Here is a 71,543-nt window from a genome sequence, read left to right on the forward strand (position 1 = left end):
TTGAGCAGGCGTGTTGGATGTTGTTTGGGAATGTTTCCAGTGTGCTGAAGGACTCCAGTATCATACAAATGAAAACTGTTCCTTTAGAGCATATGTTGCAATCAATATGGTGTGATTTAAGCAAGTGCTGTTCATCTGAAGAATCCTAAAAATGGTTAGAACATGATACAAATAGCACCTTGCTTAAAAATGACCAAAGGAAGGTTTATGTTGTCTTACTCAGTGGACTTTATCTGCCAAGCTTGTCCCCTGATTTTTCACTGTTAAGCTTTCTTCTATTAACTGCAGAAACTACAGAGATTGGATGTTTCTTTGACAGTCCTAGCAGAAAAATGCTAACAGATTTTCTTTGTTCTTGGTTGCACGCTCTGGTTCTAGCAGTGGTATTGGGAGTAGTAAATCCAGACTTGGATATTTTAACTTAAAAGCTAATGAATAAGGAGTTGCAAGTTTTTTTTTTCCTGTTTAAATGAAAGCATATTGTCACAAAAGGATCCAAAAGTCATTCCACTTAAAATGTTTTGTAGAATCTGCTTAAATGTCAAGTGTTCTTGGAGTGTTCAGCTATCTGAGTATTCTAATGAGTTGAGCTGAGTAGTATGTGCTTAACAGCAGGGCTGTTTGGGACAGGAGTGACAGAACTGATGCTGTGTCATGAGGCTGTGTCTATTTCATGCAGAACTGTTGAGGCTGCCCAGGACAAGGAGCCTAATTAGACAAAAGACCCTTAACATGAAGAAGGGAGATGCAGTTAAGTGTCTGTAATCTCTGTGAATACAGAGTTAAAAATGAGCTTGTTTTACTGATGTTGTGCCTGCCCAAGTGATACTGAAGATTTTTTCTGTTTTCACATTAACAGGAGATTATGGCTCTTCATCCCTTGTTTACTGAGGAGCAGCTCCTATTGACACCAAATGAGGTTCTGTCCAACAACGTGCAACTCCTAGTAGCTAGAAAAGTCTGAGATGCCCCAGCGTTAAAACCCGTGCTGAAGATGTCACTGGTACGCTGTAAACAAATGTTCTCCCAGTAAAAGCTGTTCTTCCCACCCCAACGGCTTCAAATAATGAGTCATTTGGCATAATTTACATTGCTGTACCCAAGCAAACATCAAGGGAAACATCTTAATGTCTTGTAGTACTCGTTTGTCATCAGCTAGTGTGTGGATGAAGGGGTGTGGTGTGCTAATGGGGGAGCAGCTGCCCTGCAGCTGTGTAAGTGCTGCTCTGCTGTCAGGAAGGTGCTGGGCAGTTCCACCTCGGGAGTCACCCGTGTCACCCAGCGCCGCTCTGCCAGCACAGCATCGCTCGCTGCCTGCCGGCCAGTCTGCTGAGCATCCTGCCTATCGCAGGAAACACCTGAAAATACTGAGTTTACAGACACTACGTTTTTATTTAGAGGCTGAGCAAACTGCTTCTGTATATGTATGTGTATATATACACACTTTTCTCAGAGCTGCTGCTATTCTCTGAACAGATTCTTTCCACCCTTCCACTCTGATTTCAGTCACTGCAACTTTGTTGTTCAGGTGTGGTGTGTGGGCAGCTTTATACTGTTTGGATAATGTACTGAGCACTCATTTGTGTAATGCATACTGTTTGTCTGATTATATTCTTCTTTGTAACTCAGCATGTACAAAGCTGTTTCAAGTAATAAGATCTCATCAGCCATGACAAACTCCATGCTGGGAAATAGAGGAGGAACTGAAGTTCCAAATATATTTTTTTAAAGATAAAATGCTGCTTTGTTCAATATAAGCATGCTTTTTGGATGCAGGTGTTATTTTTATTTCTTACTAAAAAAGTCAAAGCCACTTCTAAGTGCATGGGGACTTTATAAACTAATCACTGCCTGCATGAAGGCTGTTCTTACACTCACTGTAACCTAGCCAGCTTTCCCTATGCAAATAAGCAGATAAGTTCTTAATTCAATTCTGTATCCTCTACCAACTCTCAATACAACCTCATGGAGTCCAAGGCTTTTGGCCTGTGTCCACTCCCTGTGGCTATTCCAAAGTTCATTAAGAGATAATCATTTACTGTGGGGTAAAGATCTAAACTTTATGTAAATAGTCTGTCAAAACCACACTAGCAAATAAATCAGACTTTCCAAGTTAGATAACAAGCTTGTTTGCAAGCACTGAGGTTATGGTATTCAGATTTTCTCTCAGTGATAATATAAAGGGTTGTAAGTACTCCAAATTTTGTGGCTATAGGACCTGTCAGGGTTTTTCAGAACCAGCACAGCAGTACAGGCCTTGCTATTAAACTGATGCTTCCTTTCACTCTTCCCTTGTGGGCAAGGGAGGAGGGTTCCGGTGGCTTGGGAGCAGTTTAAATATTGAGCCATTCCTAGAAAGGCTGCGCTGACCTGTCCAGTAACCACAGCTCAACTCTGCTACTACCTTGGTTGACCACCAGGTGCTTTCAAAGCTTATATTTTTGTTGGCAACAAGAACACAATTTTCATGTTGTGTCTGACTGATTTTCCAGAATAAAGAACAGTCTCAATCAAACTTATAGCAGCATGCCAGAGACTAGAAACATGTTTTGGCTCCTATGCTTCAGAAACCTCCTGTGGTCGTAACCTTGCAGGTGCCTGCAGGACCAGGCGTGATTTCCTTTACCCCAGCTGGGCGCAGCGGGGCCCTGCTGCGCTCTTGGGAAGAAGGGGCGCGTGTTTAAAACTGCTCTCTGTGCCGCATGTGGATGAATGCCCTGGGGCACTGAAGGATGCTCTTGATTTTGCCCCAGGTCTCCCTGCATTTAGGGATTCAAAATGTCATGTTGTGAGAACTTCAGTTTTGTTTTTTTGTTTGTTTGTTTGTTTTTGTTGTTCTTGTTTTTCTCCTTTTTTTCCTCAATCTTTTCTGGTATGTCTTTAGCTCTTGCTAGAGCTGACAGAGTAAAGCTTAAGCATGAAGTCTCTATGTTAAAAGAATACCCAAGTGGGGAGGGAGGGAAGGCCAAGCAGCTCCTTTTTTTTTTTTTTTTCTTTTCTTTTCTTTCTTTTTTTTTTTTGAACACATCTTCTAATTTGCAAAGCTGCGGAGAGGCAGAGTCCCCAGGCCGGCCTTGACGTTCCCCTGCAGAATCCTGCTGTGTGTGTTGGGGCCGGGGGAGCCCCGTCGTGGCCGCTGTCCGCGGGGAGGCGGCTCGCGGGGCTCTCCCGGGCCGGGCCGGGCGCCCCGCGGCGGTGGCGGTGGCGGCGGCGGGGCCTGTGGCGGCGGCGCGTTACATAACGCTGCGGCGGGGCGGGCTCCGCGCAGCGGCCCCGCCGTGGGCGGCGGAGCGGCCCGTGCGGAGGGCGGAGCCCGCGGCGCTGCCCGCGGGGAGCGCGGCGGCCCCGGCGCGGCGGTGAGTGCGGGCGGGCGCGGGTCGGGGGCCGGCGGGGCGCGGGGGGACCCGGTGCCGCCTGTTGCTCCGTGCCCGCCGTGCGGGGAGGGCCGGGGCGGGCGGCGCAGCCGCAGCCGTTCCCAGGCTGAGGAGCGCAGGGAGCGGGCTGCGGAGAGGGGGCAGCTCCGAAGCAGGAATGGCAGATAGAGTAGTTACAGCTCCCGCGGTGATAGCGCAGCTCCCTGCGTGTTGTGGGCTAAATGGGCAAAACTCCTGGTTTATTTTTTATTATTTTTATTTATTTATTTGTTTGTTTTTGTAATTGCCTCTCTCGGGTTGCGTTAGCAGCAACTTTCCCTGCGCAGGTGTCAGGCTCCCTGTCCCTCGGTCCGTCTGTCCTGTCACGTTCCTGCCGGGCTTGGTGCCCGCTGCAGGGCTCCGATGCGGTTTGCAGGATCCCGGCTTCTGTTCTCCATCCTGTCCTCGCTCCGCTTCAAACCCGTCTAATGCATCCCGGCTCAGCGCCGGATCCCCTTCAGCGCGTCTGACCTTGTCTCCCTTGCATTTTTCCCTGCTGCTCTGAAGGATTCCCAGGTTTTCTGCAAGCGGAGCCATTAGTGCTCACTTTTTAGACTCTGCTCAACTTTCACATGGAAACACCTACACCCCAATATAAAGTGCTGTTTTCTCATATGCTAATTTCTGCCATCTCTTCTATACCTAACTGCTTATTTTTATAGTCTGCATGAATTTAGGTTTTGTCCAGAAAAACCTTATTCTTGCTAATAGCTTATACTAGGTGATCACACTGAAATCTGCAGGAATGATTGATGTGTAAAAAGACATACCATTAATGAAAAACATACCATTATACCATTAATACCATACCATTAATGAAAAACAATATCATTAAGCTACTTTCTGGTGCTACTTCTTGCTTCAAGCCCGTGGCGTGTTGCATGCAATGTGAAAAGCTTTGCACGTAGCAGTTGTTTTCTAGAGAAGAAATTTGAAAAATGCCACAAAACTGTAAGAGCTGATTGGTGGAAAGGCACATCTGCTTGGCACGGTGTCTGCGGCTGCCCAGCCAGCTGCGTCTCGGGAAGCGTCGCGCGCTGCAGCCCGGCGCGGCTTTTATTTCAACAAGGGGCAAACTTTCTGAGTGAGTCACCGGAGTGTGGTCAGGAAGCGGAGTCTGGCAGCCATGGGCTGTCTATAAAAAACGTCTTCCCTCCATGGCCAGTGCTGTTGTCTTGTTCATCGTGGTTCTGCATGCGTTCCCCGCAGAGGCAGAATTTCCTTCATGTGGCCTCCACGCACTGTCCTCAGTGAAATGAACCTCGACCCTTCCTTCAATGAGAGCCGCTTCCCTGTGCCCCCTCCAGCTCTCTGCAGCTCCTGAATGATCCTCAGCACCTCTGCGTACGCATGTGGATCATCAGCCCTAAAAGAGCTTGCAAAACATAACCCTCATGCAGGTTTTGTTGGAAATGAGGTTTATGCTGTCCCTTATATGTGTATGCACATGCACCTTGGTGCATATCTGTTCCTTAAATAATATTTTGCTTCCATTTGCTGGTTTCAGCTAAAGGTGACATAAGGGGAACTGTTTCAAGGAAGTTCTTGCGAGTTTTGTAAACATAGCGCAACGGGAAAATGCAAGTCTAGGACCAGGTATTTGTGGATTTTCTCCAATAGCTTTTTAACCCAGTGGCCAAAGGGTGTGTTTGGATGTAACATACCTCTGTGTGAGAAAATGAAAAGGATTTGGGGGATAAATTACCCTAAACCAGCATTTCCCTCAGTCTTGCGGCGCACAGATGAGACTGATTTGATACATTGCATTTTGAGTCTGAGAACAGAAATTCTTGGTGTAGTTCAGTGTAAACATTGAATCAACCAAGACACATAGTTCTGTAGGAAATCTGATTTCCTGAGTTGTGCTAGTCACAAAGCTCTTTGTTTCCCATTGCTGCATCCCCAGGGCACAGCTCCTGCTATCTCTGTGCTGCCAGGCACGCGTTTGCACAAGTACGTCAAGTACAAGAAGGGCTGTGATCTCAATAGTTTCTTTAGCCATAACTTATTTTGACAAAAATTGGCTGTTTCAAAAGCAAAGTTGATAAGTAAAATTCCTGTAAAAAAAAAAATGGGGCAAAAACAATCGTTACTCATCCTGACTCAGATTGATACATGTCTTTATGTGGCTGGGAGGGCAAATCTTGGATCATTTGTAGCAATGAAACAGTGTTGGCTTTTTTAACCATTGAGCCTTGTGTGATGAAAAAGGGGTTTCTTGGGCAGCTGTGGCCTGTCTGGAAACTTGTTGCAAGGTGCATGGAGTACACTGAGGTACATGCAGGTGCAACAGGATCCTTGGAAAGAGTCCTTTAAAACTGCATCGTACATGTCCACTTGAAGATCCAGAGGCTAAGATTGAAACGCAGTGATCTAAAAGGAAGAAGCCAAGTGCTAACAGGAAATATTCTTGAGCTCCAGGAATACTGACAGTGTGTGACTGGCAAGAGAGTTCCTTATTTGGCACAATATAAGGCAAAGGCATTTAATTACCCAAGATGGCCAGCAGTAAGAGCCAGGTTCCTAAGTAGCTCTGCGAGTCTGGCCTGAAGCCTCCACGTGTCCTGCTCTGTGAGTTGGTGGAGCGTCGGCTGTGGGATGATTTTACTTCTTGGGCAACATTGCTCTTACAGTGATGCTCGCTGTGGTCAATAATGTCTCTGTTGTGTCACACTTGATTTGACTATAATTCTGTGAGATCTAAAAATAAAGAGCAGGTGTCCATGGTCGTCTTAGTGGTAGACCCCATGCTAGACATCCTTGAGTTTTGATCTGGAAGATAATTCCATTTCCTACGTCTGATTGTCTGATATTGGCATGTACCTAAGAAGGCAGAGTTTTATTAAAATTCTTAAATGATCAGCTGCAATATTGCCAGCACCAACTGAAATGCAATTCTCTTATTTGAATTTTTTTTTTTTTTTGGCTTTCTGGTGTTTGGATGCTTAGGGCATAAGCATTTCTCTGCAAAAAAATAGAGTTGCAAAGAAACATCTTTTCAAATGAAACTGAAGATCCTTATATAATCACTCTTCAGAGATGAAGCTTCAAGTAAGTTGTTGCCTTCTACAAGAATTGATGATTCTGCAAGATGCTGAATTGCAGCTGGATGAAGCCAGGGCACGCAGTAAGCACACAGCTTTTAGGCCTTGCTCTTGGCTTCCCAGATTCATGGGCTTAAAGTGAAGTGAACCACTGCTTGTCAGATTATGTTCCTACACTGCTAATGATTGAATCACGGGATGATATTGCCTGTTTTACAAGAACAGTGACTCATGGAGTTTTGAGCTCTGGGGCATTTACTTGCTTCTGTGTTAGATAGCCCCACCTCAATGTCAAGATAAAGATGCTAAATCAATGTGCCAAAGCACATTCTCATTGACACTTAACATAATAAGGTTAATAAGCAACCTTTGACAGCCTGTTCTATCTGAGCACACAACATATTACTAGGAAAAAAGGCAGTGATTTTAAGGAAGGTGATGACTTGAGTGACTTTAGGAAGGTGGTGACTTGGGTTCTTTTTTGTTGTTGCTGTTTTTGTGTTTTGTTTGTTTGTTTGTTTTCCCTTGGGATTCTTGTTGGCTGGCCTACTTCCTTCAGCACAGCTGTCCCTTCGTGTCTTTATCACTGCCAGCATCTCTTCAGAATACACGGGCCTGATATGAAGTCCTTCATATCATGGGATTTCAAGGGAATTTCTACTCTGACTTTAGGCTGAGGATTAAGTGGCAGTCAGCCCTGGGACCTCAGTGGAACTGAACAGATAAAGTAGCATGAAATAACATACTGGAAGAAAGTAAATGAGATAACAAGGAGAACCATGAGATAACAACTTACCTGGAATTCAGATATCAAGCTGTGGATTGCTCTTTTCTTTTTTTTTTTTTTTTTCTCATGGTTGATCTTTGTTGAATGGTATTAAAAGCATGAACTAACTGTTGTTATGGTTGTGCCACACAGAAAGTCTGTTCTGTAATTCTCGGGAACACAAGAAAAATGCAAGGCCCACATGGGATAGCTTGTCCTGGGGGAGTTAGTTGTATAGTTAGGGATTTAGTCATATAGTGTCTGTAGTGAACGAATCCTAGAATTATTTCATGGAAGGCCACATGATGCTCCCCCCACTGCAGTTAACCATAAAAAAATATCCCTTGGCTTTAGTGGGAGAACTATTAGACCCACAAAAGCCTCCAGGCTCCCTCGAGCAGCGGTGAATATTACTCTATCTGTAGGATAACCGAACAAACTAAGGCATGTGGTGTTGTGTTGTTTGCCCAGGTGACACAGGAGTTCATTGACAGTGAGGAAGAGCAACCCAAGTCTGAGCAGCAGCCCGTATTGCAGGCTTCCTCTCCAAGATGTGTTCCTTCCACTGCTGAAGAATAACAGCACCTTGTAACCTCATAGAATATCATGCCCTCTTGGACTAAATAACAGAAGACTCAGGAAATTATCTTTGATGCAGCGAGCGATATTCTTTGAAACGCCTTGAAAATCTTGATTTTTGAGAGCAAGTGTACCTGTGAGTATTGATTTCATCCAGGCTGGAACTCTCCTGAAATATTCATATAGTTTTGGTGAGCAGAAAGCATACTCATCAGCAGTTTTTTTTTTCACAAGTCCCAAACGGTGTATGAGGTGGATGCTGTTGAGCACGTGGCCACCATCCTCCTAATGTGTTAGGCCACGATTCAGAAGAGCTGGGTTCTCTGCCACAGGCTTCCTGCATGATGTTGAGTGAGTGGGCATGGCCAGAGGTTTAAAATGTGACCAGTGATGTTGGGTGCTGAAGTGGTCTGGGACCTGTCAAAGGCTGCTTTTGAAAGGTGGGCTATACCCAGAGCACCAGTATCTCCAGCTGTGATACAGGGATAGCGACGTCTCACCTCAGAGGGGACACTTGCTGTGTGTGGCACCTGTGTTGAGTCACTAGGTTGGAGGGTGGCATGGGCAAGGCAGAGTAAACAGCTCTTGGATGTGGATATTCAGCTCTTAGATCTGGATATTCAGGCTTATTTAAGAACACGTGAGATTACAAGCTTTTTCCCATGAGACTCTCTCAGGCACTTGCTCAGCTGGACTGAGACAACACAGAATAAAACTGTGGGGAAGAAAAAGGATATCAGGATTATTTTTGATTGTTTTCTCTTAGCCTTGTATGGCAGTGATATCTCATTTAAACTATTGCATGCTTTTATCATTTTACTGTTTTGGGGGCAATTCTGGGGGGAAAAATGTATTATGAAGAATGAAGAATAGTTTAACAGAAGTGATAGCTGGTCCCTGTAGTCAGTGTAGCCTGAAAAAGCTCAGGGAAGCTGAGGATGGAAAGTAGTGGTCACTGATGTACCTGCTGTGGTTTAAGTCACTTAGATGGAAAGGCAGGACAGCATGAGGAAATTTGCCAATGCCATAAAGATTATCTAAGTAAATGAATCTTTAGAGCTGTCAGTTCTCCCCCAAGCAATGCATTCTTTTTTAACTTAAATGACTGATTTTTCTTAATGCAGAAATCTCATTGCATGACTGCTCTGAGTCCCTGTGGGAATGTGGTAGTGGTTATGTGAATGGCAGGTGCCGTGGTTGGCAAATACAGGTGCTGCTCCTCATGTAAGTCAGCAAGAAAGTTCTATAGGTGTGCTGGCGAAAGACAGCAGGCTCAGCATGGGTTTGGGTGTAAAGTATTTAACTAATTATGCTAGCTTTGTAAACACCAGAGAAGCTTTCATCTCTATTTAGATCTCCAGCTAAAGAGACTACCAAGGAAAAACGTGCTTGTTAATTGTGCCTTGTAAGACAGTAGGAGTCATGGGAGAGGTCTTGGCTCTGGGACAGTATTGCCCTCGGCTTCACCAAAGCCTGGGATTTTCCCTTGTGTTCTGATTGTAGGCCTAAAGATGGAATTAGTCGTTCTGTCAGCGAGTGCTACTGCTGGTATGAGACACCAATCTACAGAAAATGCCTTCAAATATTTTCTTCAAATATAGGCTTCAAATCTCTGTATTGTAGAACTGTTCTCGTACCCCTCATCTCCTTGTTCCCTGGTTACAGGTTATTTTTTAAGGCACTTTTGCTGTAGGATTAATTGCTCTCCCCTGATTTTTGGCTTTTCGGATCCGCTGCAGGCGCAGCTGTTTCTCCTCCGCTGCGCTGCGGTTGGAAGGCAAGGCCACGGCAGCCAAACGCTTGGCTCAGCACTGAAGGTTTCTGTCATAAAAATGACCCTGTTGTGAAGACTCTTAAAATGATAATTCCCTGCCCTGGGAACAGAATTGTTCAGACTGGAACTGTTCAGTGACTGATCAGGAGGTGAAGAACAACGGAGAAGCAGGATGAGGATGAAGGGAACAGGGGGAGTTACCTCAGGGCGGTGCGGGAGCGGGCGCCGTGGCTGGCGCGGCCCGGCAGGCTCTGTGGTGCTGGCACGTCTGCCATCCCTGCTGGCCACAGCGTGGCCAGCTCTGCCACCTGCGAATCAGGCCCCGCAGCAGTTCCTTGCTGCCCACATCCCTGTTTCACCTGAAAACTTCTCGTACCTTCCCTAATGCCATGGAAAAAGGGTATAAACATCTTCTGGCTGTTTGCAAAAACAGCTCTTCTTTAGATGCTTCCTTTAGAAGCTCCTTTCCTTGTCCAGCTCTTGTCCGTGCGAATCCTAATTATGGACTAGGACTGTCACTAGCTTTCTGCTCTGCAGAGTGCAGTCACATTTGCCATTGAATGAAGAGCTGAGGTGTCTTAAAAGCCATTTTTGTAAATAAATGCATGAATACATTTAATTCCAAAGCTTTGAATGTCACAGCCCTTCTTTCTGCGTTTTTTTTTTTCTAAAGCCTTGCTGCTGTTCACACTTATAATTGTTTTTCGTACAGTGTCCATTCCCACGTTGTCCATCACCATGGTATTTGTGGAACTGCCATTGGCAGCTGTACCTCTTGGTTTTGGGATTTGCAAATAGGTGATTTTTCAGTTAGCAGTTATGACAACAGCTGAGTCACTTTTTTTTTCCTTTTTTTTTTCTCTCCCCTCTGTTTTGCGCAGATCAGATTAGACATTTTTGAGGATTTTTTTTTTCCATGAAGAGAGATGAATTTGGAATGCTACTTGTATTGCTGAATGGAATAGAGCATATGGACTGACTTAACCTGAGCTTCCTGGTGCTCAGCACTGGAGGTGAGACACTTGGGTTTACAACCCAAGTGCCTAATGATTCATCCTTTGCACAGATGGAATTGTACGGAAGGAGGCTGAGACCTTGGCACCTCTCTCTGCCACCCCTGCCTCCAAGCCCACACAGGCCAACAACCTGGGTGTTTGCTGTGGGTGTTCCTTTCTAGGAAAGCCCTTCCGCAGCAGGTTCTTTGGAGAGTATTCTCTGTTTCGTCCTTGAGGACACTGTGCTCTGACGGCTCTAACAAAGACTTTATAATTCTTGTGGCCATTCTGTGGGACAAGGACAAGGACATTCTGTCTCCTGAATACTTAGGGGACTCACTCCTGGTCCAGCACTGCCTGCTTAAGGTGCAGAAGATTGCTGTGTAATGAGGCTGGTCTGTCCAGACTACATTTAAGTACATTGAACTGGCTACAACAGGTGCCATTCAAGGGCCTCCTTCTAACACAGCAGCAATGATGGTGGCTCTAAGGAGTAGGAAAAGTCTTGTGCCATCCCTCCGTGAATGTGAACGGAGCAGCCTTCCTATGGGAGGGACAGGCAGGTCAGGTGCTTTGGGAGCCTATATCTGATAATAGGTAATTGGATCTGAAAGGAATTGCACTACATGTGGTAGTTTGGGATTTATATATTTGAAGATATTAGGCTCTGATACCAACTTTCTGAAAGTTTTATGGGGAATTGCCAGATTTGTGACAGTCACTTTAATCCTGTCATTGCTCATCCTGGGTTGTGGCTGTCTGTACACACTAAGGTAGTGGGGTGCTCTATTGCTTTCTAGGTAAGCATCCCAAGAGATGACTTCTTGCTGTATTTAGAAGTGTCTGTGTGTTGTTCATCCTAACCTTGTATGTTTTGCTTACTTAATACTTATAGTCCTTTTCCAGTTTTTACAGGGCTATGGTAAATTTATAGTGACTATGGGATTTAAGACAGGAGCAAGAGCAGGGGAAAAAGCAGGTGACGAGGTTTATCTATAGGCACTTTAAGTCCTGTGAATCAAAGAGCGACAGGATCCCACGATTTGACTTTCAGATAAACAGACCCACTCGCTCGTTCACGTATCTCCAGGCATCGTGTATCTCAGTCTGCAGGCCCAAGTGTTTCAGGGTGTTCTTATGTTTTCTAGGGATCATGCAAGTCAGCAAAAGGCTAAAAAGGTCATTCCAAAACAGCTGGCAGATCGATTCCCTTCCTGGAGTGCACTGCCAGGGTTGCCAACTCCTAAGATGTTCTTCTTCTGTCCCCTGGCAAATCTCTGCGATCAGCTGGCTTCATTGAGACCATTACTGAAAACAGGGTCACAACATAGCTTGAACTACCAGTCTGCAGTAAATATTCCTTACTAGGAATTCCCTCCCTGCAAATGGATAGAGATCGTCAAAGTCTGATTCCCTGTTTGTGCCTGTTGACCTCTAATTTGGAAGGAGAATTTAAACTTCTTTTTTCTACTTCCTTTCACTGTGATTTCTTACTTATATTTACTGTGATCCTAGAAATACTGCTTAGTATAGCACAAATTATGATACACACAAACTGTAAAACTAGAGGGATTTTTTTTTGGCCATATGGGGCTAACTGTGGATTTATATTAGCCTGAGTGCAAGTGGGATCTGTTTTGGCCCTGGGGTGTATTAACTAGATTAACACTAAGAGGATGATGTAAATGGCAGTGGGTTGGTAGATCAACCCACTTCATTGCAAGTCTAGCAGCCAGAGTCCCCAGAGGAATCCTAGTTATTTGAGAGAAAAATGCTGCTTTGTATTTTCCAGTAGTTTCAGAGAGTTGGGAAGCGGACAAATCATCATGCACTCGATCACGAGAGGCGGCTGATGTATAAAAAGCACATTCTGTTCAGGCAAATTGTGCCAGAACCGGCATTGCTTGAAAATATTGGCTAACCTCTTCTTTGCATTGCACAGTTGTAACTGAGAGCAGAATCTAGTTTAGTGTGTCAGTCTGGGAAGGAAATCTCTTTTGCTAGGGAGTGGAGAGATGAAAAAAAAAACAAAAAGTGGACGATAAATTGGGCATGAAGGAGAGTTATATTTATGTGAAAGTTTTGAGCTAGAGATTTGCTAAAAAAAAAATCTCATCTGTGAAATGTAGCTGCACTTTTGCTTTCTGCTGTTTTACATGCTGAGTATTCCAGACTAATTCCTGTTCAGTAAGCATCTGCCAGGCATAATAATTTGAAGCATTAATCCTTACAGGAATTAACCAGCTTGTTAGTTGATGACCTGAACTCCAGATAGTTTCTGGGGATTATTGCTATTTAAATCTTAGTCACCTTCCAAAGCGTGGCAGCATGCCGTGCAGGTTTGTTCTTCTTTCCTTTTTTTCTTCCCCCAGTCTGACTAGTCTTAGGTTGCCGTCCTCTCTTGCCCTGGTGTGTGGCGGGAGACAGAGAGGAAATCCTGTTCTGCCTCCGACACGAGCAAGCAGGAACCCGCTGGTTTCTCCTCCCGCCGCAGTAATATCAGCCACCCAGCATGGGCAGCTCGAGTCGTGCTCGTGGCTCCCATAGGCGACACCAATGAAGTCGCTTCAGGCTCTTACCGGTCTTTTTCTCCAGAATCCCCAGGATCCTGGTAAGGGTTTTGCAGAGTTTGTTAGTTTTGTGTCATAAGGAAATGATGTTGTTGTGACCTTGCTGCATATCTCTGGGTTTGTCTCTTTTTTCCTCTCCTGATAACTTTTTGAACTTGAGTCTCCTTCTCCAGAGATATTCCAAGACCTGCTTGGATGCAGTCCTGTGCCACGTGCTGTAGGTGCAGGGGGGTTGGACTAGATGATCTCTAAAGGTCCCTTCCAACCTTAACGATTCTGTGGTTCTATGATTTTTCCGCTGCCCATTGAATTTGCTGGGGAGCTAGAAGCGTTTTGTGCCTCCGCATCCCAAAGAGTGGAGTTACAGCGCGCAGGAGAGAGAAACAAGCCCTTTCCTGGGGGAGGGCGAAGGCCGCGTGCCCGGCAGGCTGCTCGCGGCTCCGTGGAGCGCAGCCATTTCGCGCGCTCGTCCCTGGAGAAGCCCCACGTCACCCTGCGCCTGGTGCCCGTGTCGCGGGGTGGTGGCAGCGAGCGTGTTGGTGCGGGAGGACACCAGGACACGTCCCGTGAAATGAGGCCAGCTCGGCCCTGCTGTGAGCAGCAGGATATCTTGCCCGCAGTGTAAGACGGGGAAATAATACCCCTACTTGCGTGGTGCGCGCTGAGGCCTTGCAGGAAGCCTCGGAGCGCCGCGCGCCCCGCTGTGCTGCGGGCTGGCAGGGCTGCCCTCCCACAGACCCTGCTGCGTTTTTGTCCAGAAAACCTGTAACTTGCTTTGCCTGTTTCCTGAGCCAGCCTTTAGCTAGGTGCCTGCTGAGCCCTGAGCTATGAATTCAGAATGGAAGTAGTGGGGGAAAGCTCAAGTGACATGGAATGCCTTTAAAATATAACAAGTGCTTGTGATATCCTTAAAAAAGGGACTCGTTTTTATTTTGAAGACTTTTATGCTGTTCTTGGAGGTTACGGAGGAGAGATTGAGGAGAGTTTTTTTTTGATCATAGTTAAGTTTATGTCATGATATAAATGCATATTACTCCCTATAGAAGAATTATTACTTGATTTATAAAAATCGATACTATCCTTGCTCCTTTTACCTCTTCTAAATGTTTGAGAATCATTAGACGTCTGGCATGTCAGCCAGCAAGTGCCTGTCCCATGTGCCAGCGTGTGTGCAGGTCCTCAGCGGCCCCGAGGGGTGGCCCAAGAGGTACGTGAGGCTGTGGAGGCTGGCAGGAGGCAGCAGCACGGAGCTCGCCATGGAGCCTCGATGGATCCGAGCCTCCTGCTCTGTTCACGTGTCCCTGGAGGAGGGGGTGGAAAAAAAGAGCCTTGGTTTGTTGTAACGTTCTGTTTCTACAAGATGATTAAAATCGGATGATGGAGGAGTGAGACGACTAAGCAGCAGCTTTACTCTTACTGCAGTAATTATCTGTGAGCCCAGCTTTAAATAACTCCCCGATCATTCTCCCCGGGACCAGAGTGCTGACAAACACGGTTTAGTCCTGCCGCCACTTCAGGCAAAGACGAAACTGCAAGTAACTTCAGTGGGTGCAGGTTCAGATCCCCTTTTGGTTTATAAACTGTAGGACTTCAGCTTTCCAGCAAGCTAAAAAGACAACTAAAGAGTCTGAATCATCACACATTTTTTTTATCCCTGCTATTACGAAATCCTGAAGCTGTTGAGGTGCCCTTTACAGAACTGCAAGTGAGCTCAGGGTGCAGAGGCCATGAGGAGTGAGGGCTCCTGCGATTGAAAGCAGCTGCTTCTTGGCTACTGACCCACGGTGCTTAGCACATCCACACAGTGGGTGGGTGACAAAGATATGGAAACTGCAAAAGTGCAGGCAAAAATGAGTCATGGGAAAGCACTGTTCAATTCCAGAAATGCTCTCAACCATTCAAAATGAATTTAGTGTCTGGTTTGCAGTTTTGCAGTGGTCTATTTCCTTTCTGAAGGGGAGAAAAAAAAGAGGTTGGGGATGAGGTGGCTGCCAGTTCCAGTAATTGATTGTGTTTGGGACATAGGCAGGCTGTGTTCCCCCAGAGTCTGGGTTAGTTTGGACACAAACCAGTGCCATTTTTCAATATACAGCTTGGAATTATTAGCTTAGTGCAAATATGACTTTAAATTATGGCTGTTAAGGTGTAGCTTTACTTACCCTGGTGTATGTTTTGAGAGCATTTCATGAGTTTAGCCCTTGCAGTCTTGCAGGGTTTTTTCTTTTCTTCTTCTTTTTTCCCCCTTTATGTAAAAAAAAAAATCTTCCTGTGTTTGGTACAGATAAAAATCTGGTAGTTTTTCCACAATCATTTGCATTGATCCTCAGAAAATTGCACACTTCAATCAACAAGTTTGGTATTTACAGTTAGGATTGAACTAATTACTTGCCAGCCTCTTTCTGGGTCTTGTTCTTTCTGTATAAAAGCACCTGCTCAGCATCATCTTAATGCTAATGTTCAGATAGACTGATGTGAGAAATGTTACATTTGGGGAAGTGGCCCTTCTGGTGTTTTTCTAAAGGGAATAAGAGATGCTATGACCCTAGTATATATTTGCTTGATACTTGTAAATGACTTCTAATAGATATTTCTAATAAATAATTGGCTAGTAAGACTTATTTGCTTAAAAGCTGCATGCCAAGTTCACCTACAGCTCCGCTGGGCATGATTGCTCACTCAGGTGCAGAACAGTGCAGAAGTGATGGTCAAATAGGGTTTTAGGAAAAGATGTATGCACAAAACTCCTCGGATCCAACAGTGGAAGCTGTTTAGGAAGCCGAGGATGGGCAGACCTGCAGGCAGGTTGACATCCACCCCAGCCACGAGCAGTCAGGACTGAGGGCTTCTTTGGGACACAGGCAAGTGGTCCTACCAGTCCTTACCTGCGTGGGCCTGTCTGTTGCATGGACTCCCCAGGGAATTGCCAGCCAGCCAGGGTAGAGGCCCCATTTCTTAATAGGGTGATGACGTGCACCCGAAATTAAACAGTGCAGATGGATTATTAGGACTCCCAAGGAATTACCCGAGAGCAGTCTACAGTTTAAAGCTAATGTGGAGGATTTATTTGGCAAATAATTAGGAATAACCCTACCTCTGAGAAAATTATAGATTGTCCATGTGCCGTAGATGACCTACAAAAGAGAAATAAATTATCAGGTATACTGTTCGCTCTGAATTTTTCACCTATCTCTAGCCAAGACCCAGATATTATAGAGGCTTATTAGTCAGCATATCAATGCTGTGGCTGGCACCTGGTCCTGAAGGAGGATCATTCAGTCTGTAGAGGATAAGTAGGAGATAATTAGGTACGTAAATCCTGGCCTTTAGAAACCATGAGTTGGGTGCTGTTGGCTCGCTGTGCTTTTCTTTGGCTGGCTGATGGTAAAACTTAGGGAGCTGACCAAAGCTGAAAACCTAGCCCAGTTCAGTAGCTGGGTGCAAGTTCAGAAGCTAGTAGATACCGTTAATGGGCAATTGCATATTCAGGTTAGATTTTCACTCCTGAAGAACGATGTGTTATAGTGGATGTATTGAGCCTGAGGTTTTCCTGCTGAAGAGTCTGTGATCGGTAACAAGGAGAAGCAAGTCATTATCATTAAGCTTAAAGTCACTAAACTTGAAACTCACTAAATCTGCATAGATATAGAAAAACTTGCAGGGATGCGTCAGTTAGAAAAGGTTCATCAGCAGTTTCTGTAGTGCTTAGACCACTAGCTGAAAATCAACTCCATTCTTGTCCTGCCCTGCTTTTCTGTATTGCCCAGAGGGAAGAAATGTGTGCGTGTTTGTGGTGTGTATGGACAGGGGAGATATTTGTCATTAAGGATCCTCTCCAAAACTTTCTTTTTCCAAATGGTTTGGAGTCGAAAGTGCTGCAGTCAGCTCTACCAACTGTTGTTGCTGATATCCAATGGGAAGGTTGCCCCAGGACCCAGCTCTGCCCTACTTGCATGTGATGACTCTGGTCAGACACAGAATCACTTGAAAACTTTGATCCATTTGTTAAGAAATGGCTTCTTAGGCCTGGAAATTACATACTTGCCAAAGAAGATTTATAAAACAATACCCTGTTTACTCTGGCTCTCACCAAAGTCTGCAATTAACCATGAAACATGCGGTAGAAAAAATAAGGTCTTTTCAGAGTCATCCTGGCCCAGAACATATCTGATAGACACATTTTTCAGTCTGCTTTTCAGTTTTATTGATCAAGCAGATGTAAAGTCGTCTGGTGTGATCATGTTGTGGCAGACTGTTTTGCATTAGCCATAGGCTGCCTATGGATATTCCTTTGTAAGGGAAAGGGAATGGGTGTGATACATGTTGAGAGTGCTGTGGGCACTGCAGATGATGACACTTTTCCTTGGCTGAAGGAGATACTCATAACTAGGATTTGGATGTGATTATTCCAAAAAATATTATTCTCTCTCTGTTTGATTAGAACAAGTAATCACAGACGTAAAAAGTCACTTCAGATCACTGTCCTGGAAGACAGCCAGGATTAATGTTTTGAGCCTCTAAAAGGTTATTCTGGAAATAGCAAAACATTCTGTGTGCCATCTCGAGGGTTTCCCATCTAGTTGCGCGCTCCACCTGTGGCTGTGGCTCCCCGGGAAGCTTTTGGTCCCTTGGCTGGCAAAGCTGCTTGTACTGGTGATTCGGAACAGCTTCTCCTGGCATGGGCCGGCGTCAGGAAGCCAGAGATCAGTGCTGAGCCTCTCGGATGGGATCCGTGGCAAGGATTGACCCTGCACTCCAGCCAGGAACAGTCCAATCGGAGCTTCCAACTCCTCCCCTTCTTCTTATGATATCCAGGGCAGCTGAAAAGTTATTAAACTACTCCAGGAACTAGACAATTCCCAGAACCACAATTGCTTCTACACTCGTGCATTTGTATAAAATTTGACACACTCCAGTGTTTTTTATAATCTTTCTCACATGCAGTCCTGGAACTTTGATTTCTACCAAATGGAAAGGCTTATAAAAAGTTTGAAGTCTTTCAGTAACGGGAAAATGGTCTCCCTAATGGTGAGTGATATGAATTTCCTGGAGCAGTTTTGTTTTTATTCTTTATTTTTGTAAGAACTGTGTTCTGGAAGCTACTCAAGTAGTACATGAACATAGGATTCCACGACATATTGAAACCATTTAGAAGCCTGTGTTCTATAAGTGTAGGGTTTAAAAGAATGTTTAAAATGGGAGAGGTCGTGAGAAATGCCTTAAGCAGGGGAAAGCATCATGACTTGGTGGAGAGAAGAAAACTCCATTAGGAAACATTGCAAAGCAATAGGAAAATCCTACCAAAAAGACACTCTGCTTTTGCAATAACTTTAAAAGCTCTCAGTAGTACTTAGCACATATTAAACAAGCAAACCTCACAAAATAAGTAAGCCCCTGGTGAGGGTTATTTGCTGCAGTAGGAGGACGGCTGAAGCAGGTGTAGTTAAGGAAGGGGTGCTCCGAGGTTTTGGTTGCTGGCCGCCTCGCATGCTGGATGCTCAGGACCTTGCGCCGTTCGGGGCCTGCCCTGCAGAGCGTCCCTGCCTGTCCCTGCTGCCTTGCGGCGGCTCTGGGAGCCGCAGTGCGGAGCAGCCGGCCTCTCCCTGCCGCTGAGCTGCTCGTGGGGCGGCGAGCGTGTCCCCAGCCCCCTGCCAGCCCCCTGCTCCTCGCAGAATCACAGGAGGGTTGAGGTTGGAAGGGGCCTCTAGAGATCATCTAGTCCAACCCCCCTGCTCCAGAGGGACACCTAGAGCACGTGGCACAGGGTGGCATCCAGGTGGGTTGTGAAGATCCCCAGAGAAGGCCGTTTGGGAGCAGCTGTCTGAGCTGCTCCTCGGGAAACGGCTGCGTTGCTGCACAGAAGCAGGGGGAGCAGTGACACTGGCTGGAGGGAGGTATCTGCTGCCATGGGAGTTGCTTTGTCCCTCTGTTTAAGCTGTGGATATCCCACCTGTGGTAGCTGGGCTGCATGCACCTCAAACTAGGCTTCTGTCTTGCCTCTGCTAAGTGACTGCATCATTGCATTGGGGAAACAGATCTGGTACTTGTGCAGTGACTCATTATTTATGCCATTTAGTAATAGATGTGTACAGGCTTTAAAAGCTTTCTGCAGTGTCAACATCCCTTCTGCGGTATGAATTAATAAACTAATTCACGTGGCATTAAAATGACAAGAGGCTGTTTAAACAGCTACATTCATTTGAAAATGACTACAATAAAAATGAAAAGTGTGGGTTTATTTGTACAAATTGCTCCGTGTTGCATCTATGTGTTTTTTAGCCAAGGTTTCCTTGGCACAGTGGATCCTAGCGACTGTGACTGGGACAGAGGCTATTTCACCGTGGTACCAGTAGCCCTCCCAGTGCACGGGTGCTTCAGGCGGGTCTATGAATGTTGCCTTCACACAGCTAAACAGCTCTGTCTGACTCAGGAGCTGCTATTTCTCCTTTATGTTTCTTGTGCTATGTAGAGCTCTGTATTTCAGCTCCAGAAATATTGCTCAATCCTATAGCCCTAATGACAAAAGTGGGGGAAATGCTACTGGTTCATAAGAAACATTTGTCCAGGCATCATCCCAGCTTTAGAGGCTTTTGCAAAAACAAAATCAAGATGTTGCCAAACAACTGTTGTCATCATCTGTTTTTCTTCCCAAGTAGACAATAAGTCAAAAAACATATTTTCTTTCCCCTGCCACACAAATATCAACCTGTGATATCAACCTTTTAAATGCCTGGGAAGAGAAAGGGGGTTCCGGAGCAAAAGTCTCCAGGACATTTCAATTAAATGCTTTGGGTGGGGTCTGACTGTGGAGGAAGGAGGGCACAAGGCAGCCCAGCTACATACTGGGTATTTTAGACCATAAGTGCCATGGAATCCACCTGGGGGTTGAGTCAGAGCTCGTGCTAAATTTAATTGTTCTGTGGCTCTGGATGTTGGAATTGGTCAAAATCAGTAAGGGATATTAGGCAGGCAGTTGGGGAAAACAAGTGTTTATTTTTCTTTGCAAAATTCTGGCCTCAGTATTGAAATAACCACTTCCATGGCCTTTTGCGTGGGCTGCAGAAGCGGCAGGTCTGTGTGTGGGATGAGGATGGGCATCGCTGTGTTCGCCAGGCAGAAGGAGGGCAGACGTGAGAGGGAAGAGCGCGCGGGGCTTTCCTCGTGCTCTAGATCGTCCTGTGCTTCTCAGCCACGTTCGAGTCCTCCGCGTTTTGTGCCAGGAGGGGCTGGGTAACGTGACGCTCTCCTCTGGCTCCTCTCTGACTGCAGTCCTGAAGCCAATTTTAACTATGATATGGATGCTTCCAGGAATAGAAACCTCTCCTAGGAAATGAATGTCACTGCTCATCAGAGTCTGTCTGGAAAATCTGCAGTGAGTTTTTGTTTCACTGTAGTAACAGGAATCGCCACAGCTTACGCTCGTGCATTTAGAGGCTGCTTGCCCAGGTAGTATAAATTAAGGGCAGGGGACAAGGAGCTGTGAAATGAGCTGATCAGCCAGCTGCTGAGGCGGGAGATCTTCGATGAGAGTTAGATATTATAATTCAGACACCTCAGCTGTAGACCAGTCATTTTTGGAGAAAGATGCAACTACCTGTCAAGCCGCTGAAAATAACACTGCTCAATTAGGCAGCTTCATCCTCACGACTCCTGATATGTAAGTCAATGATTTTAGCTTTAATTATATATCCTATCATACTTTTATATCTGGCAGAGGGTGTAACTGCCCTGTTCTGCGCCACCCTCACTAAATCCAGTGCATCCTGTTCTGAGCTTTAATCATTTCAAGGCGAGGTCAGTTTTTTTATAACTGCCCTCTAGCTCCGAGAGTTACATCTGTGGATTTTGCCTCTTCTGATGTCTCCTAATTACAGAATAATTCCCTCTTCCACGTAAATGCAGCTCTACTTTTCTGTCCGTTGAGGCTTAACCCATTCTGTTCCTTCTAGTAGTCGCTGTGACCAGGGCAGTGGACGCTGCAGATGCAGTTTGCTCGCCCTGCACAGGCACCTGTTGAGCATAAACCCTGCAGGAGGCTGGAAGCAGCAGCTGAGGCCATCTCTGCTGCCAGGTGTCAATGCTGTGAATACAAATGTCTTGGGTCCTGCAGCACACGGAGAGGACCGTCAGCGGATGGTGGGAAGCTTTCTGGCAGCGGGCAAGGGCAGGATGTCTGCTGTCCTCTCCTGGTGACGGCTTGGTGACCGAGAGGTTCAGCTGGTTCCAAAACCCCACTGGCCCCTCTTCATCCAGGGCCACGCTGTGCCTCTCACACCGAGCGGTTTCTGCCACATGAAGTGTCTCGGGGAAAGTGAGGGGCTGGTACAGGGCTGAACTTCGGTTCAGTAATTAACTCTAAAACTTTGTGTTGAGAAAGATTTACGTGACAAATAACAAAGAGGAATAATAATTTACAAGAAACACCGGTTGCTTGGCTGGCAGTAGCTGTAGGATCTGATCCAAAACCATTTATGTCAGTGGCTGTCTTTCTGTTCACTTCAGTGGAGCTGACCTACTTTATTATGATTTATCCCTATTAATCACGTTAAGTATGGCAGTGCCCAAGGCCTGGCACAGGGTGGCCCTGAGACAGGACACGAGAGTGCAAGGAACTGTCGTGTCTGCGCTAGCAGTGGGGCAGGGGCAATGAGAGGAAAGGGAAGGGAAGAGACAAAACAAACTTCCTTGCATTGGAGAAGAGCATGATACAGAATGCAAGCGTTGGCAGAAGGATTAATTTGTAAGTGTTGGCAGCTCTTTCCACGTGATGGCCTGTTAGTGGTTTCTCCCGGCCGCTGCTGGCCGGGTGCCGTTGTGTTCGTGCCGCAGACGCCCTGCACACGTCCAGACAACCTCTGCACGGCCTCTGCAGAACCAGCTCACTGAAGGTCTATGCACCCGATCCCCATCTCACCACCTTTGAGGGGTTTATATACCTCTAAGTTAAGCGTGTGCTTAAATGCTCTGCCAGTCTGGGGTCAGATGCTCAGTACATGAGCCTGGAAGGGCTTCGAGAGAGTCATGTGCTGAGTAGGCTCTAGGAAGAGGCAATATGTTTGTAAATTGTATAGCCACCCTGAAGGTACTGAACACCAAATTAATCTCATTTGAAGGCTTTGGATTAAATCTGTTTATTGTAGTGGAGCCTCCCACAATTTCCCGCTCGCTTTTTATTTGCTGGTAGACTTTTATTTGAGAAAGCTGGAATGTGAATCCGCTGTAGGGGTGAGCTTTTTGGTATTACTATTAGACAAGTCACAGCACCATTAGTTTTTCCTCCTTACTCCTTTAAATTGCCTTGGATAGTTTCCTGTTTAGGTCTTGATCAAAAACTTCTTCCTTCCCTGCTTCTTATCCTTTCAGTTTCTTCAAATGCAATGACTCAGCAGCCCCAAGATGAATTTGCCAGTAGCGTGGAGACTGCAGAAGCTTGGATGAAGGCCATTCAGGAGAGGCTGAGGATCAATGACAACACCAAGGGACCTCGATCTGCCCTAGAAGCCAGGCTGAGAGAGACCGAGGTAAGGGAAGCTGCTGCCGCAGCTGGAGCCGGCGGCGCTGGGAAGAGCTGCCGTTGTTGCTGTGAGCCCTGGGGTTTTCCTTTAGGAAACTATCAGCTATCCCTCCTGCTGGAGTATTGGTCCTGTGGGATGGGGCTACGTCAGTATTCCTTTCTAGTGTATCTTCTGCAAAACATTTACAGGAATTGTAGAAAAAGAAGGCAGTTGTCTGTCATGGGCTTCCAAACTTTCCAGATAGGTTTGAAAGTCTAGCAGCAGTCATGGTTCGTCAGAATAAATGTTTACTTTCTCAGACAAACGTGTTCAGGAGCTGAAACGATGGTTGAGTTGCAGCTTGCAAGTACCAGACAGCAGTTTGCAAAAGTCTGGTATATAGCAGCAGAGAATCAGATCATCTCAGTTTCCCCCTCCTGCAGGACCCTGGCTCTGACAATGGTAGAAAAAGATTGTAGGTCTCAGTAATGGATGTTCTAGAGTAACACGCTGGTCCTTTCCCATAAAAGCCATTGATAAAGTGGATTTACATCTCCCCTTTACAGGAAAGGAAAATGAAAATATTTTTATTTCTTCTATTAATATTAATGCCTTGCATAACAATTTTCACAGAGATCCTTTTGCAGGTTATGCCTGCTCTCTTGCTGTGATTTCACATTCCTTAACTTCAGTTCCCTTAGATGTTATCTTGGTTTTATAATCTCAGAAAATGAAATACTACTGTTTGTCCCATCTCTACTATCCATAATTAGAGGGAGTGGTGATATTTCTGTGATTAACATTGAAACTACTTTTGTAACTACCTTTAGTTCTAACTGGCCTGTTCTCTAAATAAAACAGGCAGATCTTCTCAGTTGTTCTTTAGCATAAGCTTTTTTTTTAATGGATTTACTCTTGTTTGGACTCCTCCTTCTGAGCAAGTTTAACTAAAATACCTACAAGTTTACACGGAGGGAGGGAGGTGGCTCACATGACAATCCAGCGATGTCTTCAACTTTCTGTTTTCCTTACCTGGGATTTGCTGAAGGGTGAATCGTGTCACTGGCCTCATATAGAGACTGTTCGTGGAGGGGTGGGTGATGGACAGGCCTGGATATCAGTCATGAAAATCTGAAGTGTGTCCTCTTTGAGTGTGGGTTTGTTTCTGCTCTTACCTTATCCAGGTCCTTTCCTTTTTGCCTGGGAGATGATGGTATGTGCAGTGTCCAAAGACATGCAGGAAATAGAGGAACTTGGGCTGGGAGAGTGATAGTTTGGCAGAAGCTGTGTGTTCCTGGCAGAGGTGGCAGAGTTACTGCAGAGAGGTTTGTTGTGTTTCCTATGGCCTGAACCAACAGCCGTTGATTTCTTTGGGCTATTCAGGAGGCCCATAGCACGCAAAAAACAGGTTAAGAAGGGCAGTCTTTTTTTTCAATTCGGAATTTGTTTTTCTTCAGAAAGAGAAATTTCTGAACTGTCTATTTCTCTCTTTCTGCGTGATCTTATCCACCTCCTGCCCCCTCATCCTGCCTGCCTGGTCGGCCTGCTTTCCTCCACTTCTTGGCTCTTTTCTAATCCAGCGATCGCTCTTCAGATCATTTTTTTGCATCTGGTTTGCATTTTTTTCATGCTTTGTTCCAGTGACTTATTTTTTGTTCGTGTTTTAATGAAAATGCCAGCCAAGGAGAGTAGTCATTAAAAAAGCAATCTTCGGGATAGAAAAATGGCTGTATAACCACAGCTTTCTCTTTGGCCCTTGTTTGCTTTCACTTCAAGTGAAAAAGCTAGAAAAATGCTTAGAATACAGATTTACTTTTGATTTTTTCTGATGGTCAGTAAATGTAGCTTTTATTTCCTTTCTCTGTCTTACCCTTTGCTCTCTTTTTCTTGTAATCATTCGTTTCATAGAAAGTAGTTGTTCTAAACACATGTTTATACGTAATATGCAGATATGCCACATATATGCCAAAAAAAAAAAAAAATCAGTCTCTTCCTAAAATGTGAACCTGCATGTTCAAAGGTCTGTGAGTTGGTCTCATCTTCCCACTAACTTACTTGGCCATCTTGGCCAAGTGGCCCATGGACCTAATCTTACCAAAAGTAATTGCTAATTTTGAACCTCTCAGTGTTTTCGTTCAAGCAGCCTTTTCTTCCAAACCTAAAAGCCTGCAGTTTTCCCAAACTTTGTGGAAGAAACAACAGAGACAGAGTGTGTGATGGTATCACAAATTCGGATGAAGTGATGCTGAAAGGTGACATCCAAATTGGGATGTAATTTATTCTGTAACATTGTATAGAAGGTGTGTTGTTTTTCCATCTCTGGGTACAAGAAGAGAGTTTACATTAAATGAGGTGGCTTAAGTTTGGGTTCCTTATATTCAGATTTGTGTAAGATGCACATCTTCAGCAGCTCATAATGTTGCAGTTCAGGGTTAAAGAAAAGTTGATAACAGACAGAAAATTCTCTTAGTTAGCTTTTTTGGCTTGTTTTCTGAGCCAAACGTTATTTATAACAGGAAGCCATTTGAATATGCATCAGGATTTCTTATAGTGCAGCTTGAAATTGAGACGTCAAAGTGTTCTCTATGGAAATTGCCTCTGTGCTCATTGGGAAGAAAAAAGATTAATGACTGGCATATTGCAACACAGTGGAATAACTTTATAATAGTAACAAAAACACAGCAACAGGCATTTGATAGGGGATTGTCTGTTTGTTTTGGGTTTTTTTAGCTAATTTAAACTTTTTTTTTTCTTAAATGCTACTTGTTTTCAAGTCAATTCAGTTCTTTAGAATTTAGAATAAACAAATCTAAAGAAAGTTCGTAATCTCTTTTCAAGAGAAGCTTTGCAGCAGGGACTGGGCAAACCCGAATGTCATGAATCCTGCCTGCTTTCTTTGCATGCTTTCAGTGTCATTTGTTTTCCTAATAGAAAATACGTGAGCTGGAGCTAGAAGGCAGCTTGAAAATGGACTTGATTCTGGTGCAAGCAGACGCTGCTCTCCGCAGCATTAGTGAGGATAAGAAACACGAGGTACTATTGAAGCTGAAAGACATTAAGGCCTTGTGGGAAGAGACAGCCATATACATTACTCACTGCCACAGGTAAGGCAATGTGCTCTTTGCACAGGACTGTTTGATGTCGTGGAGCAGTTATCTCATGCACTGCTTTCGTAAAGTGCTTCCTGCCTCCCTGTGCTGCCTGGGATGCAGGTAGCAGCCACTGCCTTTCCCAGACTCGGGTCCAGGTGGCGACTGTGGGAAGAGACAAGCCATAGAGCCTCCACGCTTCTTCCCTTCATAGCCTTCCTAGGGACTTCAGTGGTGAGTTTTGCTGGGCATAGTGGTACACAGTTGTACAAGGTATTTCCCCTGCAGAACAGGAGCACCTGCTCAGCTAATCCTCAACCTCTGAAGTTGGAGAGAACAGCTTAAACAGCCATAAACCTGGCCCTTTGCTTTGAAGCCATTTTGAATTTCCCTGCCTCCACTGATCCCATCATAATTTCATCTCTCTCTCTGTCTCCACAGCCGTATTGAGTGGGTCTGGCTGCACTGGAGTGAGTACCTGAAAGCCCAAGATGAGTTTTATATATGGATTCACAACATGAGGGTGATCTTGGAGCCTGACATTGAGTTGCAGCTTGGCTTGAAGGAAAAGCAGTGGCAGCTGAGCCATGCTCAGGTTCTGCTGAATGACGTCTTAAACCAGTCGGTGCTGCTGGAAAGGCTGCTAGAGGAAGCTGCTTCCTTGTTCAACAGGATAGGTGACCCCAGCGTTGATGAAGATGCTCAGAAGAAGATGAGGGTGGAGTATGAAGGAATCAAGGAAGAAGCTCAGGTACACCTATAAAGAGTGGGTTAACTTTTCACCAAGGTACAGTATTGAACAGAATTGTGAATAGTATTTGCTAGTCATGTTTCGGGAGTGATGGATCCTGACACTCTCCACAGCGTCAGCAAACATTGCATGCATGGGCTCTCGTTGCTTGGTTTAGGAGTGTTAGTCCAGATCCAGGGCTCACCTGCAGACCTGGCAAACAGGTGGGGATCAGCTGCTGCTCCAGCTCTTGGCATGAATGGCCAGTTCTGCTACCTGGAGGATTTTTGCTGGACACACACAGGTTTTTGTCTGACACTAATCTCCCAGTTTAAGCAGCTGTTGGATGTGCTGGTGTAAGATACTGAGATGTTGTAGATCATCTTGAAGTGCCAACAGTTTCCTTTCATGCTATTCCTGGGGATAGATTTCAGATAAGACTCATACTTAAAGAAATAAAAATTTTAAAAAGGGTAAAGATAAGATTAAATTGTGTGCCATAGCTAAAGGGTAGAGACCTGCAGATGGGCAGAAAAGTGCCATTGAGTTCCTTACTAGCTGCAATCAACAGAAATACTCAAAGGAATATTGAGATACATCTATCCCAAGCATACAGAGCTGCTTAAAATATCTTCTCTGTCTCATAATGGCTTACAAGAATTGTGTAAACTGGAATTACTTGATGCAAGAATGAATAATTTTCATTGCATTGGCTCTGCCATCTGCCCCCGTCACTTAGTGAACATCTCGTTAATGGAGTTGTGCTCTGTCCCTCCCTGGGTATCATAATACAAGGTTAACTTCAATCACGCTGCTGGAGCAACAGGGGGGTGCTTAGACCATCACACTGCTTGCTCTACAGATACCAACCCTGTAACATGTAGGAGTTGGCAGCATCCTGAAATGTGAAACTTTTTTATTTAGTAATAAAATAGTCACAGCTGCTGTAACAATTCTCTTAAAACAAAACAAAAAAACCCAACCCCACAGGAGTATTTGGAAATTCTATATCTACAGCTGCTGCAGAGGCCTGTAAAGCCTTTGATAGGCGAGCACCTCAACTTTGAGGTTTTTTTTTTTTAAATTCTTCTTCCTTTCTCTTCATTACAAGGCAGCTGGTTTTCAGAATAAGAAGGATTCTGGGAATTCAGGGTCATGTCTCGAGATTGCCTTTTAAAATTCTCACTCCCATCTAACTAAAATTTGTCTTTGTTTTGTAAGCAAGAAACTGTCATTAGATATTCTAATAAAGCAGTTCTTCCAGCAAGACATTTGAACACACTGACCCTAAATCTGACCTCATTTTGCACAGAGTAATTTCTCTAGCTGACTTGGGTAGATGGTGGTGTAAATGGAATCAGAAAGTGGCTCATAGTAGTCAGTTAAAATATACCTGTATGTCTGCATCCAGCAGAGATGCTAGAAGGAGGTTCTTTTCTTTAGCATTGCTTACAAATACCACATTTCTCAGAAAGATGGAGTGAGAAAATGCAGCTAAGAAATCCCTCTTTCAGAAATCAGCAAATAAAGAAGGGGATTGGGAAACCTTAAATTTTGCAGCTGCCATAAATGCCAGGTTCATTAGCTAATGCCAGGGTTACCGGTGCCCTGGGAATCACTCTGGAAAGCATAAGTGCAGCTAAAAACCCCGGCACCTCTTGCAGCAGCAGGAGGGAGTGAATGGGAGAGGCGCAGGGGCTGAGGGCGGCAGGGAGGCCGGGCCGGACGGGCATGGCGGGCCCAGGCGAGTGCCGAGCTGCCAGCCCCGGATGGGCATGGCGGGCCCAGGTGAGTGCCGAGCTGCCAGCCCTGGACAGGCATGGCGGGCCCAGGTGAGTGCCGAGCTACCAGGCCGGGCCGGACGGGCATGGCGGGCCCAGGTGAGTGCCGAGCTACCAGCTCCGGACGGGCATGGCGGGCCCAGGTGAGCCCTGAGCTGCCAGCCCCGGACGGGCATGGCGGGCCCAGGTGAGTGCCGACCTACCAGCCCCGGACGGGCCTGGCGGGCCCAGGCGAGTGCCGAGCTACCAGGCCGGGCCGGACGGGCATGGCGGGGCCCAGGCGAGTGCCGAGCTACCAGGCCGGGCTGGACGGGCATGGCGGGCCCAGGCGAGTGCTGAGCTGCCAGTCCCGGACGGGCATGGCGGGCCCAGGCGAGCCCCGAGCTGCCAGCCGGGAGGTGCTGCCGGCGGCACCGGCACACACAGCGGCAGGAGCGTTCCCAGGGGCTGTGCAGCTGTCCTGCTCTATCAGAAGGCAAGCGCTTGGACAGTGTTTCTTAAATGGTGACTTTACTCCTGTGGTATGGGCCTGTGTGAGCTTCTGGGGCCTGTGTGAGCTTCTGAGGTTTTGATCTGTTTTATATTTCCCACCTTAATGCTATCATGTTTCCTTGTCATTGACAGATTTTAAAATAACGTGTTATTTTCATTGCATTGACTGGGGTGGGTTTCTAGGTGTGGCAGCCACCTCCCACGTTTCCTTGACTGATAAAATAACAATGTGCAGAGATGGAGGGGTGTTCTTTTTTTTTTTTAGCATAAATAGTGAACTGAACATCGTAGGAGAAATTGCAATATACAATCTGTTGATATTTATTCAAGTGTATTCAGATTGAAGGCCCAGCAGGTCAGATATTTCGCTCCCGTGTTGTCTCTGTTGATTCACACCTCGATATTTGTAAGCCTTCCCTCCATGTCTCGGGAGTACCAGGAAGGGATGCAGGGCCTGCAGGTTAGTCTGACGTTTCAGATCCTCGCCTGTAGGGAGAACTCTGGGCAAGGATTTCCTGTGCCTCGTGCTCCCTTGGTGAGTGCCCAGGGCTGGGTGTATCCTGTCCTGACGCATCTCTTCCTCTGCGGCCCTTGGGGACTGCTCAGTTCCTCTCAGCACTCTCATTTCTTCCAGGGCCACATCCTTGCTGAGCAAGTCTCACGTTTTCCAAGTGCATGAGTAGGCAGGAGAAGTTCAGTGCTGTCCCATTCCCAAAGAGCAAACCCAGCAGCAAATGATCTTTTGCATCATTAGAAAAAATTCCTGCCTAACCTCTCCGTGAGGGTTCAGCCAGCAGCTGATTAGGCTTTTGCTTGACAGCTAACAAAATCTCTTTGCATTCCTGTCATCTCCTTGCCCTCTGTGAGCAGATCAGAGCTAGAGTTGTCTGACTGTTGTGCACCTCCCACGGGCTTGAGAGCAAGGCAGGGGTGTCTAGCAGCCAGCCGAGGGCTTCTGGGCACGTCTTGCTCACAGAAGGTTGCTGCCCTAACTCTGCCTTTGGATCTGTTGCCCAGGTGTGCGGATCTGGGTAGGCACTGTGGGGCACAGCACTGTGCCCAGCTGTCCCTTAAGTGCCCCTCCTTGGCCCCAGAGCACCTCAGCTGCTTTAGGGAGTCGCTCGTGATGTGCACGTGCTGGCAGGGGTAAGAATACAAGTGGGAAGGCACTGGCAGAGAGGCCTGGTGGCACCCAGGCGGTGATGGCTTTGTCCCACTCCGTGGGCACGTCCCCGTGAGCTCAAGAGGCTAATGGGGGCACGTAGAGGCTCGAGGAGACGAGGGGCTGTGGGGGCAATCCCAAGCTTCTGCCTGCAGCTGCAGCCGTCCTGTTCTCTGCAGAGAGCAGCTGGGATCGAGCCGTGCTCGGAGGCGCGGGATGTATCCCAGATTAGGCTGAAAATGAAGCTCAGGCAGTTCTGCCCATTATGCCAGTGGTTTGCAAAGCCTTTGCAAGTGCTGCATGGGATTGCACAAGAGACACATTTCTTCTTCTAGTGTAACCATACTTTAATTTAATTTTTCTCCATGACAACTGGGGAAGGGCAAGATAAAAATCAGTGTGCATTGCTGGAAATAAAATGTAGGTTGGATATTATATTAGTGAGACAACGGGACAGGATTCTTCATGAGTCATGCAGAATCTCCTGCAGCGAAGGACTAACCTTCAGCTGAGAAACAGGGATAGTTTGGGCAAATGTGACCCTACCTTGTTGTTAGGGCTGTCAGGCTGGATCAGCTGTGAGCAACTCGGTGTGTGCTTGCCTCTGTAAATCCAGAGTTCTACTATAGGATACACAGAGTGACTCAGAAAACCAAGCCTGCTGCCCATAATCTTAAATTGACTTCCAGGGGTTGCACTACCACCAGAGGATCATTTGTGATCTGCAAATCAAAAAAGTACACAAGCTGCTGGCTTGCATGGTTTTGGTGGATACTTTTGGGCTAGATCTGCAGTCGCTTTATTTATAGCCTGTTCATAGAGTGAATACTTTGAAATAATTTGCATGCACCCACCCCTGAGTATCTCTTTCTCGTTTTGACAAGTAGGCAAAGGAAATCTATTGAATCGCCCATCCTTTTGCCCCCTTGAAGCCAAAATCAGAAACAGACTTTTGTGTCTTAATTTTGCAATGAGGGAATATGGATTTTGGATTTTTCAGGCTAGAAATCCTCCCGAGAGGATCTTGCACTTTGCCTGCTCAGAGGCAGTGCAGCATGGGCAGGACATGGGACAGCCTTTATGCACTTTGGTATCCTCTGACTTGAGGCGAACTGTGCCTTGCTGCCGAGCCGCGTGCTGCGGGGGCTCACTGAAAGGGACTCGTGTTCGAATTTTCTGGGCTGCAGCACAAAGAGAGCCAGATAAGCACTGTCCTCACTGCTGCTGCCGTCTCTCGTTACAGAGCAGAGTGAAACTGCTGGAGAAGATAACCAAGGAACACGAGCGGTACCGCGCAAACGTCAGCCACTTCCAGTCGTGGCTCAGCGGTGTGACGGAAAGATTAAACGGCTGCGTTAGAGAAGGAACCAAGGCTTCAGCAGAGGACAAGCTAAAGGCACTAAAGGTCTTTATATGATACACTTCCGCTGAGGGGCCAGGCCTGTGTATCCTCCATGTCTCTTATACATCCTAAGTCATAAAAAAATGTTCTTAGAAAAGAATTATGTTTATGAATTAAGGTGTTACTTGGTGTAAAATGGGCTAGCAGAGATTATACCAGTATATGCTCTGTATCTTTCAGAATACTGAAAAATCATTGGTATGTACAATTCTCCCAATTCTTCTGCCACAAGTCACAGGCTGGTCAGGATTTTTTTAAAGCCTGATTTTCCTCAATTACATTAGTCTTTGAGAATCATGCCTTTAAAGTATTTTAAATTAATTATATTTGGTAAATGTGATCTAAATAGAACCTGCCAGCCTTCAGGCTCTAAAGTTTAAAGTCGGCAGTGAAAGACCTGTTTTGAAAACAATCTGTAGCATTTTGGTTCCATCACTTGAACTACTTAGTTTTATATCTCTCAAAGGTCTGATTATCAATTTCTCTTATTGCCTGCGGCTCCTTTATGTTCATTGTGGACCTCAGGTGACAAGGATTTCTGAAAGTCAAGTCAGTATTTTCAGGGAGCAAATGTTTTCAGCAGTTTCTTTTTGCCCGTATTGTAGCAGTTAACATTGTTCAGAAGACTCTTAAATGCAAAGCAATATATCATGCATACTTTCACCCAAGAACTGAAGAAATAAGTATGTGCAGCCAGAAGAGATGTTTACACTTTCTTCCCATTTTTCACCTTTATTTTTTCCCAAATTTGCCCTCCCTGCAGCTTATTTATATTTAACCTTCTCTTTCTGCAGGAAATTGCCAAAAACATTAGGAGTGGTGGGAAGAAATGGAAACATCTTGAAAATCAGTGTGCAGATGTGATTCATAACACCTCCCCGCTGGGAGCTGAGCGAATGAAGGATGAACTCGAAGAGCTGCGAAAAGCCTTGGAGAAGTTGAAGCTGCTGTGTAATGTGGAGGAGAACAGGCTGCTCAAGATCCTACAATCAGAGGGTGCCTATGAGTCCAAAGCCAGACAATTAGAAGCAGATGTCCAGGAATTCAGAAAAGATCTACAGAGACTAGAAAACAACTTGGACCGTGGGTCAGGGCAGAAGAATGAAGATGAATTTATAGCTCTGTGGAGAAAATGCAGTGTAAGTTGTTGCCCTTTGTAGGCCTAAAAGCGGTAGGCATCAATGCAGTCCTCCTCTTTGTAGGCTGAACGTACCTAATCTCATCCAGCAGATGCCTGTCCCATTACTGAAAAGTGATAAGGAAAGAGTAGGAGTGTGTATGGAAGAAATTGAAGAAAACTGTGAATAGCAACAGTGGTATTAACTATTCTGATCTTTATCTTACTCTGCATAAGGGATGATATGGAGGAAGTAATGAAGTTTGTGTCTTGACTTCAAAGGCACAATGCAGAGCAAACAACACAATTCCCTCCACTTACAAAGAAGTAGAGAAAATAATGTCTCAATATATGTGAGTATATATACGTCTATAGCTTGGGATATTTGCTGAGGCCATTTCTCTATTATATGCTTCATCTGTGCAAGGTGGGTACCTGTATTCCCAGGAGGATATCAGGAGATATATACTCATATCTAAGAAGAAATCTGAAGTTTGTAAAAATCTAATATTTAAACCAAAATAAAACTGTTCAAAAAACAAAAATTAAAAAGTTCTTTCCAGATATAAAGTAGGTAAGAATTTTTAACAGTCATTTCCTCGGGAGATTTATTATCATTTTTCAAAATACCTTTCATTGCTATTCATGTGGCTAGCACTCAGCAGGCTGAGTTGGGAAAAGTATGTGTGAACAGGATCTGCAAAATACAAAGTCGTACAATCCAGCTACGTTTGTTCTTTTTTCTTCCCCACATAGCTATAGAATTAACCTCTTGTGTGTAGGAGTGTTTGAGGAAGATCTGTATATGCAAACAGAAGCAGTTAAGCCATGTCAAGCATGCACTTCACATTCGGTCCAGAAAACTGAAATTTGGCTTGTTTGTCATTTCCTCTGGACCTGCAGATCAGATGCAGAGGCTGGCTGGTATGAGGACAACAGAGAGAGGCAGCAGGCGCAGAACTGTTACTGAGACTGTAGTCTGTCTAATAAAGTCCACATTCACTACAACCACAAAAAAAAAGGCAGCAGAAGGAGGATTTGTGGCTCCCAATGTGCCTACCTTGAGAGACAGTCTTATCGCTCCATTTCATGTGCAAGGCACAACCAAAGGTGTGATTTGCTCATTATTTCTATGTTTCAGGCAACAAGAGCGTCCCTGGCAGCGGCAGAGCCCCAGGCCGAGCGGCTCAAAGCTCAGCTCCGGGAACTGCTGCGCTTTCCGCAGGACGTGCAGCCTCACGCTGAAAGGGTCGTCTCTGCCGTGCAGGAGTATCAAAGGTATTGGGAAGGCTGATTACGTAGGGGACGCTGAAGGGACACAGACAAGGGCCTGGGAAAAACGTGTGAAATGCTGTCTGACATGGTGACATAGTTAGACAAGAAGGGTGTTTACCAGATAAACGCCAATTTTAGCCCCTTTTTTAGGGCTGCAGGCTGCTGGCCGTTTTCAAGTAGTGCTCTTGCATCACTAATACTGCTTCTGGTTTGGAGAAAATGGCTTTTTTGGCAGCTAATTTAGTCCTCTAAGCATAGTATATTCATTTATATATTTTGCTTGCCTTTCATGATAGCAACTAGAAAATCAGGATATGAGCTGCAGTGGTAAAGGGATCCGAAGAATTATGCCCTTCCTTTCTGAGTTTGTTGTGATGACTCATCTGCCTTAGCAATTATTTGGCAGAGTTCATTCCCCCTTCTCCTGACGGCATATATGCCTAACTCCTGTTTTCAACTTGCCTTGGGCTGGAAACACTGAAAGTTTAGCCTCTCCCAGACTTCAGTGCTTCCGTTTCCAGGCTGCCTGGAATCAGGAAGTAAAGGAGCTGCAGCAAAATTTGCAAACTAGAAGAAAGGATCTTTTTTTTGAGGAAGAAGAAAGGTCAGTTGTTTGTTTGTTTTTACTGCATTCGAGCTTGTTTTCCTCTCACCAGTTGTGCTGCCAATCTGAGGGGTTATAGGTCATTACAAAAAAAAGTTCTCTTTAAAAATTAATATGCAAGCAATGTTGAGAGAAGCAGAGAAGGCACAAGAACTCGCCTCTCAGTAGAAAATGGCAGCTGCTCTTTGCCAGCTTCTCTCCGAAGCTTCTTTGCAAAGTGTGGCAGCTTCATGCAGAGCCTGGCAGAAGCAGCAGAGCAAATGACAAAGGACCTTTAATATCAAAACTTTCCATCTGCAGAGCTTTTGGCCTTTGCAAACTTGTCTTTGGTTAGCTCAGTTATATCCTAATGATACAGGTAAGATTATTACTTCTGCTTTTATAGAAAGGCAGAGTTAATTGCCTTGGAAGCCTGTGGCATCGCTCTTGTCTGCCTGTGCTGTGAATCTGCAGGATACCATTCCCAAATGAATATACAATTCGGGCTGAGTGCTGCCGTTTCTAATAGGATTCAGCAGGCTGGGAGGTCAGGAAAGCTTAGAAAAACAGGAGGCAGCAGCATGCGGTGTGTCATGACCGAACCTTATTGCTCAGCTGTATTTTGGTTAACCTGTATAAGCAAAAAAGGAATATTGAATGAATGTGTGCTTTTTCCCTTTAGCCTGCAATGTGTATAGATTTATATATGTGTGTGTGTGTGTGTGTGTACAAAGAAATTTATGTAGGGAGATAAAAATATATGTATGTCACATATATGTGTATGTGATTCTGCATATATATATATTCTGCATATATATTTAAAAAATTAGATCTGAGGACAAAAATGATTATGTATTTTCCCCCCTTTTTGTAGGTAACTCTGGAAGGTCACAATTTGTTTCTAATTTAATTTTTACAGGGCTAATGCTCTGTAGTTTGTAAAATGATTCAGACAACGGCAGTTAAATGTTGCATGCTTTTGGCTTGTTTCTCCCAGTGGTCAGTGAGACTGCTCCCATAATATTATTGTTGGTAGATCATGTTGGTGCTCATGTACAAGGCAAGATAGCTGAGCACTAGGGCGCAGAGTGATTCCTGATATGTAGTGGCACAAGAACCATGTGTTTCACAGCGTCTAAATAAGTTTTTGTGAGACATGTCTGACTGACGGAGCAGCTGTCAGGAGGCAACGCCAGACTCGGAGAGGAAAAAAGACTGAGGCCTTTTGTGTAGGATATGGTTTACACACGAGGATTCTGTTAATTCATGCCTTGATGAATAGGAAGTTTGGACTCAGATTTCTTCGTAATTCCTCTCTCTCTTGTCGCTTTATCCTATCAGGGTTAGAGGGAAGACATCTAAAATGAGTGCTGATACAGAAAGTCAACTGAGGAGGCTTTTTCAAAATCCCCTGCAAGATTTTGAACAGTGGAAGCCATCAGTCAAGATGCTCCTGGATACTCCAGAGCCGACACTGGCTCAGATTGAGGTAAGAAATCTACTACTAAGCTCAAATGCTGGTATTTGGTTTGTGTTTGCCAAAGCCTTGCCAACAACTGCCTGCACGCAGCTGTCAGAGAGTAGCAGCTGGAAAGGCATTTGCAGTATGAGAGGAAACCCCACAGAACAGAGGTCAGTCTTTCCCTCTAGCTGTAATAGAACATCTAATTTTCTCCCCTCCATTTGGTGAGCTAGAGTTGTCGATTTAAACTGAGTTAAAATACCAGATGTCATTAGCAATGACTATAATATTGTTTAGGTATTAACCCCAAATCTCCCTGGGCGGGAACTCTGTTAATAAGCATGTGGTAATACAGGTTGCAGATTCAAATATATGGTGTCTGCATGTGCCCTAAAAGGTGTTTGCTACCTCATCATCTCTCTGATCTCTGGAATAAACATGCCCATGAATAGGGACAGAGTTTGTCCTTGGGATGAGCATTCAAGCTGTCCTTTCTGTCCAAGCTGCCATCCTGCTGTCATTTCTCCCGGGCTCTCCCATGCACAGAAAACTCTCTCTGGAGCAGTTTTCTTCTGTTCACCAAATGGATGCAGGCCTGGCGTTTCTGACATTACTAGAAAGACTTGCCCTTTAGCTGGCACCATGCAGGTACCTCCTGTTACCTTTGGTGGCCCAGCAGGGTGTTTTTCCCTTTGTCATGAGGATAACATGGTTATGTGATTAATTTATTTTAGTTATGATTTCACTGGAAGAATTTTTCTCCTTCAGGCTGCTCTATCTGAAAGCTCACAGTTTAAAGAAAAGTTGATGATGTTACAGCTGAAGAAAGATTTGCTGAACAATATCCTTGGTGAGGAAAAAGCAAAGTCTTTTCTCGTGGAAGTAGCTGAAGCATCAGAGGAGAGGGAAATTCTTCATAAAGGTCTGCTGCAAAGCAAGCATAAACTGCAGGTGAGCTGTAGCCCATCTACAGTTTTGTCTGTGACAGACAGTGATTAATCTTTCATTAAGTTTTACAACAATAAATTTAGTACTAACCAGCTGTGCCCAATATCTTTTCTTTTTTTTAATTAATCAAATATTCATAGTATGGCTTAGTTTTGTATGAGATGAACATTGACCAGAAAAAAAAACACATGCGAAGGGCGTAATGTTCAATAGTGGGTATTTTTCCTCTTTTCCAGAATTTGATATTGCAACATAAGGACTTCGATGCTGGTTTTGCACCTTTGCAGAAGAAATTATCTGCAATCAAGGCCAAAGTAGATCTAGAGAATGAACCACAGCCTGACCTGTTAGGTAAAAAGACACAACTGCAGAGGCTCCAGGTACATTTAGTAAATGCCTGTCCACACTGTCCAAAGTTAACTATGATCATGTTTGTACACATAGTCAAGATCATTTCATCTGAGGCAGTATTTGTGTTTTATTAACATTAGAAATTCAGCACCTTATCCCCTCATTAAGTTGTGTGTCAGATAATTTCATTTGGTCCAGTTTATAACATGGACTAGAAGAAATGGAAGGAATGCAACTGAAAGACTGGCAAACTGGTGTACAAGGGAAAGAAGTAGTAGCTTAGAGCTATGGGTGCCACAATATCTTGAGCTACTTTTAATTGCCAAAGAAAAACATGTTCTTATAGTACCTGCTGGGGATGACACTGCACAAGATAAACTGAACCAGTCAAAAAGTGCAGTGCCTCCAAAATAAGGAGTACCCACTCTCCCACCTCCTTCACATCCCTTGCTCCTTCACTCTTCCTTGTTTAAAGCTTGACATTCACCAGATTTTTACTCCAAGAACTAATTCAGCTGTCCAAAATAGGAAAAAATAATCAACAAAAGAGATGATTGTTTTCTACCTGGGTAGTGTTTAGGATTAGTTCAGCATGCAATAGAGGTGCTTAAAGCATGCACAGGCTATTGGGAGAGGGGAGAGAAGAGCAGGAGAGGAAGAGAAGGTGAATGTGATTCTTCCTTTTGGCCATGATGTATCGGGGACATCCAGCTATATTGTGTCACTGCACTGGGGTGACCACAGGGTACTGTCACCATAGCTTTTTGCAGTACTTCGGTGTAGTACCCTTTCTCCTCTGGCAGCTTCTTGATACCTTGTCTGTTTGTCATCAGCTGGTAACATGTAAGAATGACTAACCATTTCTTTTGGAAATATTCATTTAGACATTAAAACAATGAATTTGCTTAATGACAGCTGGGGTTTTTGTTTGTTTGCCATTAACCTTCACACTGTCAAATAAAGCTAACTGTATTTAAAGCTTGCAGTTGTGTACCAATAGGGAGGGTCATGTTACATCTAGCATATCACCCATGTGCAATCTGTCCTTTCCTCTGCAGATGCTCCAAGATGATTTGGCAGAGCTTGCAATTCAAATGGAAGAGGTAGAGAAGCTTGTTCAGTCCAATACCACGCATAGGCATGAAATGAACCAGCTGTCATCTGACTCTCAGACTCTGAAGAGATCATTGGAGGTAACATAAGGAAGAGTTTTTAGTTGCCTGTGAAGCTAGCAGTTGTCACTGTTTTTTTTTCTTAAAAAAAAAATACAATATAAAAATGTGTTTTGAGCAGTTGATATTTTTATTTCAGCTGAAGACATTCTCCGTAACTGGAGAGTCCTGGAAGAGTTATTTGTAATGTGATTTCCCGCTAGTAATAGTACTTTGTAATGTGATTTCCCACTAATGGGATTGCACACGGGTTCTGAATCTAGATAAATTATTTGTGGAGAAGGCCTGAGATTTTTGATCAGAAGAGCTTAGAGCTGTATTAACATGGAGATCCTTGGACTTGTCCATGGATTTTAGAGCTGTATTAACATGGAGATCCTTGGACTTGTCCATGGATTCCTGGATAGCACTATAGCATTGAACCAATGTTTATTGGTGTGTGTATATGTACAGATGTATAAAGTTATATCAACTTGCTTAGCTTTAGGTAACCTAAAAGTTAATGAGAAAAATACATATATTGCTATTGCATAAGTACTCATTTTGACCCAAGGCTTTCTGTAGTTTGTAAACATAACTATAAAACTTCCTTTCACAACAATCTTGGAAGAGCCTCTCAAATGGTCTCTAGTTATGTAGGTCAGGATAAAATTACCTATAATAAAGTGTTAGCCTAATATGCATTGTGGATTTCTAGCTTCAGCTTCAGTAATTCCATTTATTACTGAACTGGACTTTTTGCGAAACAGCAAAAAAGTGTGGAAGAAAGCTGCTGCTTTATACAGCTATTCCAGTTGAAAGTGTGTAAAATGTAGCTAACATTAGTTGAGATACTAAAAGAATCTCATTCCTTATGTTTTTTTCCACTGAAAAGAAAGGGAGTTATTTTAGAGCTTAACACCCCCCCATGTGGTTATATTCAGGCCTGCAGGTGCCTGTTGATAGGTCTTCCATGCCATTGATGCTAAAGCTTTTGGGTCTCATTCATTGTTTTTGTTTTTTTGTTTGTTTGTTTTTCTTTATGTTCATGAAATTCCATGCCATTAGCTACACTGTTGGTCCCACTATCTGACTGTGTTCAGTTGCTGACCTATTTTTATTATTTGTAGATGATGATACAGCAGAGTGAGGAGCACATTCAGAAGCACTGGGCATTTAATGACAAACTCTCCGACCTCCAGCAGTGGATCACAGTAACCACTGAGAAACTGGAGTCTTACCAGCGTGCCGAGGGGGAGCGGAGCATCGAGAGCAGGGTGGCAGACCTGGAGGTGAGGAAAGCATCTCAGTGTAAGGCATTAAATATGGGCTTTGCAGCATTCAGACGGTGGGGAAGGGGCTCACAGCAAGGAGCTCCTGCCTGGGGAAACAATGAGGGTTTGCTACTCCTCAGAGAACTGTTGGCTGCAGCTGCCTCCCTGCTGCTTTGCCTTGTGCCATGAGGTGTGGAGCTAGATAAAAGAACAGAACAGTGAGATTCTGTTGAAAGGGCTAAAGTAACAACAAATGAGATGTGGTGTTAAAAGGAGTTCTTTCTGCCAGGGAATTGTCTCTCTGGACAATGCCCATCTTTGACTCTACGTATGAATCAATACATTGAACATAACCTTGTTAGGTAACCTTATGCTGTATTGAACTAAGTTCTCCCATAGCTGCTCGTTTTATCCTGTGTAGCAGTATTTTGCATGCTTAAATCACTCTGGTAGGTAACTGACTGGCAGCTTTTGTTTTCATAGAGAAAAACAAGGTATCTCATAGGGAGGCTACAGCAGGGATGCACTGACAGATTCTCCCTTAAAATTTTGCCATCAGCTGTTTGACCTGTGTCAGCCCTTTGCAAGAATCCACAGCATATTTTTTTTCCCGATAGGTATTTTCTAGCTAGTGTCAACAGAACCAGCATAGTCCTGGACTGAACATGGCCTTCAGTCTGACATAGACTGCTTTCCTCAGGATACCTAGGAGTAACTGTAAGGGCTGTACGTTTCAGAGATTGCTAGCTGAGTTTCCAGATAAGGAGATCCAGCTGCACCTCGTGGAAGCTCATGGCCAGCTAGTCATGGAGAATTCTTCCCCAGAGGAGACTGCCCATGTCCAGGCAGAGCTAAATGAACTGAAGGAGTCCTGGAGATCACTCAAAGACATGGCAAACAAGTAAGTGGCCATGTGCATCTTCCTGCTGTTACTTCGAAGGGGTGATCTTTCCTGATGCATGACCAGATGTACTTGATGCTTTGTGGTGTGTGCTGTGAAAGTGAACAGATATGTTGCAACAGTAGGGAAGGAAGTTAAGATTTTATTTAACCACTCGTAATTTGGAAACCATAACCTTAAAACGCCGTAACTTTGAGGAATGCAGAGCAGTCTGTAAAGCTGCCTTTTTGTCACGCTTGGAATAGGCAGTATGTCCTTAGGGTCTGCCTTGCCCTCACGGGGTGGTCTACATTGCAGAGAGAGTAGGACAGAGACCCATTGACTGCCATTGTGGCTCGTCTGCCAGTTCTCCTGTCCGTCTTGTCTGGGGACATCTCCAAGGAGGCTGCAGCTGCTCTGGGATATGTGCCTTTTGCAGAGCCGGAAACCTGCAGCCAAAATTGTTCCTTAATTGGAAGATGCAGCCATCATTTATTTTGGTCCCACTGTGCAATATCTAACTTCTGTTCAGATTTGCTAGTCTGTATTAAAATTTAATACCATACATGTGTGATTGTGTGTGTATTCATACATAAATAGTTATAGAATAGGCACAAAAAATGGACTGGTTAAATTGAGGCAAAACTGATTGTACTGTGTGCTGGTTTTGGACTAGATGTTCTATTGTCGAGATACTTTTTTTTTTTTTCTTTTTACCTTCCTCTTCCTTCCTACCCAATCCCCACCACACTAAAACAAAACAAAACAGACCAATAAAAATGTTAGAACTGGGAGACAGGTGCTGCTCAGGAACACTCCTGGCTTAGCCTTATTTTGTTAATAAGTAGCTGGAAATAACTGCAGTAGTAACAAGGTTATTTTTCTAGAGGGGTCCTCCACAGCCGTAGTCAAAATGCAGATGTCTCATCATTAACTCTGTGGTGTGACTGCAGTGGTATCTCTGGTTTTGTTTTCAAGCCTTCTCAAACAGTGGCAGTTAAATAAACCAGTGGCTGCTAAGAAGAAGAAAATAGCGATTGTGGACAGCAGGCAAAAGTCCAGACCAGCCTTCCTTCCTGTGGATGTAGCTTCCAGTCATAAGCAGGTGAGAGAGGACTCTACTTTCTTGTCAACTTCACAAAAACAAATGTATTGACTCTATTTGATATGAGTTACAAGCTTGGAGATGAAGATCTTGCAATTGGCATTGAGAAGATGTGTGTTACATAAAAGGCCTAAAAGGCTTTTTTTTTTTTTTTAAATTCCTGTGCTTCTGTAACCTAGGAGAGAATAGGAGAATGGCAAAGTAAGAGCAGCCACCTTAAGCTCTTTCGTGACTTTGAAGAGTGGTTACAAGGAGAAAATATCAAACTGGCCGAAGTCCTTGCTGCGGAGTCATCTTCTGTGGAAGAAACAAAGGCTCGACACATCAAGCTGGAGGTTAGTTTTCAGAGGATGTAAATGGAGGTGAAAGTTGCAAATGGAAGTGAAAAATCTGTCAGAATTAAAGAAGCATCTTGTACTAGAAAGCTCAATAATTGAAGACAAATTCTTCTAAGGAAGGTCTGTCAGAGCCGAGTCGGAGAAGGGAAGGAAGCAGCCTGGCCTGTAACTGATAATGCCAAAGGTATTCTTTAAAATAAGCTGATTAAAACTGGGGACTGGTGTTTGGCCCTAGTGTTTTGCTTTGTGTTGAACGCAGTCAGATGCAACAGCAATAGCTGTAGGAGTGAATGGAACAAATGTGTTCTGTAGTTTAGTAGGCCATTCTCTGTTATTTAAAACCCCCCAAAATAATCACAAACGTAAATGTGCTAGTCCAGAGTACCTCATAGTTTGCTTTAGTGCCACTGTTATTTTAAGTAAGTGCTAGGTTATGAAACTGGTGACTTTCTCTTTTCCTGCAGGAACTCCAATCTCATGTTCCTGATGGTCAGCATCTCTTTGAAGAGCTTCTTCATCTTCATCCTGTCACTGGAAACTCTGAAGATCTGGAGGACTTACGATACCGATGGATGCTCTACAAATCTAAACTGAAAGAGGCCCTGAGCTCGCCGGTAGGTGACAGCACTTGACTCACAATCACTGTAGATCTCTGACATTGCTCTTTTGGGTTGTTAGACGTTGCTAGTCCCTTCAAGTGCACATATGTATGTGCTTAATTAAAAATACATTGATAGCTACCACTAAAGGCAGTGCAATAAACATAAGCACAAGCATCCTTGTGATAAAATAAAAGTCTTGCACCATCATCTTTGTTATTAAGCAATGGTCAGAATATTTTTCGAAGTGGAAAGTTTGAAACAAAACAATTGGTCAGTGTCAAAGATGCACACACTTGAAGACTGTGTGGTTGTGTGGGTGAATAACCTGCATTTACAACTCATTTTGAATGCATAAAGAAGTCATTCTGACATTTCTAGCTTTTGGCCCTTTCTCAGCAGAACATTTTCCATGGAATTCTTTTGAACTGTTCCTGCAGTAAGAATATATTTGCCATTCATTATTCGTCTCCTGATGTAGTGATCAGAGTAGCCATTGACTGACTAAACTGACTCAGAAAGTTACAAGAGAAGAACCTATTGCTACGTATTTTCTTTGTGAAATTTTCTTCATGGTCTAAGAATTCGGAATGGAATAAGAAGGAGGTGTTTTTAAAGGACATATTTTAATATGAGACCAAACGAGTTAAGAACTTACCAAGGTAGTACACATAGAAGACAATTGAGGATGACAGAATTTATCCCAGTCTGTAAAATATTCCAGGTCACGGTGAAGATATTTGCAGGTTCTTAGTGTAAGTATACATAATTATTAACTAAGATTTTCTAGCATAATGATTTATTATCTCCAAGTTCAAAATACTTTAATTTAGGGAATTAGACTTCCCAGTTGTACATTTGACACTCTTCACATACTTCATAAAGAACTGTATAAAGTGTATACTTTCTATATACTTTGTATGATATCTGAACCTGAGAACCTAAAATCTGAGGCATCAAAGCTTTTCCACTTTAAGAAAGCTTGGATTCAAGTCCAAAGTTTGCGTAGAAGACAAATCCTTTAAATTGCGTGGAAGATAAGCATGACTACTATCAGTAAAGAGCATATTTATAAGAACTGTGTAATCGATTATAATGAGGTATGTTTTATTAAGCAAATACCTTGTGTAAACATCAGTATTATCAGTAGGGGTCAGTAAAATCATGCTATTGCTACCAGAACTCTACATCTGATTCAAATAGTCAGGAACCTGAAACCATTTTAGCTGTCTTGCTAATGCATGTTAAAAAGCTCATTAAATAAAAATCACCTGCTGGTTCATTCTATCCAGATGACCATGAATGTGATGGAACCATGCCCTGCGAGGTGAGTATTTATTTATAGGTTCCACCAGGATCTGAAGTTCATGCATTTGTTTATACTTTTTTTTAACAGACTCCTAGATCTTTGGAAGGACCAGACAGATTCAGAAAGGTATGAGAGTTTCCTATCATTAAACTAAAAAAAAAATTTGATCAGGCATTTCACAAGTAGTTATGTTAAATTAGACTTTTAAAATAGATTCTTCAGACTAATTTGGTGCTTTAGAGCCTGTCTTTGAAATACTTAAAAAAAGAACATTTATCTTCTCCACACTCTCAAAGGGAAAAAATATTAAACTTGTTTTACTTATAAAGTTTCACTCTTCAGCTATGCTTGTAATATTTCTAGAAGGCGAATGTCTATCTTCTGGCTGACTAGGGGAACTCATCTTTCACACAGCTACATGCTATATGCATTTCATTCATTTTTCAAAAGCAAGTCTAAAGAAGAGCCTAAATCTCTGTCCAAATGGTTCAGGGACTAAGTGTCTAAAATAATCTTGAAAATGGGACTCGTAATTCCTCTAGGCATTTTTGAAAACTTTCAGTCATTCAGTCCACACTTTTTCTAATGCACCAGACTTCCTTCCATGAAGGATTTTTTCTTTGAAATAATGACACAAGAAACAAGAGATAATAAGTACAAGCTTCAAAAAAGCAAAATACTGACAGCTTCTTAAGTCCAAGGAACATTTCCGATAACATTCCTATGAAGTCAGTGAGTGTTTCCATTGACCTCAGTAATATTGAATAGAGGCCTTTTTTTACATCAGGACTTTATCTGCTTATAGACACTGTTGGCTTCCATTTAAGGCTGCTAACTCGCTTTCCCTTGTTTTTTAAAAGGAACAAAATAGGGCTTTATTTGCCCAATACAAAGTAAACTGGATGAGTAATGTGATGTATGGACATATCACTTAATCACCTAAAGACAGATTAAAGCCTTGATTTCTCCCGTTGCAAAAGTTCTTTGGAAGAAATCAATATTTAAAAGGTATTGTACAGTGCACCTCTCCTGGATGAGATGAGCTGCTACTCTGGTGCTCACAGGTGGAATAGCATCTACCATACTTCTCCCTTGTGAAATACTGACCTATGCACAGTAGCTTTCACATACCTGAATAATTTTTTTCCACAGTTCAACCTTCCTGATAATCTCCAAAACATTTCCATTTTTGCATGTCTGGCTCAGCATTCATCATTCAGTACTGTTGGCCATACAGTAAGATTTACACCAGATTTTCTCAGGCTGGAAAACCAATGTGACATTTTAATTCTTGGTGTGGATTCAGCCAAACCTTAGGCAATGCTGCTTTCCTCTAGAAGAGATCTAAAGAATTATCTGGAAGAACTACCAAGGACTACTCTGCTTCCATATGAACTAGTTGACTAGAGTGGTTCATAGCAAAAATCAAAAAGGGATAAACAGCAGACTTTGGGCATGATCACATCTGCCCTGAGCAGTTAGATCGAGTGGGTGATATTCATTCCTCTTCAACTTCTCTGATGAGACATCTGATAATTTTCAAGGATACAGGAACAGCACAACGGGAGGCAGCACAGGTTTGTCAATAAGGCCTGTGACAGGCAGCACAAAAAAGGCTTCTCTGAGATATGAATAACTACTGACCAACACCAGAAACAACTCAGTGTGGGAAGGAATTGAAAATGGAATAGGTCATAGTGAAATGTCTCTGCTAGCACCAACAAGTTATTATTTGCAGTACCCCACCTGCCAACAAGGACAAACTGTGCTGTGATTTACACTTTACTTACATCAGTGTGACTCTGTTGACTTCAGAGCATTTAAACATTGTCACTGCAATCAGAGTCCAAGTGCTACAAGCTGAGGCATCTCTCCCCCCTTCTCTCCCCCATTCAAGCTAAGGCTCTTACTATTATGTAAGCCTGCCTTGGCCTAAGATCGCTGAATGTCATGTAAGAGAACCAGATGATAATGTTGATCCTTTTGGGTACATCCCTATTCAGACTGACAGAAAGGGAGAAGCAAACCATCTTTTCAGTTTATTTTAAATTCAGATTTCATGATTAAAATGTGGCTTGAAATGAATGAAAGATTAGAAATATGTTTTCATGTATTTTGAGTATCCTTTCAATACCCCAGTGAAAGAAACTGCCCTGAGGGAGGAGCTGACTTCAGGAGTTAGTATCTGCAGAAAGAATGTATTTGGGGGACTGCATCACTGTATTTGCTGCATCCAGTAACTTTGCCTGCAATTGGAGGTTCGTGGATCCCTGTTTAAGGATCAGATTGTCTCATTTTCAGCTCTTTCTTGTTTTTGGCTTGTGCAGAATCAGCAGAGGACGCAAAATTCATGTATTTTAGACTGATCTTGCCTTCTGCAGTATGAAGTCCCTAGTGACTCTCTGTTCATCTTTCACTTTTGAACAATGATTTTTTTTTGCCACAGTGGTAGATCAACCTGAGGAAGAGGAAGACCCAAGTGCAGCCAGTCTCGTCCCACTGCCTTCAGGCTATATTTCATTCCTAGCCTGCATAGCTGTCTGTTGGACAGAATAGAGGCTGGTCCTTCTATACTAATATGCTTTTTTTTTTTTTTTTCCCTCCTGATCATTCATCCTTTGCTGAGGACATGCCTCTAGCTGCTAGTGCCCCTACATGGAACAATGTGCTCCAGTAATGATGGCAATGTGAGTGACTTCTTGTTGATTAACAAAAAGCAGTTGCAGGAAATTGCACTGGCTGCAGTGAATTTTTAGCAGGTGCCAGTGACAGGGCAATGTAGAAGGATATTTCTGCAGGGCACCTAGTACACTCAAGGACATAATCAGCCAAATACTAAATAATAACTGTGTTGAATGTTACTTTCAAAGGTTGGCTTCCAGCTAACTGAAAATATTCTATGAGAATTTTTAGTATAAATAGGAAGTCAAATGCTCATTATTTACAGGCCTAGGTAGTGCTGTTTGATTTATTTTCTTGAGTCCTCGGCATAATTACACTTCTTTGCTAAACAAATGATTCTAGCTTTATTGTTTGTACAAACAAAGTCATTAGGATTCATTACGTTTGTGGTCAGCTAATTGCTTCCTTTGAGATATTAAGAGTAATCTCCTATAACATGTAGACAGAAGGAGTGTGTAATTTTATCTTATTTAGAGACACTGAGACACCATTGATCTGGAGTCAATCAAATTAATGTAGCCATTCAGGAAACTGCATGTGAAGCAAATGCTGACAGAGTTTGCTGGGAAGAAAACAATAATATGCTCTGCTGTCTCCAACTGAAGCTATGACAGGAATTTTAGAAGGCACAAAGTCCATTTACGAAAGGGCATAGCATCACATGGATGTGTTCACATATGTGCCATGCACGTATGATGCCTTTCTGTTGAAAATGTGTGGTCCGGTTGTTTTCCTGAAGTCTCACTGGTCATTTGACATATTCTGCACCATTACAGCTTTAGTAAAACAGAAGACATACTTAGGAAAAGCTATCTTTCCCTTCGTTTTTTTTCCTTTATATACCATTGAGAAAAAAATTTCTTCCAAATTAAAAAGGTTGGATGCAAGCAGAGATGAAGCCCAAATGCTTCAGGACCATAGGGAAGTTGAGAGCTAGAACCCTCTTTTGTAGGTCAGGCATAAACACTTCACTGTGGCACGGGACAGTCCTGTTCTCAGAAGACCTGGCCCATATTTTTTCATCACCTCTGCCTTCCTGGCTTAGTAATTGTATCAAAGCCAGAATGCAGGAATCCTGCTTGTGCCTGTTTCTGATGCTGACACTGCAAGGTGTGATGTCTTCCAGAGTCTCATAAAATGGGACTATGGCACTTTGCGGTGACCCGTTCTACCTGCCCCTTCACTAATCTTTCATTGGGCCTCCCAACCTTTTTCATGCATCAAGTGCTGTTCAGATCAAAAGAAAGTAATTCTCACTGCCCATCTGTTGAAGATAGAGAATCCCAAATCAGAGACTTCTTGTGCTTGCCAAGGTCTGGAGAGTTATAGATATCAATGCCTTATATATAGTGCTACTTTAACAGAGCAGGTCATAGCCCAGTCAGGCCGTGGCCCTTGTCCTTTAGCTTTTTTATCCCAAAAGCATGGCATGTTGTACCGACACGCAGAAGCCAGCCTTTGTAAATCCGTTCGTGTCAGGGGAGCATATGGCAGAGTACTTAGTTCTAAGCGACTTTGTGGCAAAAATTCTGCAATATCTGCCATATGTTACTGATGAAACTTCAGATACAAACTGCTGGGTTTCTCCTTTTTTTTTTCCCTCCTTTTCTTTTAAATCAAGTAGTTATCAAAGATTCTATCTATCTTGTACAGCCATGTTAAGGTGCTCCAGAATTTCCCCAATGGGAAAAACAAAGCTTGTAATTTGCCTGCATACTTAATTACTTACATGCATACACTTACCCTCTTCGGAATTGAAAGGAACGCTTAGGTTGTGAAGTCAAGCAATACAGACACACAAGATGGCAGAGCTAAAATTGCTGGTGTGACCTCAGTTAACCCTCCTTCAGTGCACGTATGCCCTGGTAGCTCTTTATTAAATGGAAGATGATACGCACAGGACTCCAAGGGGTCCCAGACATGCTTCCTCATTCCTCACTGCTGGTTGTCTAATGTGGCCAGTGTTTGTACGTAGAAAGGTCCAGTTCTGAACTTAGTGTCTCACTGTCCTTTTGCAGAGGCCAGATATCTCATGTCTGCAATATCCAACTCTTGGTGCTATATTGCATGGGAAAGAGCCACAGCTTTGCTCAGGAGCAGATTGGGCTCAGCTGTGTATGAGGCAGTGGCACTCAATTCCCAAAATATGAACTCATCAAGAAAAAAAGGATTCTTCTCTCTTGAAAATACCAGCTGGGATTTGCTGTACATTGCTGTTCTCAGAGTGGGATGCTCATGGCTCAGCCACCACGTTGAGGGGTCATAAAAAGCCCAACTCCACTGCTCACGTAGAGGGGAAAGTCCAATTTGCCTTGGTCTGAGAGAGCAGCTCCTGCACTCCTAGGAACCGATCTTTTCCCTTCATAGCAACGTCTGTAAGCAGCAACTGTCTGTCTCCGTAAGCAGCAACTGAATTAGTACCTAGCGGCATCAAGGGACAAAACCCCAGTACTTTCCAGAGGCAAAATATCACTCATAATGCAACTTCTTCATCAAAAAAATCATGACATAATATGGTTCATAATAAAAGGGAAATATTTTAGAAGGCTCTTACTGCCCTCCTGGCAGCTTTGCTTATTCTCAGAGGAGTAATGAAGTGGTAGAGTTAAAACCCATGTATTTAGTTGCTGCCAAGACCTACCTATTGTTCACGTCAAAATGTCCTTCCTCTATCTCCATTGCTGCAGTTTTAAGCCCTTACAGTTAGAGTTATGTTGTGGTCTGCCCACATTGAACGTACGGGCCTGGATCCGTCCTGTCTAACCTGAGGAGTCTACAGAAACATGCGTGGTGCAGAATATGGATAGGAGTTGGTTGTCCTCCATCTCTTCCACAAAAAAAAAAAAAAAAAAAAAAAAAAAAAGACTAAGAGGCAGGTTCAAAGCTAACAAAAGGAGTTTGTTCCTCATGCCACACTAAGTCAACCTGTGCAATTCCTTTTTAAGGGATACTGGGGGCTTTAAAAGTTTGCATAGATTCAGGGGAAGATGGGACATGTTACTTGGAAGGAGGGTCAACTGAGTAGTGGGAGTAGCCACATCAGTCTCAGAAACTACCACAGCTGAAAGCAGCTGGAGGCAGAGTGTTAAGGGGGGGTATTACTTAGGCCTGCCTTGGTGCCTGCCCATCTGCTGTGATTGCTGCAAATCGAGGATGCGGGGCCGGGTTGAGCACTGGCATGGCCAAGCGTGGCTGTTTGTGCATTTGTGTGTCCCTGGTGGACTGCAAACCATTGGCCACTTGGTCTGTGGACAGCAGGAGTTTTCAGGCAGCAGTTCTTCTCTTAGCTTAGTCATCTTGGTGAAATGCTCTAAGATAAGAGGAATTAATCCAGGATATTTTATTTTTCTCTACTGGATCGCTGATTCAGTGGTGCAAATATGGCTTTTGTTAGGCATGCTGGTGACATGCGAGCAGCAGCAAAAGCCCATTAATGAGCTTGGTGTAAGAGGCCGTATCCCTTTGCTCGCTCACATAGCTAGATTAACTGTGTGTTTTCCTGTATCCTGGAATGTGGTCAATAGCAAAGCACTTTAGCAACACAGGGATATTATGTAGCAAGTTCTAAAGTGCTTTTCTGCTGTTTCCCATCCAAGTGATTTTTCATGGTGCATTTTGTAAGGAGTTATTAACTGCAAACAGATTTAAGCGCTGAGGACTCCCTAGATCTAAACCAATGTTTGTCCTTCAAGTGCCCAAACATGAGTCAAGTACAAATGTGAATGTTCACAGCCAGCACCGTTCATTTGGTATCAAGCATGCATTTAGTATTACACAAAACACAGCCATCCAGCTCTTGACAGTCCCTGTTTGTCCTTGTATTTGCAGGGAAAAGGGGGCGTTCATCCCTGTTGGTGAACTTTTAAAGTATATTTTCATTTTTAATATCAGTCTATTCCTTTTCCATGTGTGTTTCAAAAATGTCTCTGACACTTTGGCCTAATACCCAGGTATTCCAGCTGTTATTCTAAGATGCTGGAAATTAAAGTTCTGTTGACTTCAGTGGAACTTTGCCAGTTTTTCTTAGAGGAGGACTTAATTTCAGAATATTTTGTAAAGCCTAAATCTGACGCACATACTGCATACACAGAGGGTGCTGGGTAGTAGCTCTGCTGAAACCAGTAGTCCAGAGAAGGGAAATTCCACTGCAGAGCAAGGTTAGTGGCTCCCACCTTTGATCTCATGTGGAAATAAAACGTTCTGTCTTTTTCAAAGGTGGAACTGTGTCAGACTGCCCTTTTCTAACCCAGAGAGATTTCTGAAAGATTGGGAATGTGATTCTGACTGAAAGTAGACTTCTACATCACTTTCAGTCCAGCAGAGAGAAGGTCTGAACCTTGGCCTCCTGAATTCCCTCTTGGTGCCCTAGTCTCAGGTCACCACATCTTGAAAACTTCTCCCACAGCACAGACTAAAAAAAAAATACTCTTAGTCAAACTGAAGTGCTGTTTTTGTATTTTATTTATTTATTTCATGCTCAGGAGATGGAATCTCTTCCTAAAAGTGTCTCTGCTTTGTCCAACTGTATCATGTCAGCTATTAAAAGTTACTTTCTCTCCCTCAACTTTTCTGTCCTTTAACTATAACACCTTTGGTGGTGCCACCTCTGAAACATTTCATATTGCTAAAGTAATTCCAGCCAGCACTAAGGACTAATACAGGATTCATATGCACAAGAGCACCAGAACCTGGGCATATAAGTAATGAATCCATTTGTAAGGGTATCTGTTAAACTCCATGAATAAGTAGTTCCCAATCTGACTTCATTTAGTTGTCTATGTGCATAATCCTGCTGCAGACACTGAAGCTGGTGGTAAATCTCCCATGAGTTTCAGTGTGTGCAAGTTGAGGCCCTCGTATATTAAGGGCTTATCATTGCAAATTTGCTGAAAGCACCAAACCCTCACAGCTCCTATGTACCTCATCTTCAGTCCTGCAGAGATATGATAATACCATATTTGTGATAGCAGAGTCATTTCCATGGCAACAGATGGAGTCAGAAATGCAGATTGTGACCTTGCTGTGTGATGATACAAAATAGAGAAGTTGGGCAGCAAAGACAAAAGTTCATCAAAAACAAATGCCTATAGTCTTACCAAGAAGGTGGGAGAGAAGCAGCAGATAAAGAAAAAAATGTTTCCCCTGCTCTGAAGTTTTGCCCCTAGGTGAAAGTCCCTCCATTGACTTATCAAATGCTGGAGTTTGCCCAAGTATCTTTTCTGGTAGAAAGCTCCAAGATGAGCAGACGGTGGCTTGCAAATAGGGCTGTTTCAGAATAATTCATTCTCAAAGATAAGCTTTGCATGGCAGATCTATTTTACAGCTCCTTCCTGTAAATCAGAAAGCAAGACATTTGACAAATTGCATTGCAATCTCATCACACTTCTGAGAGTTCAATAATAGTGTCTGCTTTAGAGAGAAGCATGGAGAGCTGCCCTCAGTGACCTGCTCTGGATCAAATGATGCATCAGTAGAATTGGGGTAGGAACACTGGGAGTGACTAGTCTACCACAACTTGATCATGCTCAGAAGCCAAAGACAAACCTGAATGATATTAAGGCACCTGCTTCCTGGCTGTGGCAGGATAGAGATGAGACACAACTTGAAAGGGGCGGTATTTCCCACTGGTTCATAGAAAGAGGAGAAAATGGGTACAGCATCTGGCCTGGCAATGGAAGAACAGTTTCAAGATGAGGTGTCTTTCAAAACCAACCCTAAAGAAAGGGCAGCTGTAATGCAGGAGTTTGAGGTGCTCCTGGGAAGGCTGACAGCCTTTGTCACAGTTGTGTGTCAGTGGGATTTGGACTTCTAACTCCCTGTTTGAGTTTGTGAGGACCTTCTGGACTGCCCCAGCAGTTATATAGTCATAGGATCCTACTCTGCAACAACATAAACATTAAACTTTTTTATTTAGCTCTAATCTAACCTACCACCAGTAGAACTACACCTGTTATTTAAATAGAAACAGACTCATCCATGGTTTCTGGAACCTGGAAAAAGCCTTATTTTGTATAGACAAGACAGTAAAATCAATGTCCCTGTCATCGCCGTGTTGCTGCCATTTAGAGGAATGAGAAATAGTCAATGATGGCAGAAGTTGCCAGTGACAGCCCATTGGCTTACACTGACTACACCAAGGAGCTAGTGTTTTGTGGAAGTACAGAGCTAAGCTCAGAAAGCTCTAAGAGTTGCAACTGTTGTCCTGGCTCATAATGACTTTAGCATTGACTATAAACACATCCTCCGTAGGTTTGCTCACTCCACGGACGGATGAATTCCAGAGGAAATGAAGGATTTCAGATCTGGCCTCGAGGACTAGGAAAAGGGAAAGTCCCATTAAAAAAGCTAGTTATGCCAAGCACTTTGGCTAGTGTTTGAGAACAGACTACAGTATGAACAGATGACTCCTGTAATAGAGCCAGGGCAGCGAAGCTTTGATTTGGTCAGTAAATGCAAGCTACACCCAGAGACATTCCCCAAAGGGTGTTTAAAGTCAGAATCCCACCTACACCCTAGTGTTTATCCATTGCCTCCTAACCAGTCGCAGCCCCAGGCTCCCGGAGCCTGCGTTTTTGGTGACCTCTGTGAGCCGGTTACAACCCAGACACTGCAGGTCAGAAAAGAGCCAGCAAGGAGCTGTTGCTCTGAAGCCTCCATGTCTGCCTGACACTATAATTGAATCTCATCAGCCCTTTGGTATAGTGGAAGTACCAACTATGGGCGGGGGAGTTCACAGCACAACTGTCTTGCTCTGTAACTGCAGCTATATGTTTGCCTTCGGAGTCAGGTGTGTAAGCACTTATACAGAGCTGCAAGAGACTAAGAAGAGTGCACAGCAAGGGAAGAGACCCTCTAAAAAGTAGGAAGGAGTTATTACTTTCCTCTACCACCATTCTGCTTCCTTATCTTCTCTGGCGATGTTTCCTATGGATTATGCATGGTGGTGCTTTAGTGTGAAGAAGGCATTGCCTAGTATGGCATCCATAGAGGCCAGAAGCCCTAGTTTTGCAGGCTCAAATACAACCCAGAGTGTCTCTGATGTAATTTCCCTGGTGGAAAATGTGGATCTCAATTCAGTGAATATTTGGAGCAGATATTTGTGAGGCAAGTTGATACCTAATGCTGTAGCTGTAGGTTATGAATATAAATCATGTTTGATGAAATAAATGGATTGTTCACCCCTGTGTTCTTTTTTTTTTTAGGACTCCCTTAGAGACATTGGCATATGGCCTTTCCATGAAAAAATGCTCTTCAGTTGATTGGCAGGAGATATCCAAACGAACTGCTAGTGGAAATCTTATTTCTTAATTAATATTTCTTGACTCTGTAGCCACAAATCTATTCACTCCCGATGGTGCCAATCCAGATTAAACTCATAAGGCTTAATGAAATCCTCTAGATTTGCACTAGGACAAAGAGAAGTGATATGTGACGTTGTGGCTGCTCAGCAGTGAATGTGGCTTTAACACCCTCTTCCCAGTCTCATGTGTTTTCCCTCATTCTCTCACAAGGCTGGTTCTGCTTGGACAACATGGTTGAACAACTCGTTCTGCCTCCCCATCTGTTGTACTGATGTATTTGAAATGCGCCTGCCTGCAGATTTCTTATTTTTGTGGCTGAGTTGCTGCTTGGTTTGTGTCTTTCAGAAGCCCTCCGGAGGGGTGTGTGCTTTCCTGCGGCGCGCGTGCTGGGCCGCGCTGCCACTGCAGCTCCTGCTGCTGCTCCTGCTGCTCCTGGCCTTCCTCCTGCCCCTGGCAGAGGAGACCCACAGCTGCACCCTGGCCAACAACTTCGCTCGGTCCTTCAACCTCATGCTGAGATACGAGGGCCCACCTCCAACCTAACTGCTGTGCGTGGCAAGAGGTGAAGATCCCTGAAACACAGACTGCTTCTCTCTTGCTTTTTAGCAATTGCAAGTATTGTAGATTTTAGGGCTTCCAACAAGGCCATCATATTAACTGGATTTGCCACATAAATGCAGCATAGTATTAGCCCACATTAATCAGGTATTTGTGCAAATTTAATATTTTTACAGTATTTTATGATTATTTTATAAAGTGTATATAGAGACTGTGTATGTATGTGTGTATATACATATACACACACACACATATATATATATTACATATCTGGTCAAACTAATATCCACTGTTTGGGAATAATCCTGCAATGTCTCTGTTTCTGCCATCTTTCAGCAAGGAATACTGAACGCTGCTTCTTGTTGTTTCATTTTGTTCCATTTTTAAATCAAGTTCTTGTTGTTTACAACTGAAGTCAAAGTAAGTATGAGAAGATGTGAGTTGGCACCACAGTGAAAATTGGAGAGCGGGCAAAACTGAATCATGTTTGAATGCAGTGGTCAACATTCAGCCCAAGCGAAATCTGAACAGTTCTTTTTAAAATCTTGAGCTGTTTTTTCAGTAGCTCAGTGCAAGGATTGCAGAAGGCAATGGAAATATTCCCACTGACTTCAGTAGGAGTGGGGGCAGGCCTCCCCTTGTTCTCATTTTTTAACAGTTTTTTTTTTTTTTTTATCCAATTATTGTGTTCTTCAGCCCACCTGAATCAGGAATGCAGTAGGGGAAAAGCTGGATATATTCTTTCATATATACCTACAGTAGGGTAACTTTAAGATCAAGTAATACTTTTCTGAACAAATTTGTGAGGTCCATAAAGCTATACCGTGTCATTAAAAAGCAATGGCATTTTTTTGTTTGTTTTGTGAAGAGGCATTTGTGAATGGATCATAAAGCCAAATGAGTTGGATGCAGCCTGACTCAGCATCAGCAAAGCAAATCTTGGAAGTAATTTAATAATACCATTGTGGAAAGAAGATTCCTTCTTAGGTTGTTGTTATGTTAGTGATCCGCTAAACTGATGTGAACTGATTGCATCAAAGACAGTCAAGCAAGTTTATACAGTATAATCTTCCAGATGATGACAACTTGTCATTTATTTACCTAAGCTTATGCCTGATATATCATTTTTAATGTACAGTTTAACGTTGCCTTTTAATGTAAACAAAATTCTCAGCTTTAATGTGATGAAACCATTTTTTGTGGTGTTTTACCTAATTAGACTTAGGAGAGAAATAATCTCTAACAGTTTGTGCCATTTCTGAGGGCTTTCTCTATTTTACTTTCTTCTTAGCCTCAGTAATAATCATCCCCCCAAAATACAAATGGAAGAAACAGTTACTTTCCCCTATCCTAGCTGTGCTGTGGGAGGAACTTCTCTTCTGGAAGCAGCATGTGGTATTCAACATTGTTTTCCAAACAAGTCCCAAATAATATTAAATCTGTTGTGCAGGTGAATTATTTAGTAGCTGGGGGACTAGAAGGGGAAGTCATTTTTCTGTAGCAAAATCTTGGAAGTTTTGCTAGAGCAAGAAGGCTGGGTAGAAGACAAGAAGGCACAAAAGCAAGGAGCTTGTTTTAGGCACAGAGCAGAGGAAAAGGGATCTGGAGAGCAGGCAGAGAGAGAGACGCTAAAATCCGAAAGGTGAGGAGACATACATTGAGAAAGAGAAATCAGACATTCACAGTTAAACATGGAGGGAAAGAAGGCATTTTCTTTCTTGAAGGAGCCCGATGGAAAGGAGCTATAATTCATCAGAGAACGGAGCAAATAAATTCCTTCTTTGCAACTGTTCTTTGTGGTGGTGGCGGATGTACCTCCTTCTCTCCCACGATTAGCTGCTCAAGAGGCGTGCACATAAAAACCTGCTGCCAGGCCTGCGGGAGGAACCCCGAGGCTGCGCAGCAAGGAGCTCATCATGGTGCACATCTCCATTTCAAATGAAATGCTCCGGGAGAAAAGAAGCGTGGGGGAAGAGGGACTGCAGCACAGCCTGCTGTGGGGTTGTTCATAGGTGTGCGTGTGCATGCACTTTCCTGTGGCACTTCTCTGAGCTTTGCTTAGCTGCTCCCTTGTGCTGAAAGTAAAATGCCAGTGAGAGGGAAAGAAAAAAATAATGAGGAAAAAATATAACCACTGGAGAAAATTAGCAGAGAGATAGACAAGTCTTAGCTATTAAAGCACAGAATCTCATATCAGTTTCCTTTCTGACTGTTTGAATCTGCATTTTTTTTGTGGGTTCACAAATGCATGGGACACCACAAAAGTATGCAACTGGATAATAACATTTCCATGCAAAGGATCATTAGAGAACATAACAGAACAACTGCATCATCACCCGGATGTTTTAGGGCTGTGATAGGTTTAAAAAAAAGAAGAAAAAAATCAATTAGAAACATGCTTTTGTTGCTGGGTTTGCATCCAATTTATTCTGTAAGCCCCCTGTCTGTAATCTTGGAGTCATTTTGCTTTAAAATTCAGTAAATCCATTCTCTCATAAACTTCAGATAATTTAAATATATCACATAAGTGATGAATCTTTCTACCATTTTGCAGTGGAAATTATCCAAAGCCCAATGGTTTTCATCTTGCTTTGGACACTTTATATTCTTCTATAAATGCCACTGACCTCACCAGGGTTTGTTTCCTGACTTATGCAGATGAGAGATGAAATTAGGCCCTTTATTTTTCTAATAAAGAATGTAAAAAAAATCACAAAAGTAAGTTTTAAATGTAAATCCAAAATTTGCTATATTATTAATTCTCTGATTTAAGAGTTTGAGCTCCTGATTTCTAGGAGCATAAATACTAAAACAGGCAGTGGTTTGAACAATGAGAACAGAATACCTGGTTCAGCTTCCCAGAACGTGAGCAAAGCTCAAGTTCCTTAAAATGCATATTAAATCATTTACCATTAAACCATTTCCAAGTCAGTCACTAACATCTCGAGCGTTGTTCTTCAGGCCTGAGCCTTTGCTCACACATGATCTAGGGGTTACATCCTGGCTTTTCTACCTTTAACTTCCCAACTTGTACCTCTCTGGCATCTATGCAGAACATATTTTATAGCTCAGCTTCAGACTGGGGCCACTGCCTTAAGATGCTCTTTGCTGGAAACCCAGGATTTGCAAAGCGAGTACGTGTCTGCAGTTGAGGACTCATGCTATCTTACTCTAATCCAGATCCAGCCACTATCAGAGTGCTAAAACCCTAAAAGAGACCAAACACGTTTGAGCTTGTAAATAGTGCATCTGTCTCAGGCCACACAGCCTATCCTGCATGCAGATGCCCAGCAGAGCTCTTGTGCATCTGTCCAAGCTTTTCCTGCCTCCACTATCGGACCCAGTATTTGATTGACCCTCTTAATGACCCTCCAGTGTTGAAGCAAAATCCTGCACTCCAGTGCCCATGCATTAAAGTAAGGATTTGTACAGCCCCAAGGGCAGACTTCAGACTCAGCCTCTGGAGTGAAAGCAAGCCTAATTTATTTGGTAGCAAGACACTTTTAACAGAATTTTCTATGACTGGAGTACAATGAGGTAGAAATCTGCTGTTGTGCCACATGTCCATTAATAGCCCTTTTTTCTGATTTAAACTAGCAATTTAGATTGTATTACATACTATTTATATATGACCTTTTCAGAAATTTCTGTATGAAAATCATATTCTGTTATATGCACACACATTACAAAAATCATATTCTCCTGAGCACGGAAGCTTCAGAGCAGTCATAGTAAACCCTGGGTTATTTACCCTGGCTGAGACACCTACTCAACTCAAACATTTGGGGCTGAAAAGAAAGTTAGCTGCTAAGCTAACTGACAACGTAATGATAACTGAAGGATTTCCAGAGCCCTTACAATCATTTGCCATTTCTCCCTTAATCCTATTCATTGGGATAGTCAAAGACCTCAGAAAGAACAAACGTCTTCTAAAAATCATTAGATAGGCAGATTGCAATCACAGCATATGAGAATAAGTGGCGTCTTCTGCATAGCTGCTGTAGGACCTCAGGAGTTGGCTCAGTCTGATCTCTTCTTCAATATTAAATAAGGAATGTTTTACTTTGATGTGTGCATACAGACCTCATTAAAACTAATGAGATTTGAAGAGTGAGTTTATATATAGGAATTCTTTTAAATTTTGTGAAAGACAGAATACATTTTTCTCTTTCCTCAAGCAAAAGATAAAAATCAGTATAGCAGAGATTCCCAGAGCAAACAAAACCTTTGGGAATAACTAAAGATTACAGACTGAAATTTATTTATTATCCACCCTAGTAAAGTGGAGAAGTAGTCTTGCCTTTCAAGAAATGCTGGTATGGATACCTCAATAAACATGTCTTTGCTGGGTTCATTCTTGTCTTTTCAGGTCATAGATTATGTACCCAACTGGCTAAAATAACTGATTTAGAAACTTTATTATCCACTGGTAGTATCAGTTGCTAGCTTGCAGCTGAAAACATGTTTGCCCAATGAACTATATCAGCTTCTCCAGAGTCGCCAGAGGCTGTCAAGGATATTCCTAGTAGTTCTCAGATCATTGACCTGCTCAGAGCCATTACAAGTTTATTGCATTAATCTAGCTGTCAGTTGTTGGCAACTCTCAGAAACCAGTTTATTAAAATACTAAAGATAACATTGTCAGTACAGGCATCATGATTCATTCAGAAACCAATCTTATTACTTTGTCATCTTTAAACATAATTATAAATGGCTTATGCTAGGTTATAATCAGATTAGTCATAAGTGTTGCGTAACAGTTGCATTTTAGTCTCAAGACTTTTTGACTTGCAAATATGTTTAAGAATTGTGCTTCATTTTGGACTTGGTCAATGGTAAAACAACAAAGCTAAGAATCTTGAATATAGCATTTTCCAAAGAGTATATAGTGAAGCAGAACATATATCATAGAGTTGACTTTCTTTTAATTATCTTTGGTCTATCCAGTTTTAAAAATATGTATCTACAAGACAGCTATCACTAGATCTGGTGAGGGAAGAGAATGTATGGGAAATATACTAATTAAAGCAGCAGCCTAAATGGCACCATTGTTACCTAGTAATTTTAGTAGAAGAATACATTGTCTTCTACTAAATCACAAGCAAGATTGAGCAGCACTGCTGATGGTGTAACAACCCAGGGGAGGCAGCAGGAGGCATTTCAGTCTTCAAAAGGCAACTTGGTTTCCCGATGCAGGAGATGAACCTGTAGGTTTGACCTCATCCTCTGTGCAGCCATCCTGGCATGATGAGAGCAACCCAGGGTCAATGGTACAGGACACAGGGCTTGCCAGTCTGCTCTGTCAGGCAAAATCTTGACAGTGGCCATCAGTTTCACCTCTCTGTGACTCTGGAAAGAGGCTCTCTTTCCAGAGAATGAATTAATACAGCTGTGATTTGAACCTTAGAGGTGCTTTTTCTTCTCCATCAAATACAGAGGAAGCCATTAAGACAAACCCTCCAGAGACAGATTAAATACAGGTAGTAGCTTTTGGTGCCCCAGGAGAAGATGCAGGAAATGCCGTTGAAGATGGAAAGATAATCATGAAGGTCTCTGTTTAATCCCTAGGAATCAGAGGTTTATTGTAGAACTGAAGTAAGAGGTTTTTTGTTTCTTTCCAAGTAAATGCTAGGTTTGACCATTAGCCTTCTGGATGTTTGGGGGTGATCCTGTTCAGTGCCTTATGGAACACTTGAGGCTTCCTGATTTCACTACCTTTCTTAACAATAAGTTCCGCGTTCTACCTATTAGTTGTTTGAAAAACTTACTACCCTAATTTTTGAAATAAAAATCTTTTGCTTTGTGACAGGGAGGGGGTTGCTTGGTTTTGCTTTATGAGCCTGTGCTCAATGAAGGCAAGGAAACAAAGAGCAGTGTTATCCCCCAGACCATTCATTGTTTTTCCTTCTTTTATCACATCTTTTCTGCTTTGTCTCCTTCCAGCGGGAAACAATTCCAGTCTTTTCTGCTTCTTTTCATATGAGTACTCCCCCATGTTCTTGATCATTCTTGTCACTTTTCTCTAAGCTGCTTCCAGTGTTGGTGCTTCCTCCACAGGTAGAGTGAAAAATCTGGTCCAGTTTCAACAAATTGAACCATCTGCCCAGCCACTTTCCTCCTTGTTATTGCTGCTCCATCTCTCCATCCCTTCATCTTCCCTCTCTCTACCTTGACGTCCATCCCTGCCATAGCTATTGGACTTCTCAATCTCAACCGCCAAATGCTCCCCATTTCCCATCCCTCCTGCCAGGGGTTATTTAGATGTCTCATCCTCATGCCTGCACCCAGCACAGTCCAATTTGAGCTTGTCCCTTCAGTCTTGGGTCTTTGAGTCTTCACTGCAGCAGAGCCCCACACACAGACTCACCTCCGTCTTTCTGTACCTCTGCTCGCTCTTCCTTTCTGTTTCCCTCCAGCCTGACACATAGGACCGAGTCTTGGTTTCAGTGTGACCAGCCGTAACCATTCCCTGTGGCAGTTCCTCCTGCAGATGTTCTGCTTCAAGGTCCATTCCCCCATGCTCATGGCAGAGCAGCCTTGGTGGTTGTCCAAAGATACTCCAGCCCTTGTCAGCCACCTCTCTGAGTCTCCTGGCTGTGCCTTTCCCTTATCTGTCTTCTGCGTCAGCTTGGGGCCTGGTCTTAATATTCACATCTGCAGATCAGAGCGCAAGGGTGTCACTTAGCAAACAATTACCGCTAATGAAAGCCATTAGCATTGCTCATAACCTGCCCAGAGTCTTTTCTCTGGTTGCCTCTGAGCAGGTTTTGATGGGTAATCCAATTACGGCGCACAGAAAATTGCCCCTCGCTCATGAAGAGACGGGTGTTTCAGCGGCCGCGCTGTTACCTCACGCTGCCGCCTAAGCGCTACCATGTGCGGCCGCCCCGCGCTCCGCACCGGGGGCCGCCTGCCCTTGAGCTGCCGGCAGTGTTTGAATGGCGCTGTTATACATCAATTTTTTTTTTTAATGGAAAAAAAAAAGAAAAGAAAATGGTCACTTTTAAGCAACTGATTTCACAACCCATTTATCAAGCACTTTAGCAAACCATTTATTTTAGCTCCTTTTTGTTCCCACAAAAGCTGTATGTTGAGAAGGGAGAGGCAAATTTCAAGAGGCTGAAGCTGGAGGCAGGCGGTGGTGGCACCCGCCGCTGCCAGCGCCTGCCTGGAGGCCTCCAGCTAGAATTCAGGGCTAGGATCTGTTATTTTTCCTAATGTAACCCCCTGCCTTCAAAATCAAACTGTTTCTTTTGTCAAGTCCAATATGCCTTGAACACCACAGACTTGGTTTCATTGCAGAGATGAATGCCTCTGCATGGTACTTTCCATTGCTATGAAATATATATATAGAGAGAGATGTATATATATGTAATGGGGAGTGTAATTATTCTTCTACCTAAAGAAAGGTGACATTCCACATCAATGTAACTTTCAAGTGCAGCTTTTAAAGGGAAATGTGTCTGGAAGGGAAGCTGGGAGAGTTTAGAGCCATGTGTTTTAATGACCTTTAATGAGCTTTAATAAGCTTGGAGTTAGGGCCTCATCCTCTGAGGTGAAAAGCACCCAAGATGATTTTCCCATCACTTTCTCGAAGCAGTCCCTGTAAAAGTTTTTAACCTGATAATCACAGAAGGAGCAATGGCTATTTCTGAAGGTATTTGGATGTTAAATGTACTAAATATTTGTCGGTTCTCTGAATACCAACTTCCATTTTGTGCTCATGCTTGATTGGAAGTCCAAAACCATCTTTCACTCAGGCCTTGACTCTTTTTTTTTTTGTCTCAGTCGACTTTTTACTTTTTATCAGTCTCATTCTTTCCATTTTTAATTTGTGCCTATTCAGTTTATCAGGTGATTCCAGGAGGGCATATTCCACCTATCCAGGCTCAGAGCTCCCTTTCCAGCAATTTACCTTCTTTTCCTGTGTTTACTTGGGAGTACTGGACCACTGTGAAACAGTTACACAAGCAATAATGTAGTTGCTGCATTTATGTTTCATTATCTTTTGTGAGCTGCAGAACTGCATTGACATGAAAAAGTGGAAGGAGACTCCGAAGCTGCACTGCTCTTTACTAGTACCTCAAGCAGTGTAGAGGGCTTCTGTAGAGGACCTGTCCTCACTTCTCAAAGCAGCTGGCTGTGTTGGGCCCAACTTAATTAACAGGGTTGGATTATAAACAATCTCGGATTCACTTCACCATCACTCCATCAATCTTGCTTCCATCACTTTGTGTGCTTTTGTTTAGTTTTAAGCTAGAAAAAAAAGCTTAAGTAAGTGGGTTGTGCCATGAGCCTCTTATCGGGTACATTAATATCCCATATACTTCACAAAAATTAAAATCAACTTGCAGGTTGAACAGAATTATAAAGGTCTAATTAACTCGTTAAAAAGTTAATAGGAACAGCCTAGAGTGAAGCTTTCTGTAATCAAACCATTGTCTATTTTAGTTTAAAAATCCCTGAATATCAAGATACATTTTGCCATTTTGTTAGAAATGAGCTGCTAACTAAAATGTGAATCCCCCAGAATGGGAGGTTTGTCAGCGTGGATCTAAATTTCACCAGTATGTTCTATATTCTATGGCTGCTCTTGAGCACTGAGGAAATCTGAGGCTGTTCACAACAAGACCTCGTCTTGTGAATGGTTCTAAAATTCTCGAAAGCTCTTGCTCACTTAGACATGTTTGCAATGGGGAGGATCAGAAAACTTCATGCAAACCCTGTGGATTCTGCACGTTTTAAACCCTGGCTTGAATTCAGATCCCCACCTCAGCTTCTTGTAAATGTTAAAATTCAAGTAGAATAAAAATGTTAACAGTAATTACGGCATGAGCATCTCTTGTTTATGTGTAGTAGCTGATAGCAGAGCCTAGAATAATAATCTGTGTTTATATATGTGCTGTTCAATGTAACAGTTGGGTACAAAATACTTTTTAGTGTCACAAGAAAACAACTGGATTGATGTCACTTTTTGCTTGTATGAGCATAATTATTTGCATTGCAGGGACCAGTTCCACTTTTGTCATGTTATTTATGCTTTTTAAATACATTTGTGATAAATTAGACTCATTTATAAGGTAAACAATACTGGAGCCAAACAGCTGTCTCTGTACATGTGCTTGTTATCACAGCTGATATCAAGTCTAAGTCAGACTCCTTGTCTTGCTTGGACCTTTCCTTAACCTTTCTGGCTTGATTCAGGGAAATGTGGACCAGTCTATTTTCTTATTAAAAATGTGATTTTTTTGAAAAGCTAGACTTATTTTTAGATACTTTCTTTTTACAACTATTGATGCAGAAAGACTGTAACAAGCATATTTTTCTAAACTGCCACTTGCTTTGTGCTGGGAAATAATATAGAGATATATATTTTGTTCTACACAATTCCACATAGTTTTGAAACTCATTGTTTTCATATATATCCTCATATATATACCAGAATTATCTAAAGATGCTGTAAACTTCTCTATACTGACTTTTTGTGAAAATATATATAAAAATGTTACTGCATAAGAAGACTGACTTTATTTTTTATTTAAATGCACCAGAGCTAAGCGGTCCTCAGTGTTATTCTATACTATATATATACAGAAAGAAATCAGGTCATTTTTTTTCAAAACCCTGCATCTTGTTATGTAACACTTCCTAAAAAGCCTTGATTGAAAGATATGAGAATTATCCAAGAAAGGTGCCATTTTAGGGCCTGATTTTGTAGTTTATTCGCACTGTTTAGGACTTCATTTCACAAGTACTCCCATGAAATTTCACTGAAATGTTACAAATAAGAGCCTGTGATGTGTGAATAGCCAGGCAGAATAAGAAAGGCCCTTCTCTAATGAAGAACAGAACCTTATAACTAGAGAGGAGGTTATGTTTGGAATATTTTAGGACAACGCTTTAGTTCTGTGCTATGGGTTCCTCCTGTATATTCTGGATTTATTCCATAGCTGGGATGCCAGATTAAATAGATTGAAGCCCCGTGCACAGATGAACATAATAGAAATCTGCAATGAAATATTGCAGAAAATGGCCTGATTTCTTTCTTTGAAACAAGAGTTTGTGTATAAAGGCATTCACAGCCTTGGCTTCTGTGCAGCTTTGAAATAGAGACTGTTGGTTTGTACCTTGATCATAGTGTAATATGGAAGGACTTTTGCTCTTTGCCTGGAAAAGAATAATATTTTCTTAAATAAAAGAATCAGATTCTGCAAAACTCTTCTGAGACTTAAGAGCAACTGGGACCTTCTGGGATCAGGCCACATTATTCTGGAAGTTCATCTCATGATGACAAATAAAATATGATGTGGCTTTGCTGTTTGCAGGTAGGATAAAGAGACTGGAAATACATCATCCCCAGCCCTGGCCCTGTGACTGTTTCGTGATGCTTTACTATTACGACTGAGCTATGCTGAATCGGATTACAAAATCAAGTATTTTATTGCATGTGCCCTCTTTTGTAATGAAAAAATAATTGTATTTGACATTGCAGTTATAATGCAGTAAATAAACACATATGTATTTCTTTTTAAGAGCCTTTGAATTTTTCTGGAGGGTGGCCTCGCGTTTTCGCTGTCCTGATTTCCTACCATCAGCAGATTTGTGATGACCTAGAAACACCCCAGACGAGTGACGCAAGGGCAGCGCTGGCTGCAGCCGCCTGCCTCCCTCCTCGCTCGTGCGTTGCTGGACGATGTTTGTGCTCAACGTACCCGCTTCATCTAACCCTGCAAGACCTGAGACCTGAGACTGGGCCCAGAGAAGAAGTCCTGAAAAGTGCTAAATCCTGTTATATTTCTGTATGATTTCTTGGGGCTTCTTTTGAGACTCCTTCCCTGGGGGTCCCCTCAGCCCCAGCTTTCTAAGACAAAGGGGTTTTTCATTTTTTCCCGTTCCCAGATTTGAAGGTAGCTGTGATCACCCACAGTGACCAGCAGCAGAGCCACCGCCGGCCCCTCTGCAGTCTGGTCACCGCAGCCTCTGTGTGTGGATGCACAGCCCTCGGTAGCACCCGAGGGATCGCTTGCTTCTTTCTTTCATCTTTAAGAGCTAGTGTCTGCTGGGATCTCTGGCGTTAAAGGACTCTGCAGGCAGTTACTTGTGGAAGGAAAAAAAAGTACTAAGATGTTTTGAGGTCATCTATGGCTAGGTACCCTGTAGCTTCTGCGAACACACTGACCTTTATCGAGTCATTGTGGCTGCTCCGAGGTTTTTGTAGCATGTGGTCCCATGCCTTCCCATCAGCTGTCTCCTGCTAGGCCCCAAAACACAAACCCAAACCCGTGAGCTGCTCATGGCTGTGCGAAGATGAGGGCAGCAGCTCAGAGCCCTCCCAGCAGGGGACGGGGGAAACTGCAGCACAGAGCTCTGGGAGCAGCAAACCACGAGGGCCGGATGGTTGCGTTGCCACAAGTGCTATAATCAGTGCACAAAAGAAGTTTCTGACTGTTTTCCTTCCTTTCTTCTTCCTTTTTTCCTTCGTGTGTGTGTGTGTCTGTGAAGTATTTTCATTTTGCAAAGTACTTTTGCAGCCTGTCCTTTTGTGCAGCCAGAAACAAGGCTTCTGGGGTACTCCTGACCTTTATGTATATCAGTATATCAGGCCAGTTCTTCTGGAACAATTGAAGAAACTTGGGAGGAATTAGTTTTGTCCCAGATACTGTAAATTGACCCAAAAGACTCATCCAGCAGGGGAGTAGAGAAAAGTGTCAGACAAAGGAAAATATCTCACACTTACATGGTGAGTGAATTTGTTGTTGACCAGGTTCAGGCTGCAAGCAACTCTGCAGCAGATCTGTGGGAGATGAGGCAGTCAAGGAGAATTACTCTAAATGCTTTTAGAGGACACTGATGTACTCCAGCCAGTTATAAATCTCTAAGTCATACAGGACTGAAGAAACACCTGTTTTAGATAGCAACCCTGCTGTGAGAAGATGAAAGTATCTCTTCAGGCTGCAGCAACAAAAGGTGGCAAGTTCAATAAATAAAAATAATAGGGTAAGACCCTCAAGTGGAGTAAATCAGTGCTAGCTGCATTGAAGTTGTTGGAACTAAGTCAATTTACAGTGGTGAGGATCTGGCTCATAGTCAGCTGGCATTTTAGAGAATGCCTAAAACCTCTTCATCTTCTAGTTCTTTTCTCCCTTATGTCCGTGCACTAAATCGTGTCCACAGAAAAGTCCTCGCTAGTATAATGAGGTCATTTGGGTTGTGATCATTCATTATATGATTAGGTAAAATTAAGGGAAAAATGCCATTAGCAAAGTCTTAAATAAAAAAGGACGGAGCAAGGTTACCGAGTGAGAACTATTTAAGCAAAATTGAACGCAGCCCCGGGGAGCTAATGGGGAGAGGCTTTGTGCGGAAAGGGGCTGATGCTGAGGGGGATGCTGCGCGTAGGGGCTGAGCGCCGCGGCCTTGAGAGATTAGAAGTGGAGGGTTTTTCTAGGTTAATATTTCAAGATTTCTAAAATTCATTTTTCGATATACCATGAAAGCAGCCCTGGGTTCCAACTGCAGAAAAACCACTCTGATAAGCACATATTGCTGGGGCAAATGAGACTGAAGTTTCATCCGGTTTTACTGTAGCATTCGTGGAATTAAGAAGGATTGTAATATAATCCTCTTCAATGAATAACCCTAACAGATGTTATCAGGGTTGCTCTGTATGCGCTGCGGACCTCTCGCTAGAACTCCCTCTGTGGAAGTCCAGTTCATAAATTGTCCTAATGGGCTGCTTGGGTCGTCCTGCTGCTGCAGCGCATGAAAGAGCCGTGGTTAACAGCGCCCTTGAAAGCCGGCATCGCGCCCATCTGGTTTGCGTTACAATGCTGCTAAATATTTCATGCTTTTTGTTTTCCAAACAAATAAGAGCAGAACTAATCTTTGCATTTAATGGTCCTTGATTGACATTTCAATGGGAAAAAAAGTTTTGCTTTATATATATGTATATGTATATTTACTTCAGACCTTGATGTGGCTCTGCAAAAGCTCTTAATGGAAGATAGATCAACTCCCTCAACTTTTCTGGTGGGCTTTTTATGGCACCGTCAATGCAGAAAAAGATATGCGGGAAACACGGATGATGAATGTGCTGTTCAGTGAGCTGGGATTTCGGTGCTTGCGAGGAGATAACTCGATGAAGTGCAAACAGAGACAGGGAGCAGACGGTGACTGCTTGTCAGCCTTGTACAAAACTATCTCTGGCTGGGGCTGCTGGAAAACACAGCAGCTATTAGTACCCCTTGCCCTTTCGCAGCGCCCTGTCAGAGCATCCCCGAGCGCGGGACCATGGGCGAGCCATTAAACTGCAGAGCACCAAGCCTGCTTCAGCACCACCGTTTCGTTTTACAGCAGGGAAGCTTACTGCCCTGGGAGGATTCACCTGGCATTTTAACCTCCCTAAGCCCCCAGCTGGGTGCACGCACAAAGGTATTCCCTGCGCATGCTCTAGACGCCCTCGTGTTTCTGGTGCCACTCCTGCAATGAGTTGTGCACGGGCGGGACGCAGGGGCTGCTTCGCGCAGACACATTAATCTGCGGCGCAGGGTTCACAGACGGGTCAGGAGCCCGCTCGGATGCGCAGACTCCCCGCAGGCTCCCGCTCGCAGAGGCGTCGAGCAAAGTGATGTTTCAGGTGGTTTCCTTCGGCTCCCGAGCAGGCCCCGCCGGAGCCGGGGCCCCTTGGCTACTCCTTCCCTGCTTTAATGGCTGCTTCAGCTGTTTCAGCCCACGTGTGGAAAAATACCTCCGTGAGGGTTCCCACAGCTGCCCATTAGGCTGTGTTATCCGTGAGGCCTAATTGCAGCATGGGATGTAAGGGATAAAGCACCGAAATATTCGCCCTCTCAGCCTTTCAAAATGTGGCCTTGCAAGGGGGTCCTGGTAGGTCTGTGAGGATAGTTAAGGGAACATGCTAAAATTTACTGTGCAATAATATTTTTCATAGTATTTTAAAATTATGATTCTTTTATTACATAACAGAAAGCAAGTTCATTGACTTCCCTCTTGAGGTGAATTCTCTGTAGTCGGCCTCTTGCATTGCAAGACAAAATTTTTCCTCAACAGATGAAAATGAATAGCCCCACCACCACCACATACCCTCCAGTGCTCACACGCCTGAGCCCCGAGGGCAAAGCGAGTGTCAGGGGCTGTCCTAAAGCTTCCCTGTCCATGCACACTATAACCTGTGCTGAACAAGTCATCCATGTAGCAAAATTATTTATTGTTTTCTCTAGTATTTACTTCTTATTTATCTAGCATTTTCCTGCACAGACTGTCAAGGCACATAGGCAGAGTTCAACTAAGTTTCAACAGTCATCTCTAAATTAAGTTTTTTGCTAGTAAAGGGGGACAGTCATCTTGAGCATCTCACTACAATTGCTAGTACACAACAATTCCACTCAGGACTGTAAAAATAAATCATAACTGATAAGCACTGCAGTTCCTAGTATTCAATCATTTCCATTGTGAAATTTGACATTCCTTTTAAAAATTTTCAAGGACAGGAATAGTAAATGCCGAGTCATAAAAGCTTAGGAAATGGGTGAAATCCAGAATGCACGGGAACATTACAGTGTCTGATCTGCTGTCTCCGATAATGCCCTCACAAGACAAGGGTCTTTTTTTTTCCATTCCTGAACAAATGAATTGCAGCATGTATGAAATCTCCAGGGGCCATCTGTGACTGTAATTCATTTACCCTCCATATTATGGAACAGATTTTCCAGTGAGTTCAAAAAATCTGGGGAGGGGGAGGGAAGAGTATGAGGAGAAGGATCTGTGATCCATATCTAAAAATAAAAATATTATTCAATTGTCATATTTGATGGATAAAGTGTCTAACGCACCCGGCGAAGTCATAGCAACTAGATAAATATGTTTAAAACATTTAATTTTGATACATTAAGAATGAGTTGGAGCAGGGGCTTATCGACATTGAAATTAAGCAGACCTTTCTAAGTTTCTAAAAGCCCCTGATAATGTTTAGCTTGGAAAAAATTTTGCTGTAGATAACTTGGAAGTGTAAGGGGAAGTTGTGCTCCGCGCACAGCAGAGCAGTTCTGACAGGTCGGGAGCAGCAATTACCTTTCTTTTTCATGTGTTATTTTCCAAGCGCCAGCAGCCCATACCTGATTTGCATTAGACCAGACGAGGCCCCTAGGCAAACTTACAGATTCTTGGCTTCTGCTTTTAAATTGAAATTAGTATGTTCGTTTACGACCATAGCTGCTACGAAAATATTTTTGTATACAGGGCGCTCTTGGTATTTCTGTAGTGCTGTTAACATTCAGTAATTGTAATTAGTAACACATCCTCATGAACAGCCAATTAGTTACGCGGGTGTAAGTGCCAGATTTCCTCCCTGAGTAATTCCAAGGAAGTCACTGAAGTTTCGGAGCAGTGAATTCAGCCTGCAGTGGCCAGCAGAGTTGGCATTTATGCTGTGTGGGATGTTGGTACCCATTGAAGAGGTTTAGGCTTTGCATCGAGGTCCAAGCGTCTTCATGTACTGATATCATGCAGAAGAGGAAAATAATGCAAACTTCTAAACCATGTTGTCTATAAACAGCTGTTTATAGAAAGCTATGTCTGAAGCAGCTACGTCTGAAGGAGGAAAATGCTTCCTTCCAAGCAGCTGGTATGGGGATGTGACAGAAGAAAGGGGAAAAGGAAAGAGGGAGGAACAACCACCCCAAGACGTTTTTAGCTCGCTGAGAAGGCTGGGGTAAGCCTTTCACCCATGGTCCTGGCCCTTGTGAGCACCAGTGGCAACCTCTTCCTTCTCCTGAGTCGGGGTCTGAAACCCCTCCCTTCCGAATCCATGCAGAAGATGACGTAGACAACCACTTTCTCGCCGTGCGAGCTCCCTGCCTCCCGCTTTGCTCACACGGGTGCGGAGGGGCACAAGCCATGGGGCATCCTGGGGCTCTCCCATGCACTGGAGTTGCAGCAGCCCAACTCCAGTGCCTGGAGCCGTAGCTCTCCCTTTGTGCAACAGAGCCAAGTGTGACTGCTCGGGGGCTGAATTTAGCCTAATAATGCTAATATTGCTACAATGCTGCTTTCAACATGATCATCACAGCCTATTAAAGCTGAAGGAGATGGAGATCCTATTTCTGTTTTGGCCATGCTTTCAAATATATAGTGGATAAACTACTTTACACTGTGCCACACTGCTGAATATAGCTTTTTATTTGTATTATACAATTTTATCCGCAAAATATGCAGTGACAGGACACCGTTTATATCAGCAAAACTGCATCTTTTTAGCAACACAGAGTATTTATTTTTCCTTTGGAGGACTGAGTTATATTGACAGAAATATGCTTTCAGTGGTACAGCTGAATCTGTGCTAGCTAATTTTCTTTAAAAAAACAAACATATTCCATCACAGTCATGACCAGGAATGTCTGCAGTGTTGGCCTTGCCGTAATGAGCATGGGTGCCGAGCGAGACGTTGGTAAATAACAGCAATTTAGGTGCTGCTGCCTGCCTTGACTCTGCTTGTCCTTCTTCAGACAGCTGCAGAAGATGATGAGACGTGACTGCCTCAGCATCATCATTTAATTCATACAAGGAAACAATTTGACCTCAGATGACTAAAATCAAATTTGAAGAAGAACAAAAAAATCATTCACTGCCCAAACTGTGCAAGGCAAAAATCAGGAAGCGGAAAAAAACAAATGAAAGATGCAGCAGTTAGGCTGGAAATAATAGTGATAACAGTGGCGAGCCCTCCGGAGGCTGCCGGCCCTGCCGCCGGGACCTGCGGGAAGAGGCGGGCAGGGCTCGCTGCCCTTCCCGCAGGCCTGGCGAAACTCGTGCCACGGAGCAGCCTGGGGGCAGAGGAGGGCGGGCGGCAGCACCCTGAGGCCTGAGGGGACAGCGGCCCTGAGGAGCCGCTCCGGCCTGCTCGTGTCTCAGGCCTGGGCTGAGGGAGAAGCAGAGTTGTCTCTGCTAAAATCTGGGTATTTTTAATAACTTTTCTAATCGGGAGCTTCATGGTGTGCGGCTGCATCACCCTCAGTCCCATCCCACCCTGCCCAGCCGCACGCCGTGTCCTTGCCCTGTTGTCCCCATGTGTATCTTGATTGTCACGGCCCTCCATGGCTCGCCTGCCGGCCCGCATGGCCTTAGCTCCCTCCGCACCTCGGCCTGCACCTCCGAGCACCCAGGAAAGCTCGGGAAACCCGAAGAGAAAAGTCTGTGAGACAGAGGTGTTGGTTAAATTTCCATGTTCCTCACGCTCATCTGTGGGGATCTGCCCAGAGAGGTCTCCAATCTTGGAGATATTCAAAAGCCACCCGGACACAGTCCTGG

General features: G+C 43.6%; 1 protein-coding gene across 1 annotated transcript; it reads left to right on the forward strand.

Annotated features, from left to right (window-relative positions):
- The first annotated feature begins 22,506 nt into the window (after window positions 1–22,506).
- Window positions 22,507–54,955, forward strand: SYNE3 (spectrin repeat containing nuclear envelope family member 3). Its single transcript, XM_088539711.1, has 17 exons — window positions 22,507–22,659; window positions 25,564–25,736; window positions 26,163–26,472; window positions 31,130–31,291; window positions 32,083–32,427; window positions 33,547–33,683; window positions 35,605–35,752; window positions 36,494–36,676; window positions 36,910–37,053; window positions 38,083–38,217; window positions 39,306–39,467; window positions 40,187–40,350; window positions 41,308–41,434; window positions 41,614–41,769; window positions 42,237–42,386; window positions 43,768–43,806; window positions 54,009–54,955. The coding sequence occupies exons 1-17, from the start codon at window positions 22,516–22,518 to the stop codon at window positions 54,204–54,206; spliced, it is 2,877 nt and encodes a 958-aa protein (XP_088395837.1). The 5' UTR covers window positions 22,507–22,515; the 3' UTR covers window positions 54,207–54,955.
- Window positions 54,956–71,543: the final 16,588 nt, after the last annotated feature.

This window comes from Tinamus guttatus, unplaced genomic scaffold (genome assembly GCF_059628265.1).
Source record: "Tinamus guttatus ecotype Peru unplaced genomic scaffold, ASM5962826v1 Tinamus_guttatus_pri_ptg000048l, whole genome shotgun sequence".
Lineage (NCBI taxonomy): Eukaryota > Metazoa > Chordata > Aves > Tinamiformes > Tinamidae > Tinamus > Tinamus guttatus.

Coding starts and splice junctions, on each gene's coding strand:
- SYNE3 (XM_088539711.1), top strand. CDS start 22,516: ATGACTCAGCAGCCCCAAGATGAATTTGCCAGTAGCGTGGAGACTGCA. Junction 26,473..31,129: donor GAATCAAGGAAGAAGCTCAG/GTACACCTATAA, acceptor CTCTCGTTACAG/AGCAGAGTGAAACTGCTGGA. Junction 36,677..36,909: donor AAAGCAAGCATAAACTGCAG/GTGAGCTGTAGC, acceptor CCTCTTTTCCAG/AATTTGATATTGCAACATAA.